Source organism: Pogona vitticeps, chromosome 3, assembly GCF_051106095.1.
Source record: "Pogona vitticeps strain Pit_001003342236 chromosome 3, PviZW2.1, whole genome shotgun sequence".
NCBI classification, from domain to species: domain Eukaryota; kingdom Metazoa; phylum Chordata; class Lepidosauria; order Squamata; family Agamidae; genus Pogona; species Pogona vitticeps.
In genome coordinates this window covers 30,640,791-30,701,738 of record NC_135785.1, presented here as the reverse complement: position 1 = coordinate 30,701,738, position 60,948 = coordinate 30,640,791, and the positions used below count along the sequence as shown (strand labels likewise).

Below are 60,948 nucleotides of genomic sequence, written 5' to 3'. Positions count from 1 at the left end.
TGTTCCTGCAAGTCTTTGCTTCCTCTTTCAGCTGCCTGGCTTGTGTTTCCTTCTGCCCCGGGGAGAGTAGCTGAAGATGGAACATGAACTTCTTTACCCCCAGGAATCTTTTCTTCAGCCTAAACACACTAACCTCTTTTAGTCCATCCTGTTGTGTTTTCCACAATCTTGAGCATCTCTGTTGCCCTCTTCCCACCATTCTTCTTTTGTGTTTCTTCAGACAACAGTAAATTCCCCATGAAATTAGTTCAGGCAGAAGCCTCTGTTCTGCGTATTCTGCAATAAAGACTGACTATCCTGCAATCTCCTTTTCCTTCTGTAGTTGACTTTTAGTCCTCTTATCATATCTACTGGAGTGAATTCAAAAAGTGAAATTCAACAAGCCAGTAATAGGCACTAGTTAATATGATCCATAATCAGGGACGGACAGCAGTGCTGTGGGCTAAACCACAGAAGCCTGTGCTGCAGGGTCAGAAGACCAGCAGTCGTAAGATCAAATCCACGCGACGGAGTGAGCTCCCGTCGCTTTGTCCCACCTCCTCGCCAACCTATCAGTTTGAAAGCATGCAAATGCGAGTAGATAGATAGGTACCACCTCGGTGGGAAGGTAAAACGGTGTTCCCTAGTCATGCTGGCCACGTGACAACGGAAACTGTCTTTGGACAAACGCTGGCTCTATGGCTTGAAAAACGGGATGAGCACCGCCCCCTAGAGTCGGACACGACTGGACTGAAAATGTCAAGGGAACCTTTACCTTTACCTTGTAAGCACCACACATATACAATGAAAGCTTAATTCAAAGTTGTGGTTTTAAACAAGATATCATCATCATCATGTGAATTGCATCCACTCTGGTTTCATGCAGTCTGATCCATCAAATATTCTATGATATATAGAGCACTGCTGTTATACAGCCTCTAAATTTGAACTGTGTTAAGTATCTTCTAAATGTGAGCTGTTAACTTCATCGCCCATAAGCATTCCCATAGACATCCATCTTTATCCTTCCCAGTGGACGACATCTTTGTTAGTCAATGTTAATTGAAATCTAAATCTAAAATCTTAACTGGGATGTAAAGAAACCTCATCATCCTTTTTTCCCTTTTCCTTTTGCCTTTACTTTTACAGCTAATAGATGGGGCCAACACTTGAAAAACTTCAAAGGGGTTTGTGAGTAAAGACTTTTCATCAGTGAAGCACCACATCCGAGTTCTAATCTTTCATGCCTTCTGACGCAGGGACATCAAACAAGTCCAAAGAGAATTGGAATGCTCCAAAGCAGCATTGTGCCTTCTCCTTTCTCCCCCTACCTTTGCTTTCTGTGGGTGTAAAACTATACACTTACGGAACCTCCACAAAATTAAAAAGCGGAAATAATGATTTACATAAGTTATAGTTTAATAAACATGATCCTTGCACCCAGTTTTTCTTCTTACCAAAAGAAGAAGAAGAAGAAGAAGAAGAAGAAGGGGGGTTGAGAAAGGTGGTTGTATAGTTCAAAAGTAATATCCAGAGCTCAAAGGACTGCTGCAAGAAAATGAAAAAGAATTAGGAAGTGTCTTATGTATAAGCCTTCAAAGCAAAGGCAATCAATTTATGTTTCATTCTTACTTACTTGAATGTCGTTTGCATATTTTATTGTTTCTGTCATCTTTCCTGTTACAATCCATCCAAGGAGTTCTCAAAGAACATTAAATCCTACAAATAAATAAACTGTGAATGATGAAGAAGATACAAAAAGGCAACAATTAATATCAAAAGGCTGACTTGTACAGTTTCATTTCCTTTTAAAAAAGAATATTATTATAGAATAGCGGTTCTTCTGTTCAGTGCCTTTGAGCAAAGAGCGTTTTGCAGTGCAAGAAACGAGCGAGTTCAAAGTCACGGGATAATAATTTTTTTGCTGGCTTTGTTGGTTTAAAAAGATGGATAACAACTAGATCATTCTGCATTTCTCTCATTTTTCTGGGAGGGAAAGGAGGGAAGGAGAGTAACTAAAAAGAAAGTTCCTTGTTTTACCATCTCTTTCCCTCCCAGCTGTATTTTGAAATGAATACATGACATTTTGGAAGCCTGCACAGCGCATGGAGTGCCATGCACAGTGGGAAGCAGGTATCTCAATGCAGGCAAAAACTCATGGGTTTCGTTTGCTCTAGACTGCGCCACAGCAAAGTGCTGTAGCTTACTGAGAGGATTTGTCAACACTTCAAATTATAGTGTTAGATGTTTACCTATCCCGGTCCAGAATGTTAAGTAACTTTGAAAAACCAGATGCTAGAGTCTTTGAATAGAGTACAAGCTTCAACCAATGTTGTGAAATGACAGATTTTTCACAGTGCAAGGCCCTGAGATACAAAACAAACCTTCTTTCAGAGGATTCAGTAGTACTGACTACTGAGACGTTTTGCTCTCCCCATCAAAACTCTGAAAAGAAGCAAGTGGAAGGATGCACTCCATGACTAAGGTCTAGGACATGAGCGGAGAACTCGAATTACATGATGTACCAGCCCCCCAAATAGCAAGAAGTGGGGGTGGAGGAATCGCACTACTTGTCAGAGCATCTTACCCCAAGGTTAACCACCCATCCCACCAGATCCTCCCAGGCCTTGCCCCTCCAGGTGGCCACTCCGAGAGAGGCCAGGAAGTCAGCCACAAGGGGCTGGGCCTTCTTTGCCATGGCAACTACACTATGGAACCAGCTGCTGGTGGAGCTGTGCCTGGCTTCCTCCCTTCTAACATTCAAAAGGCTTCTGAAGACTTTTCTATCTAGAGAAGCCTTTCCATGCTATCCATACTGACCTTAGGCCTCCTGTCCTATTACCCCATTTAGAAAAAATGCCTCTTATACATTTAGAGGTATGTGTTCTTATTTGAATCAGGAGTTGGTGAATATCTATTCTATATTTTTAAATGATATTGTTAACCAGCCAGAATAGTAGTATGCATTAATAGGGTGGGGTGGGTGGGTAGGAAGGAAGGAAGGAAGGAAGGAAGGAAGGAAGGAAGGAAGGAAGGAAGGAAGTAGTGGCCATATGTCCACCTCCTTTATTTTGGGGTTCAATGGAGCTTTGGGTGGCTTAGGAAATGCCTCCTCTCACTCCCTGACTAAGACCAAAAGGAAAAATGCTGTTCCTGGAGACCTCAAGGAGCAGAAATCCCAGTTTTCAGCATCGTTTGCCTTTGGGACTCTGGACAGATGTTGGGGGCTGCAAAATATTTTCTAGTGTGGCTTGTGGTGCATGTTGCATTTTGTCTATCTGGCTTAGTTCAAGGTGGAGAACACATGGCCCTCCAAATGCTATTCGATCAAAACTAGAGACGGGTACAAGCCAGTTTGTCCTAGTTCATCCCAGTTTGTAAAGGCAGCAATAGAAGTGCTGCTGCTCCCCTCCCCTCCATGATGAACTGGTCCGTGCCCATCTGTAATCAAAACCACATTAATGAGGTAGATTAATGGTGGAACCCAATGGGACACGTAAGGTCAATACAGGAATTCATCCCCTGCTTTTAAAAGACACTTCACACCGGGCTCATTCTTTCTGACTATTAACTATGTACAAAGAGTGTATGGATCATGAGGTTGGCAGCCTTCAAGTTGTGAAGTCTCAGCACACTGGCTGAAATTCCAAAGAACTGCCATGTGTCTCCAAGGAGGGAGACAGAATGGAAGGCATTCAGCACTAGAGAAGAAAGTTTGATTCTAAAAATCTGAGCAGCTGTCTCTATTGATTACCACCTTTTACCAGGTGCCACTGGCTCAGTGGTGAATGGGTTTGTATGTGCATTATGTTTATGCACTGTTTTGTGGACCATCAAGCCAGAAGTGAGAAGAGAAGGCTGGGGAGTAGGTACCTACACTAGGTCCTATTGTGTTGTATTTGAAGATCCCAAGTCTTGGCATCAGTGTAAGAGGGTAAGGGAAGCTTCAAGCTACAGCACCAATGTTATTGTTGTCATGTGCCATGAAGTCAGAACTGACTAATAGTGTTGCTAACAGGCTTTTAAAGTTAAATGAAGTATTTAAGGAATATTTTTACCTGTTCCATCTCCCAGTGAGTTTTCATGGTAGAGCTGGGGAACTGAACCCAGATCTCCTTAGTCCTGGTCCATTACTCTATCCCCTACAACACACTGGTACCTAGCATCAGTGTAGGGCAGTGGTGTCGAACTGTGGCCCTCCAGATGTTCTTGGCCTTCAACTCCCAGAAATCCTGGCCAGCAGAGGTGGTGGTGAAGGCTTCTGGGAGTTGTAGTCCAAGAACATCTGGAGGGCTACAGTTCGACACCACTGGTGTAGGGCTTTGAAAAACTTCTCATATGTCATGTGTGCTGTGGGTAAGGTAAGGACATCAGTGATGAGCTCTCAACTAGAAATGGCAGCAACTGCTGATGCTGCTGGGTGTTTTTTTCTGCCTGCCTGGCTGCTAAAAAGTCTCCCTCTTCTCTGGGTTGCCATGTTGGCTTGTTAGCTGGTTTTTACCCAGATTCCAGGCCTTTTGTCCTGGATTCTCCTGGTGTGTTTTCTATAATTAGCTGTCCCATAGACAATCTCTGCCTCTTCCCAAATCTCCTCCCCGCCACATATTCCTGTAGCATTATGAGGATTCCCCCTCCCAAACTTCACAAGGAGCTGCCCTGCTGCCAGACTGATCTCAGACTGAGCAACTGAAATCTCAGGGATAAGGATACTACTGACTAATGACAACCATAATACTGATACTCCTTCCATCACATGGCCAGGAACTACTTCAAGCAGCTTCTAGACAATAATGGGGGACTTTGTCCCTCTTCATTAAAGAAACAGGGGTGCACAAGTAGCACTGTTAAGATGTATGCGTCTTGGAATGTTTCTCTATGTGTCATGGAACATATAACTGAAGCTGTCTCTGTACATCTCACCTAAATGTGAATGTTTCTCCATTTAGTTGTGTACGACGTACCGAACTATATGTAGGAATTGGCTTCCAGGAACTATGATGAGACATAAGCTAATGTCCTATGGCTAACGTCCAGTTGGTGTAGCTCCACCATGTGAATTGCAATGATATCATGACCCAGGAACATTAATCCCTACTTTAATTCAATTTAATATTTCCTATTCTTCTCCTTCAGGTTCCAAGGCTCCCTTGGGATTCCTTTTGCCCTGGGAGCTTCAGGGTATAGGAAGGAAGCCTTTAATATAAAAAAAAACACCCCACCACTGTTCAGAATGATTATTTGCCGTTGATAATGCTTAACATTACCAGATGATGACATCATCACCATTTATGTCTGGTGGAGCTGCACAATGGGATTTCTGCCACTTAATTATTTGTTGAGTTTGGAGGTTCCAAGCCCAGTTCACAGGATTGCTGTTATGGTAGAACATCACCCTAAAGGTCATAGAGGATGAGTGTGATCAAAAGTAGGAAGACAGAGCCTTTTCTAGCATATACTTACTAGGAGGAAGCAAGCACCAATCATGACAGCTTTGATTTTTACATCAAGATCTACAGGAACCTGAATACCAAAATTGGCTGTATTGGTAAAGATGTTATTGACAAATCCAGACCAATACTTGGAAATCTTGCCAATAGTTGACATATCATTTAGAGATTTTACCTGTTTTAAAAAAGAGAAAAGACAATGTCATAAGAGGATTAAAAGAAATGCAAGGCCAACATGCTTCAAATATGTTGTTTTGGAAGAGGTAGCTGTGTTAGTCTTGCAGCATATCAGGCAAAATGCAAAGAAGCAAACTTTGCCCAGGTCTGGTGTCTGTTTTCTGCCTCCTTATGAATTTTTACAACAGAGGCCCAAAACAATAGAAGCCATAAATTATTGTGTGTAAATGTAACATACACACAAGAGCCAATCAATATTTAGTATGAAATTGATATTTCATTCAACATTCAATTCTGTTTCCATATGTCTGATGAAGTGGATGTGTTCATGAAAGTTCACGTTAAAATACCATAATTAATCTTTAAGGTGTCATATGTTTTTGTCTTTTTTTAAAATCTTGTTTTGTTCTGTTTCTTTGGAGTTTCCCTGATATACTTCAGACATGTGTCTGGAGAACTGGCAATGTGGGTGGCTGGGTTTAATGTATTTACTGCCCTCTGTCAGACTGCAAAACACTTGAGATGGCCTTGGTTATGATGGGTTGTGTTCACGTTGTGCTATGAAAATGTAATACAACATCATAACACTATTAGCAGCATTAGTAAGGAAAAATATTTTATTTTACATTACCCATAGTGTTGCCTCATTCGTCTGGTGCAGTTCCAAAACAAGGAAAATTCTAATGCCAAGGAATGCTGTTCAAAGTACCTCAAAGTCAACATCTCCAAAGCAACCACATGTTGCATAAGGGCCTATGATCTTCAATACATCTTCATTACTCTCATTCCTGATAGTGAATTTAGGCAGCAGAGGGTCCCATTTCTGCACAACATAGCCAACGGTGGTCCCAGGAGGAGACTGAACCTCTACCTATTGGACGTTATAGAATAGATAAGTGATAAAATAACACAGGGCTTATGACAATAGTTGCTATGGGTTTCAATGATAGCATATCTGTACTATAAACTCTATTGAGGCTGTATAAGATCTTCTGCTACCCAAACTGTAAAACAAAGAGTAATCTCCCATTGCACAGAAGCCAGAGTTGACACTATGCCATGCTTCCCATCTCACACAAAAATAACAGTCAAATCTCTCCAACAGATGCAGTGGCCCTTCTACAGGTAATATTTTTGGCCACCTCTTCCACTTGTTTTGTTTTTGAGGACCCTTCAGAGCCATTTCTTCCTAAAAATTGATGCAGCTAGCATCATCAGAAGCTAAACGGAAAGCTGTAGAGTACAGAAAAAAGCTAAGGATTTTGGTGGTGTATGAGAACTGTAACCATTGGTCCTCGGTGTGGTGAAGGACTACATAGCTGAGTTCATGCTATCTGGAGAAGCTAAAACATGGGCGTCCTTGCCATCTCTACTACTCTGTTGCTTGAATAGCTACAGTACCTCAATTTGGCTGATATTAAGACCGGCCCTGAATAGTATTATACAGAATATGCACTACAGCCATATTCCGGTGTCTCTCACCGTACTGTAACAAACATACCAAAAGAGAAGCACTTAACTTGACCCTCCACCATCAGTTTCTTCACAAGGAAAGCAGCAGCTCTACAGAGCAAAACTCCCTGTTTGTATGGAGCCCTTCTCTGTGAGGAAAAATGCCTGGACTATCATGCTTCACATAAAAGAAAGGTTACTTACCTGTAACGATGGTTCTTCAAGTGGTCATTCTGTGAATTCACACAAAGGGTTAATACCAGCGCCAGCGTTGGGCCTCTCGGAACGTTTTCTAGCTGCAAGAGAAAAGTAACAATGTTTAGGACTACCCCTACTGCGCACGCCCAGCCTAACCGTCCCTCAGTTCCATTTGTCCGCCATAGGCCCTCGAGTCATAGAGATGCCAGTGACAGACAGACAGAGGGGAGGCCGGGCGGGATTGTGTGAATTCACAGAATGACCACTTGAAGAACCATCGTTACAGGTAAGTAACCTTTCTTTCTTCATCGTGGTCTTCTGTAAATGCACACAAAGGGTGATTAGCACGCTTACTAACCGGATGGTGGGCTGTCACTGAAGAGCCGATGCTAGCACTGCCCTCCCGAATTTGGTCTCCTCTTTTGCCCTCACGTCCAATCTGTAGTGGGTTATGAAGGTAGAGGCATTGGACCACGTAGCGGACCGGCAGATGTCGGGCAGGTCGACGCCACGAAGTAAGGCAGTGGATGAGGCAACAGCCCGGGTGGAATGGGCTTTAAGTCCCTGTGGAGGATCTCTGTGGTTGAGCTCGTAGGCAAGGGCGATGGTAGATACGAGCCACCGAGAGAGCGTGGACGGCGAGGCCGGGCAGCCCTTCTTTGGGCCAAAGTAGCAAAGAAAGAGTCTGTTGGCCAGGCGAAAGTCCTTGGTCCTGGACACGTAAAAAGCTAAGGACCGTCGAACATCAAGCATGTGGAGCATGCATTCAACATCGGTCGTCGGAGACGGAAACAAAGTTGGGAGAATAAGTGGCTGATTGACGTGGAAGTCGGAGACCACCTTGGGAAGAAAAGATACGTCCAGGTAAAGCATAACCTTGTCTTTAAAGAATTGAAGAAAAGGTTGGTCATGACGGAGAGCTGCCAACTCGCTAGCTCGACGAGCAGAGGTGATAGCCACTAGGAATAGCGTTTTCAAAGAAAGCATCTTGAGGTCACAGGTAGCCATGGGTTCAAATGGGGGTCTGGATAGGGCATGTAGAACCAAGTGGAGGGACCACTGAGGGAGTGGAGGACGAACGGGAGGTCGAAGGTTAGAGAGACCCCTCAAAAACATCCTGACAGTAGGATGGGAGAAAAAGCGAGAAGAGGGAGAAGCTCTGGGCTGGAAGAAGACAACCGCAGCAAGGTACACCTTGATAGTAGAGATAGACAGGTGGAAATCGAACAGGTAACGGAGATACTGCAGAAGCGTAGAAAGAGACACAGGGGAGGAGGCGAGATCTCTCTGCTGGGTAAATTTCAGAAAGCTTTTCCACTTGTAGGCATACAAGCGAGACGTGGAGGGCTTGATGGCGTTGGTCAAGACCTCCTGAATTTCTGGACGATCCTCCACGCCGTCAGATGGAGCGTGTCGAGGTCGGGGTGAAGGACTTTGCCTGCTTCCTGGGTCAGCAGGTCCGGCCACATCGGAAGGGTTACTGAGTCCACGGCCATGCTGACTAGAGTGGGGAACCACACTTGGCGAGGCCAAAAGGGTGCAATGAAAATGGCCGGAGTCGTCGAACGTCGGAGTTTGATCAAGGACCTCTGTATCAACGGGATCGGTGGAAATATGTACAAGAGACCCTGGTTCCATGGGATCATGAATGCGTCGCCGAGCGAGTGGCGACCGAGACCTGCCCGGGACGCATACCGGGAGCATTTCGCGTTGTGAGGAGATGCGAACACGTCCAGCACTGGGGTCCCCCATTGGCGGCAAAGGTCCTGGAAGACCAGAGGGTTCAACTCCCATTCGTGTGTCTGATGTTGAAGCCTGCTCAGAGTGTCCGCAACTGTGTTGTCCTCTGTGGCTACATGGATGGCCACTGGGTAGATATGATGATGGTAACACCATTCCCAAAGGAGGATGGAGAGATACAGGAGTGAATGAGAGCGGGTTCCTCCTTGCTTGTTGACATAGTGCATTGTGGTAGTGTTGTCCGTCACCAGCTGAACTCCGCGGCCGCGCAGCAGAGGAAGGAAGGACCTGAAGGCCTTGATAACCGCCAGTAGTTCCAGGTGATTGATGTGGAACATGGCTTCCTGTGGTGTCCAGAGGGCGTGAATGGTGTGACGCCCGCAGTGCGCCCCCCAGCCGGACGGACTGGCGTCCGTTGTGACTTGAACGGTGAGACGGAGTGGACGAAAGGGCCGGCCAACCGTGAGATGGGGTGTGTACATCCACCACTGGAGCTGTCTGGTGAGCTCCGGGGTGACACGAAGGCGCTTCCTTTGACTGTCCATCATAGGGTCGAAAAGGGTGAGGAACCATGATTGGAGCGACCGGAGTTTGAGGCGAGCGTGAGCTAGCGCCGGCGTTGTAGAAGACATCAGGCCGAGGAGGTGTTGGGCGTGATGGGCTGTCACCCGAGCACCGGGAAGAAATTTCCTGATGGCTCGTTGAATCTTGTGTATTCTTTCTGGGGGAAGAAAGACTCGACCCTTTACAGCGTCCAAACAGACCCCTATGTATTGAACTGTTTTGGAGGGAATGAGCTGAGACTTCTGCTTGTTGACAGTGAGACCGAGATTGGAGAGAAGATACAGGATGAATTTTGTGTCTTTCAGGGATTGCCTTCGCGAGGTGGAGACTACGAGCCAATCGTCCAGGTAAGGGTAAACGTGAATGCCCCTGAGACGAAGGTAAGCTGCCACCGGAGCCATGACCTTGGTGAAGGTCCGGGGAGCTGTGGACAGACCGAATGGCAGGGCCTGGAATTCGTAGACCGTGTCCTGAAAGATGAACCGAAGGAACTTGCGGTGGTCGGGGTGAATAGTGACGTGAAAGTATGCGTCCTTTAGATCTATAAGGACGAACCAGTTGTTCTTTTTCAGCAAGTGCATGATGGACTCTAAGGTGAGCATCCGAAAACGTCTGGGTCGCAGGTAAGTGTTTAGGAGTCTTAGATCGAGGATGGGCCTTATGCCTCCTCCGCTTTTTGAGACAGCGAAGTAGCGGGAGTAAAACCCGCATTGTATGTCGCGGGGTGGTACTGTAGAGATGGCATCTTTTTCCAAGAGAGATGATATTTCTTCCTCGAGCGAGGAGTCGAAGGGAGAATGAGTTATGAAACCTAGCGGAGGAGATCTTATAAACTCCAGCTGGTAACCGTGCTGAATAATTTTTAGAGCCCAAGTGTCGTTTGTGATGATAGACCAGTTGTGCAGAAACGGTTGAAGACGGGTGGTGGATGGTGAATGGGTGAAAACGGGGGGCCGAAAGTCAAAGATACTGTTTTTGTTTCCTGCCAGGTGGCTTAAAGGGTTGGCGACGATGGGGTGGACGAGGCCGGTATCCCTGATAGCCCTGGACAGAAGAAGAGGACTGGCCAGAGCGCTGCTGAGGTAGGTGTTTGTAAGGACGGTACTGTTGAGAAGATTGATACTGTCCATAAGATTTACGCCATTGGGGGCGTCTCTGTCTAGATTGAGTCTGAACAGAATAGGACTTGGCGGTCCTCTTAGCCTTGTGAAGGTCCTCCAAATGGGAGTCGGTCTTTTCGTTGAACAGCCCGGTAGCGTCGAAGGCGAGACTCTCGACCTTCGACTTGACGTCCTCCATTATGTCCGCAGAACGGAGCCAAGCGTGGCGCCGGATAGAGATGGCAGACATGAGAACTCTGGCAGAGATCCCTGCTGCATGTCTGATGGAAAGACGTTCATACTTGGATACCGTCTGAGCTTCCTCATAGGAGTTAAGGAAAGCTTGCCGGGTGTCTTCAGGTATCATTTTTAACCCCGGCAAAAGCTTGAGCCATAATTGTTTGTGATAAGCTCCCAGAACAGTCTGATAATTTATGACTCGAAGTAGCAAAGTGACAAGGGAGTAGATTTTCCTGCCGATGAGTTCCAGCTTTTTACCCTCCTTGTCAACTGGAGTAACATGGGCCTTGGCCGAAGGCCTTGAACAGCTTGTCTCAACAATGAGTGAGTTCGGAATGGGATGCTTGAGCAGAAAATGAGTGTCCGTCCCATGAATCTTGTAGAAGTGCTCCGTGCGACGAGGGACATTAGGTGTAGTCGCAGGCTGAGCCCAGAACTCCTTGATGGCCTCCATAACCACAGGCACAAAGGCTATACTGGGGGGAGCGGTACTGTCCTTCTTGATGTCCCCAAAGAACAAGTCCTCTCCCGGAGGCGAAGGAAGATTCAAGTCCAGTTTGAGTGTCTTGGCAAGTCTGGACATCATCTGAGAGTAAGAAGAAAAATCCTCAGATGGAGAAGGGGCATGAGGATCACCAGTATCGGAAAGCACCAGATCACCCGGAGGCAAATCATGCGGTGGCAAGGGCGGGGGTTGCTCCTGATCGGAGTCAGAAGACTGCTCTGTAGACACCTCATCTGGATCAGAGGAGAAGACGTCCCTCTTCTTCTTTGGAGGGGGTTTCTCGATGCCGACCTGCGCTGTCGGGGGTCGAACTGGGACCACGGTCGGCGCCGAGGTGGAAGGAACCGGTTGCGGTGGAGGGGCAACCGGTATCGTAGGAGGCTGGTCCCTGGCTCGAATAGCCCGGCGTCGGCGTCGAGGCCGGGTCGACTCTGAAGAAGAAGACACATATATGTACCGGATCTTTTTGCGGTACCGGTCTCGAGATGCGGATGTCGAAGACGAAGAAGGAGACCTCGAACGGTCGCGTCGACGTCGATGGCGCTTACGACGCTTAGGGCGGTCGGAATCCGCCGAACAGGAAGAAGAGGATCGACGTCGATGCTTGCTACGACGTCGATGAGAACGGCGCTTCTTCTTAGAGCGTTTACGCTTAGAGGATTTCGAGTCCGAACGATCGCCAGAGTCGGACTGAGTGGAAGCTCGATGCCTCTTCTTCGACCGTTTCCGTCGAGGAGACTTCGACCTCGAGCGGCCGGAGGAAGGGGACCGGCTCGGGGAGTGATGCTTCTCCGTGCGAGAACGTTTGCCTCGAGGAGATTTCGACCTCGAACGCACAGGTGATCGAGGTATCTTCTCTCAAGGGGATCTCGAGTCCGAGTGCACGGACGAGATCGACACGGGAGGCGACCCCTGGCCCGCAGGAAAAGGGCTATGTGGGGCAGAAGCGAGACCAGTAGTGACTGCGACTAACTGGCTCGGCGTCGGGGAAGACCTTCCCGAAGGTGGTAGCACTTCAGTACGACGAACAGGAGGAGGAGCGGGTGCCTCGGACGAGGCCTCGAAGCGCCTCGACAACTCCTCAAGAATCGGTGATGGGATGGAACCCGAGCTCGGAGAAAGTCGAATGGATGTCATTTTAAGCTGGGCGGCCGCCTTAGCTTTGGACGATTTCGACGGCTTAGCTTTCGGAGCCGGAGGCTCGGGGTTCGAAGCAGGAGCGGCCGATTTCGACGACGCGGATTTTTTCGACATTTTGGAAACTTTAGAGACGACCGACTGAACAGGAGCTGCTCGAGAAGTGGAAGCCATTTCCCCCTCCGAGGGCGCCGTGGAAGACAACGTTGACTCCCACAGATGAAGTTTGAGGCGCTGTTGGCGAGCCTTGAGAGCAGCCTTAGTGAAGGCTTTGCAGTGTGGGCAAGTTTTGGGATTGTGCGACTCCCCCAAACAATACAGGCAAGTATCGTGGCCGTCCTGATGGGGAATTTTGCGGTCGCACACCACACACCTGCTGAACGGCCCGGAAGGGGACATAGGGCAGTAAGGAAACCGAAACGACAAGTCCAAGGATAAGGCAGAGCAGTCCGAAATCAGTCCGAGTAAAGCCAGAAAAATACACCGAGTCGTCAAGTTGAAGGGGAAAAGCGCTAGGGTAGTCCGTGAGCGAAGCTAGGTCAAAAGCCAAAAATCAGATATATCGCAGTAACGCAGCTAAGACGAGAGGCTCCAAACCGCTAGGCGGAAAAATGGAACTGAGGGACGGTTAGGCTGGGCGTGCGCAGTAGGGGTAGTCCTAAACATTGTTACTTTTCTCTTGCAGCTAGAAAACGTTCCGAGAGGCCCAACGCTGGCGCTGGTATTAACCCTTTGTGTGCATTCACAGAAGACCACGATGAAGAACCTTCCTTTTCACTCTCCGCATTTTTCACATGATTAGGGAGGGAAGGGCTAGGTACTCCCTCATTCATTTATTGATAGCGAGTGAAAACTGAAGGGGTCTTGGTGTGTTCACATGTTACATTCTACAGTTGTTGTTTAGTCGTTAAATTGTGCCCGACTCTTCAGGGGATTTTCCAGGGAGTCTTCTCTTCTTATGAGATGGCCAAAGTATTGGAGCCTCAGCTTCAGGATCTGTCCTTCCAGTGAGCACTCAGGGTTGATTTCCTTTAGAATGGACCTGTTTGTTCTCCTTGCAGTCCAGGGCACTCTCAAGAGTCTCCTCCAGCACCTAAATTCAAAAGCATCAATTCTTTGGCGGTCAGCCTTCTTTATGGTCCAGCTCTCACTTCCATACATCACTACTGGAAAAACCATAGCTTTGACTATGCAGACCTTTGTCGGCAAGGTGATGTCTCTGCTTTTTAAGATGCTGCCTAGGTTTGTCATCACTTTCCTCCCAAGAAGCAGGCGTCTTTTAATTCCATGGCTGTTGTCACCATCTGCAGTGGTCATGGAGCCCAAGAAAGTAAACCTGTCACTGCCTCCATATCTTCCCCTTCTATTTGCCAAGAGATGATGGGAGCAGTGGCCATGATCTCAGTTTTGTTTGTTTGTTTGCTGTTGAGCTTCAGACCATTTTTTTGCACTCTCCTCTTTCACCCTCATTACGAGGTTCTTTAATTCCTCCTCACTTTCTGCCATCAGAGTGGTATCATCTGGATATCTGAGGTTGTTGATATTTCTTCCGGCGGTCTTAATTCTGGCTTGGGATTCCTCCAGTCCAGCCTTTCACATGATTTATTCTGCATATGAGTTAAATAAGCAGGGAAACAATATACAGCCTTGTCGTACTCCTTTCCCAATTTTGAACCAATCAGTTGTTTCATCTCTAGTTCTAACTGTTGCTTCCTGTCCCACATATAGATTTCTCAGGAGACAGAAAAGGTGGTCAGGCACTCCCATTTCTTTAAGGACTTGCCATAGTTTGCTGTGGTCCACACAGTAAAAGGCTTTTGTGTAGTCAATGAAGCAGAAGTAGATGTTTTTCTGGAACTCTCTGGCTTTCTCCATAATCCAGCGCATGTTAGCAATTTGGTCTCTAGTTCCTCTGCCCCTTCGAAATCCAGCTTGTACTTCTAGGAGTTCTTGGTCCACATACTGCTGAAGCCTACCTTGGAGGATTTTGAACATAAGTGTGTTCAAAAATGTGTGTGAAATGAATGCAATTGTATGGTAGTTGGAGCATTCTTTGACACTAACCTTCTTTGGGATTGGGATGTAGACTGATCTTTTCCAGTCCTGTGGCCACTGCTGAGTTTTCCAAACTTGCTGGCATATTGAGTGTAGCACTTTAACAGCGTCATCTTTTAAGATTTTAAATAGTTCAGCTGGAATGCCATAATCTCCACTGGCCTTGTTGTTAGCCAAGCTTTCTAAGGCGCACTTGACTTCACTCTCCAGGATGACTGGCTCAAGGTCAGCAACCACAGTATTTCGGTTGTCTGGGACATCCAAATCTTTCTGGTATAATTCCTCTTGCTATTCTCTGGAAGTCTGCATTCCCTTTTCTGTAACTTTTCCTATCTCCCTTGCATTTTGTTTCCCTTCTCTTCTCTGCTATGTGCAAGGCCTCAATGGATAGCCACTTTGCTTTCTTGCATTTCCTTTTCTTTGGGATGGTTTTTGTTGCTGCCTCCTGTACAGTGTTATGAGCCTCCATCCATAGTTCTTCAGGCACTCTGTCCACCAAATTGAGTTCCTTAAATCTGTTCTTCACTTCCACTGTGTATTCATAAAGGATTTGGTTTAGATTATACCTGACTAGCCGAGTGGTTTTTCCTACTCTCTTCAGTTTAAGCTTGAATTTTGCTATGAGAAGCTGATGATCAGAGCCACAATCAGCTCCAGGTCTTGTTTTTGCTGACTGTATAGAGCTTCTCCATCTTTGGCTGCAGAGAACATAATCAATCTGATTTCGGTATTGCCCATCTGTTGATGTCCATGTGTAGAGTTGCCTCTTGTGTTGTTGGAAAAGAGTGTTTGTGATGACCAGCTTGTTCTCTTGACAACACTCTATTCGCCTTGCCCCGTTTCATTTTGAACTCCGAGGCCAAACTTACCTGTTGTTCCTTTTATCTCTTGACTCCCTACTTTAGCATTCCAATCCCCTATAATGAGAAGAATATCTTTCTTGGTGTCAGTTCTAGAAGGTGTTGTAAGTCTTCATAGAATTGGTCAATTTTAGCCTCTTCAGCATTGGTGGTTGGTGCATAAACTTGGATTGCTGTTATGTTGAAAGCTCTGCCTTGGATTCATATTGAAATCATTCTATCATTTTTGGGATTGTATACCAGTATAGCTTTTCCCACTCTTTTGTTGACTATAAGGGCTACTCCATTTCTTCTACGGGCTTCTTGCCCACAGTAGTAGATATGATAATTATCTGAATTGAATTTGCCCTTTTCCATCCATTTTAGTTCACTGACGCCCAGGATGTCAATGTTTATTCTTGCCATCTCCTGTTTGACCACATCCAGGTTACCAAGGTTCATAGATCTTACATTCCAGGTTCATATGCAGTTTTTTTTAAAGCATCGGACTTTCTTTTCACTTCCAGGCGCATCTACAGCTGAGCGTCCTTTTGGCTTTGGCCCAACCACTTCATTAGCTCTGGAGCTACTTGCACTTGTCCTCTGCTCTTCCTCAGTAGCATGTTGGACGCCTGCCGACCTGAGGGGCTCATCTTCCAGCGTCATACCTTTTAGCCTTTTGTTTCTGTTCATAGGGTATTCTTGGTAAAGATATTGGAGTGGATTGCCAGTTCCTGCTCCAGGTGGATCACATTTATTCAGAACTCTCCACTATGACCTGTCCATCTTGGGTGGTCCTGCACGTCATAGCCCACAGCATCTCTGAATTATTCAAGCCCCTTCACCATGACAAGGCAGCAATCCATGAAGGGGACATTCTACAGAGGTATCAGTATACTAGCCAGCCTGCAACACATACAGGTCAAAAGTTACCTGTGAATAACACATGTAACTCCCCTTGATTCAATGGTTGGGTTTAGCACCTCTGTTTAGACCATACTTCCCAGTTTATATATACTATGGATATTTTTTTAAAAAAATTCTTTCTATTCCCTACCCCCCCCATCCCGAGCCCCAGCATAGAAGTAATGGAACCAGCATATCTGATATTTTTTCTGGTGTAGCAGTGCCACAGCTATACTCTGTAGACCAGGGTGGGCAAATTGGGGCCTGTGAGCTGAATGTGGCCCCAGAGGCCAAGAGCATTTACCTGGAACCTCTGCCCTTACTCTCAAATTTTGTTTTTAGGTTTTGTTTTTGTTTTTATTGTGTAGGGGTCTTCAGAGAGAAAAAGTCCCATATTTGGAAGAAAAATAATAGGGTGGGTGTGTATGATCTCCAGAAATCTGGAGGTTGCCCAACTCACCCACAATTAGCTAGATAATGTCAGCCAATGGATTTCAAATATATTATGGATCATCCTTGTAGTGATGTGCTTTCATTTCATCTGATATGGGAAATTCAGGGAACTTTTCTCTCCTTATCATTTCCTGTGACAGTATTAACATGGCACTGTATTAACACTTCTTTAGAGGAATTGGTGCCTGTGTGTTGTTTTTGTTTATGCTTTTATACTGCAGGTAACATTCCCCCCCCCCATCAAAGAAGGCACATCTCCTTCATAGCTAATTCCCATTTCTCTCAATCCCTTTAAACCACTTTTAGGAACTGGCCTTAACAATTTAAAAGAACATGAAAAGAGGATTCAAACTCGGAAGCGAAAGACCCTGATGTCTCCAATTCTCCTTCCTGATGTTCTTTTTTCAAATGGCAAAGTGAAAATTCCCTTGCAGAAATTAGAAGGCTCTGGGACAACCAAAATGCTCATTCAGGTGCTCATCTGAATGTTTCCAAACAGAACCACTTTCAGCTGAATACACACATGGCTACATGTCTGAATGGAGAACCCCATCCATATCTGGAGGATAGGCTAAAACGGACTGTTGCAAGGATGCACTAACCTCTTGCAGATAACATGGAAACCAGCAGCTGTTACATCTTAAAGGTCTATTCACAGTGATCACCTCTCGACCGGTGTTATCCGTAATCCTCATGGTGAAAGCCCGTAACGGCGAACAGAAATTACGATCAAAGAAGCCATTTTCCTCCACAGCAAAGTAAACTCTTTGTCCCATGCGGTTTTTTATCTCATACTTGCTGCAGGTTTCAGTCCCAAGAATAACTAAACAGAGTCAGAAATGTTGATCTTTGTTGAGTAGAAGTCTAATTCCTTACGAATTTATTCAGTGACCGTTCAGATACATTCAGCCGCCTAGAGTGGTCGAGATGACCAGATAGGCAGGGTATAAACAGAATGAATGAATGAATGAATGAATGAATGAATGAATGAATGAATGAATGAATGAATGAATGAATAAATAAATAAATAAATAAATAAATAAATAAATAAATTCAATGATCAAGGGGCTAGAAACCAAGCCCTATGAGGAAAGACTGAAAGATCTGGGCACATTTAGCCTTGAGAAAAGAAGACTGAGGAGAGATATGAGAGTGCTCTTCAAATACTTGAAAGGAGGGGTAAGATCTGTTCTCAATTATTCCCAAGTGCAGGGCATGTAATAATGTGCTCAAGTTATAGGAAGCCAGATTTTGATTGAATATCAGGAGAAATCTTTTAGCTGTTAAAATTGTATGACAATGGAACCAATTGCCTCAGGAGCCGATGAGCTCTCCAACACTGGAGGCATTCAGGAGAAAGCTAGACAGCCATCTGTCACATACATGCTACCATGGATTTTTGCATTGAGCAGGAGATCAGAATCAATGGACTTATAGGTCTTCTCCATGTCCATTGTTCTATGATTCCATGATTGATTCAGTGCTACATTTGGATTTAGACCTAAGGCCACTTCTTTGTGAGTAAAATGTTTAAACCATTTAAATTGCAATTATGTATAGCTTTTTATGGAAGAAAGTCCCACTGAACAAAGCAGGACTTTACTTCTAAGTGAACATCTAGAGAACCATACCATAAATAATTGTATTAATATACAGTATATTTGAGACACAGTCCAATCATGTTGGAGAACATCAAATTTCTTTTGGTTTCAGTGAGAGAGCTATGCCTGTGGTTATATTTTTGTCATTGAAATAGTAATTCTTTGGTGAGCTGGTTCCATGATTTTCCATTTTTGATCGCAACAGCTTCAATACATTTAAGATATGCATGCTTTAGGGATTAAGTAGAGCATAAGCTTATCTAGTCTGTGGATCCCAAACTGATGGCATGGGAACATTACTCTCAGTGGACATGCTGACTATGAGATTCTGGGTTTCCAGACGAAAAAGAGGGAGTAACTCTCTAAGTTCTGGGATCTGAATCAGCTAAATACTCTTGTCTCAAAAAGTGTCATGAAATAAGTTTTAAATTAAGTATTTTAACTATGATTTCATGCATATTTTTAACAGACTCATGTAGATTAATAGAAAAGTGGGATATGTGAGTGATGAAGTAGAAAGATGCATCCAGACACTCCTAATTTAATAGCTATAGTCCTACGTATGTGTAATACCTTGGAGAAGCTCCACTTGCTGGTGAATAATTATCTGGTCCAACTGTTCAGAAATGAAAATAAATAAGAAAACATGAGAATAAAGTTGTAGATATTTGGAGATTTTCATTTTGACAAGTATTTAATACTAATAAACAAGACTGCAGTGCATATTATAAAAGTATGCAGAAATATTACCTTTTTTGGATTAAAACTCCTAGCCAGCATGATGAATGCCCTTGCTGTATAAATGACTCTGGAAGCTGTAATAACTTTGGGGAAGTACAGTAGAGTAGAGTAGAGTATAGTAGTCCAGTCTCCCTTGTGTGGCAAGACACATTAACTTAAGGCAATGAGATGGAAGTGATTGTAGGATGCTCATATATTTTGCTGAAGCATATGCAGCTTGTTCTGGGGAGTTCTCTGCCTGAAAAATGCAGTGTTTAAGCATGTGGAAGGAATCTACCATGTCTACTGCTTTAGTGCTAAATGTTGACATTCAGGCACACCTTATGGCATGATAAGTCTCAAAGCACAATCTATACAGTAAGGGCAGTTGGGCTGATTCATGTCAACAAATGTATTCTCACAGTTTTTCTTGGAGAATTTGGTAAATTTCCCTTTATTTAGCAGACTAAGGAATGTGGTGAGATCAGCCCTGTTTCACCACCACCACTCATCTCATAGTGACTAGAACTTTATGTGTTAAAAATCACTCTAGAAGCAGTTAAACTAGAAGTTAAGATACCTTAACTTATAATTTCTGTCTATAGTTATAATTAGAAGGATTAAAAAAAAAACAAGGGGAGGTTAGTCTCAACCATGTGAGAGACAGATCCTCCATACTGGGTGCATGGTTAGAGATCAGGAGCAGAGAGAGACTAACAGAAAAAAATGAAGCAAACAAAACAGGAAGGGGGGGCAAGCCAGATGCAGGGGAAAAAAAAGAACGTTAGCAATAGATTAGTGGAAAGATAAAAGAATCCCTTTAGTTCTTAAAAGCCTTCCTCCCACTGATATCCAGTGTTACAAAGCATATAAGATTGTTATTATCTCAACAGTTTTCACCTCCACTACCAGCAGGCATATTGTACAGTTTTATCTGCCCACACAAGACCTCCTTATAGTGCAAGATTGGTGAGCAAGGACATAGTATTGATTCAGACTTGATGCACCAGCAGCATCCATTCTGTTCACATGCTAGCAGAATTGAGAACGATTTCAAGCACCATGATGGGCATGTTGTGGCACACTACAAGGTACAGTGCTGTGCATAGAGGGATATCTCTAAAACCACTACCTAATAGAATACATTTTTCCCTTCAGATGCTAGCAAAATTCAATCCTGAGCAAGCAAGTAATACACCTTCAACAGAGTACAAGATATAGTACAGATGCCTTAAAAGAAGTTAAAAAGCATGAGTAGGGAAGGAATTGGACAGTCTAATGTAGAGGAAGTCTATTATAGGTGAAACCTCTCCACATGATCAGGAACTCTGATTTTTCAGAATCCTTAACTGGATGGAGAAACTCTGTATATAACAGAAGCTCTCAGCTTCTGGCACTTCCTCTTCATGAGGAGACAGGAGTGGGGTGTGGTTGGAATGTTCTCCCTCTACAAGCTTCAGATTGCTCCCCTCACCCCTGTTTTTGGCTTTTTAAAATAATTTGTTAATAAGGCTTTAGTTTTCCTTCATTCATATCAGAAAGAAATCACCACTGTGAAAACCTGCTTTATAGAAGACCAGGAGTGTTATTATAGGTACTTAATGAGCCCCTAACCGAGTCAACATAGAAAGACTAAGGATGCGATCATACATACATACATACATACATACATACATACAGACAGACAGACAGACAGACAGACAGACAGACAGACAGACAGACAGGAGTATCTTTTTCTCAGGCTTCATCGCTGTGGGTGGCCACCCTGAGGGACGCTCAGAAAACTACAGCTAGAAACTGGGCCTTCTTGGTGGTGGCTGCAATGCTTTGAAATGCTTTGCCTGTGGACATACATCAGGTTCCTTCCCTCCTAACCTTCAGGGAACTCGTTAAAACTGAGGTTTTTTTTTTTTAAGGACTATAAGGGCACCTTCGCTCTGGTGTAGATTTCTTGACCCATCATGTTTAAACTTCAAATGTGTTTAGTTGTTGCCATTGTGGGTTTTTTTCTCTGTTGGAATCATATGTTTGCTTTTGGCTGGGGGGGTGGGGAAACCGGGAGTTCTTTTACTTATTATGACCCACCGAGAACAATGGCTTGCCATGAGATGGGCAGTAAATAAACAAACACGCACATACATAGCAACTTGGATGCTTGTGCAGTGGTCCAGCACAATCTATTTCCTGGTAAATCACATGGCGTACAGGGAAATAAGACCCACCCTGACTGTGATTCATGCCCAAACTGGACCTTCTTGAGCCAGCTGTAGGGCTTCTCCTGTTTCAAGCTGGGCTGGAGGGAATCCAAGCAGATGGAAGGGTTATTTCAAGGGAGATCATTCCCATTAAAGTGACCCTTTCTAGGCAAGGGGCGGGCATAGTTGCCAGCTGAGCAGGGAGACAGCAGAGCTACTGCCACAGTTGGCAGGAAGAGTGGGACCTTTGCAGCACCGGGAAGAGTGAGTGGACGGGCCACTTCCAGGGGCCAGACCCTCATTAGGTGCAGCTGGGAGGAGGTATTTGCATTCATTTACAAAGATGAACATCCCCATCTCTATTCAGATATACTAAATTGTAGCTCACACAGGGAATCTGATGTGTGCCCATTTTTGCAGAAATACTTAAGGAGACCATACATCAGAATCAGAAATGTGATTATAAAAGAACAGATATTTTCCATCAGTTATGCCATTGATGGAAGTTTGTATCTTTGATTGTCTGGAAGTTTCTTGCCTGTTTCAAGATGCAGAAAAAGCAAGGGTAAAATTGGGGCGAATTCCAAGCACATTGCTAAGAAGAAGGAAAAACAAGAAAATGCTTGCTTTCTGAAGCAGCTTTGCCCTTGTTGTTCACAAAGTTTTCTGTTATGTTATATTTTGGATGCATTTTGATCAGATGTGGTATCTGTAGCCAAGAAACTTTAGATCTTAATACAGTAATAGTGAGACATGAGTTCTGAGGCTTCATAATTTAGATTTGATTTCACCGGAGTTCGGACCAGCTATAAATCAAAAGTTCTATCTTTTAAGAGAAACCTCAAAGCTGGCTTCTTTCATTCTGTAAACCAGGGCCTGGAGCAGAGTGTCTGATAGAAATAATCAGATCCTTTGCAGGAAAACTGAGGTGACAGCAAAATACCTAAGAACAGCAATTCTGAAAGCTTTGCTCAGACATGATGCAAGTGGGTGAGTGGGGGGAATTGTGATGTTTCATTTGTGTGTATGAGGGAAGGGCACAACACTCTACAACATGGTCATGGCCAGATGAGTCCTTTAGCTACGTAGGTCAAATTTAATAGACACTATAATCATTCCCAAAATTCATATTTTTATAATAGCATGTGCAATTTTAGAGGGCCTGCATGGTGTAGTGGAGAAAGTGTCAAACCAGGACTTAAGGGGCACAGGTCCAAATCCCCAGCAAGCTGTGGAAATTCACTGATGTTGGTGGAACTGGTAAAAACTCTCCTTAAATATCTCACCTACCTTGAAACCCTGCTGGGGTTGCCACAAAGCAGGTGCGGATAAACAAAACAAGAACAAGCTGTGGTTTACTTAGCTTGTGCATAAATTCAGCGGTAGCCACATTTGCTAGGGAATTCTGGGAAATGTAGTTAAAAAGGAGGAACACTTATCAAGCTCTGAACACCACATGGAGGGGTTAGTTGGACTACACTTGCCCCTCTTGGACTTTTCACTCTAAAGGGACAGGGTTTTTTTTTGGGGGGGGGAAGGGAATGGTGAACAAACCAGAATCTGGAACTCAGTAATCTTGAAAGAATGTGGATGATCTTACCAAGAACGAAAAAAGAGATAAACTGAGAAAAATCCAAACAAAACAACATGGTGGTTCCATTTTACAGAATCCCAGAAGCATGGCAAGGTATTTGGTTTAGTAGGTAATGCATTTAGACAGTGTTTTTTTTTAACTCATACTTAATATCATTTGAAGGTAAGTGATTTGAAAAGATTATTTTGGAAAAACCTGTCTTAAGTATTCCAGTCCAGGGGGCAAACTGGAAGGAGGCTGGGCTTGTTTCCAGGCAGTGGTAGTCTCTGAGGATTTTGATTGATCCAGAGGCTCCGGAGAACCAGGAAGAAGATCTTGTACAGTTTTATGAATTTGGCTTGGAGCATCTGCATGAAAGAGAGTTAATAAATTGGTCATGAGAACAGGTGTCAAATATCTCTGCCTTCTTTCAGGTTGCAGCATTCCAATCCTTCTCAATTTACTTCCCCACATCCATCAGGATTCTGTGTCTATGAAACAAGCTTGTTATGTTTTAGGTTTGCTTGTTGTTTTCTTTAAAGATTCCCGGTGCTTCTGCAAACGTTTTGGTGCTTTGGCAAGCAAGATCAGATAACTTCTTTTTTAAAGTGATAATGGTATCATTTTACCTACACAAAGAATTGCACTTGGGGTGCTGAGAATGCTAATATCTTAAAATGGAGTTGTGCAATAAAATATTGCAGTGTAGAGGGTTCCTGTTCAAGTGTCCTGCTACCCCATTTCATCCACTCCCCAACCCAGTTTTCCTCTCCTGTAGCAGTCAATCATCATTCCATATGCCCAGTCCTCACTGAGTTTGGATTTTAGTGGGCTTGGAGTAGACACTTCTGCTTACAGCTACATCAACATTTTTGATGCCTCGGTTTATGTTTATGAGCAGTGGATACCTGCATCCCTGTAGCATTTTACAGAATTTTTCTGGAGGAAATAGGAAACGGCACTCACACCATGTTTTTTTATGCCATGTATTTTTTCCTTCCCTGCTCATTTTCCTAGCTGTTTCATTTCATTCTCTCGCTCCTGAGATCAAACTCAACATTGTGTATAACCTACAGGCTAACTCTCTTTCCTCAAAGATATGTGCCTTATCAGTTAGACCGCTAGTTCAGTCCATGCTTATATTTCAACAGCCAATCAGAAAATAAAACATACCAACTTTCAGATGTGTAGGTGAGGTGAATCAAGTGCTACAACAATCAAATGTCTTTCACCTCTTGGAGAAGCACTTTTGCAAATAGCATTATAAGCTTCAGGGTTATCAACATGGCTTGATCCCACTTTGATTTCCCATTTCACAAATCGGCATTCTGCACTAGAGATGGGGGCTTCATATTCATATCCCTGGGGATGGAGGTCTCTTCCCTCCCCCCAGAACTAGCCTGCTGCACTCACCAGGCTCAGTGTGGCACACACATCCATTGCCAGTGACATTGTGCCCATCATGGAAGCAACCCAGCTGGCTCTTCTCTGTCTCCCCGCACAACCAACTGCTCTGGCGGGAAGATGAATCTCCCCACTCAGCTGTTTAGCAGTCAGATGTGTTTGGGGAGGAGAGGAAGATACCCTGCATGGTGGACTGAGTCCTGTTGCCATCATGGTGAGAGGCTGCATCTGATATCTTGGACTTTGACATTGTGTTTCTGTCCCTATCATATGGAATTTTTTCCCTGTAAACTTGCTTTGGTTATTTACAAACCTCAGGTTCATCCTGAGTCTGCTCATTATGCTCCATCAGGTGGTAAAGTGCTGGGAGTGGCATCTTCCACCCTCCTCTTCCTGAGCTGGTCACTACAGGTTTCTTTCTCTGGCCACAGCTGCCTCCCCTCTCCACCACTACAGCCATTTCTTAGCTTCCTGTGTGTATCATGACTGACCATGAGAGTCTTCAATGCCAAGGGAATGTGGCCCCAAACATCCCCTGTGTAAGCGGGCTGTAGAGGCAGGTAGGAGAAGGAAGAAAGGAACTTCCACCCTTAACATTGCCATTGTTAACATGTATGGCATCAGGGCAGTGAGTGGTAGTAGGAAGTTTTGCACGTGTACTGTAGGAAAACTAGCATTATTGAAAATGCTGTTGGACTTTTGGGTGATTCTTTTGTGAAACACTGAGTCCTAGTTTCAACAGGTCTGTCCCAAACTAGGAAGACAAGAGGACAAGAAGAAAACCAAGTAGGGTAAATTGTAAGAGGCAAATCTCAGTAAACATTAGCAGAAATATCCTCCTAATGATAAAGTTGTTTGACAGTGGAGCAAACTCCATGAGGAGGAGATACACAGCTCACCTCCACTGAATAGTGGGTTAGCTTGCACTAATAGTTTCCAGCCTTGGGTAACCCAGGTGAAGTTGAACGACAACTTCCAGAAACCGCGCCAGCAGAACTTATGGTGAAGGCTTCTGAAGGGAACCACTGGCCTACGTGATCTTCAATACCCCTTACATATCTCTGGTGGTATTTTATTTCTTTATTTACGTAATACTGCATTGGGTATGTTTCTGTGAATCATACTGGGAGTCTCTTGTAATATAATCTTCCATTTTTTAAAAGAGCAAGCAACATTAATCTCAGCAATGCTTTGTGACAGGGCTGTGACATGTACTTGGGAATCTTGTTTTTCTGCTATTTTCCAGGTCTCGGCATCCTATGACTCTTCACCAGTACATTGTCCTGTACTTGTAAGATTTTTGTAATCTCCCCCCAAAATAAGATCCCTGTAGCGATCACCCCTGGAATGAATATTCAGCAATGTATCTGCATGTACCAATGAGAGCTGTTGGGAGATGGAGCCAGAGAAATTAGAAGGGAGGAGTGAGTCAGAGTCTAGGGAGTTCAGTCAGAGACAGAGTTTGGAGAAAGAGTTTTGGGTTTGAGGCAGAGAGTGTGTTTAAGAAGTGATTAGTGAGAGTGTGACCTGTTTTAATTAAGATAGAAGAGGTTAAAGTAAAATACTGAAGCTTTGTGTAACTTTAAGAATGTGCTTAAGAACTATTCCTAAGACAACTTGTAATCAATAAACCTGTTTCTGTTTAAAAGTTCAGTACTGAATGGACCTCAGTCTTTCATAGGAAATACGTTGATAAAGAGATCAACTGGTGGCAGCGTGTTAAAGGGCATGCTGGGATACCTTTGTGAGCTCTGGGTTTGGTGAAACAAACAGGGGCCATGAGGTAAACGCCACAATTCCACTTAATTTCTTTGCCCGCATTTTTACCTGTTATTTTGCCCAACAAACTGCCCAGTTCAATGCCCTTTCTATGGAGTCATGCACAGGAAAGAGGCCATTTTGCACAGGAATTACAATGGTTCTGTATAACTCAATGTCTGTTTTGGAGGATCTTGAGCAAGAAGGATGCTATCATGTACAACAGTTGTAACAATTCTACAGTGGAGTCTCTACTTAAGAACGTCTCTACTTAAGAACAATCCAACTTAAGAACAGCTCCATTTGCTAAATTTTGCTTCTACTTGAGAACAGAAATCCAAGATAAGAACAGGAAAAAAAACCTTTCCTGCTCTTTTTTTAACCTTAGGTCATCTTAGGTTAAAAAAAATTTCTCCCCCTAGTGGTAGAGTACGTATTAACCAGCTTTGCATTAGTTCCTATGGGAACTAATGCTTCAATGTACAAACACACCTCTACATAACAAAAAAACAGACAGAACGGATTAATTGGTTTTCAGTCCATTCCTATGGGAAATTTTGCTTCAACTTAACAACGTTTCAACTTAAGAACACTATTCCAAAATGGATTAAGTTCTTAAGTAGAGGTTCCACTGTAGTTTCTATGGACGGAAAAGAGCAGATACGGATTAAATGGTTTTCAATGCATTCCTATGGGAAATGCAGATTCAACATAAGAACTTTTCAACTTGAGAACCACCTTCCAATACGGATTAAGTTCTTAAGCAGAGACCCCACTGTACACACTTTGGTTCCTCCACACCTGGGGAAATCCAAAGAGATCTGGGGGGGGGGGGAGACCACAAAGAAATCCTGTAAGATTTTTCAGATGTTTTCTTGGGTGTGTGTGGAAACTGTGCAGCAATATCTCTCTGTAAGGAGAAAAGAGAGATTCTCCCACTCTTCAGTTTCTTACGAAAAGGGAAAGCCTGCAAGATTCACATCCTTACAAGCATAAGCTGTGCTAGGAAGATGAACAGGGTGGTGTTTGGATGATCCTCAGTGGCATCCTCATATGAGGACTGCAGATATGGTCAAGGATATCTGGAAGACAACTGAGTATAATCATAATTCTGTAAAAATATCATCTCTGATTTCTAAGTAACAGTGCTCTCATGCCGACGTCTTCCGTTCGGTTTCAGGTTTTGCTTTGAGCACATAAATGAAGGATAATGCAATGTATAAAAACCCTAGCTGTGAATATAATCTGTAATGAAAAGAGCTTGCAAAGGTGCACTGGGAGTTCCACTGAAGTGTGATATAAATTAATTTCGAATAAATGTAAGAATTGGACAGTTTGGGACAGAGTTGCTGGAGGAGTAAGGTCTGCTGCTAAACCCAGAAATTCCTGCCAAGAGCCCCTGCAAGTGGAGGTGCACCTCCCTTCACTCCATGGCCCTCATGACGGGGCATTCCTGCAAAAATCAAATAAATAATAGCACCTGGCTTGCATAGGGCTTGCTTTCTTCCCCATCCTGTGGTCCAACGAGTTCTTAAGCTGTTCTTTCCAGCCTCTCAGCCTACAGTCAGCAAGCTTAGAAGAATGGAAAACTATCACTCTACCACTCACAATATTCTGCATAAGCTTTAATGATCTCTGTGGTTCCCAGCCATCCATCCTGATATTGTCTCTGTGGATTATCTCCCATCTGTATTCTGTTGTGCCACAGGAAACCCAGGCAGTGAAGTTCATCCTTTCTGCCTCCTTCTTCCCTGATCATGTTCTGTTTGCTCCTTTCTAGGATTTTAAAGGATCAGGTGCCCCATTTAGAGAAACTCCTGCCTGACAGTGTATCTTCGCAATGTGAGTGCTCCTTTCTGCCACTGTGCAATTCAAAAAGGCCCTTTCCCATTATTTAAGTGCGAGTGTAGCTGTTCCATCATGTAATCATATTTTGATCTTAATTTATCATTGCAACCACAGCCTTCCTTCAAAGCCTGAGTCCACGGGAAGAAGGAAGAATCCCTTTGAATTTCTATCTAGCTTTTTAAAAATGCATAACCAGATCATAAATATTTCATGTGCGCTCCTGCATCATTTTACCTCACAGAGGCCTGTTGTTGCCAAAACCTGTGTTACATGAAATACCGTGAAGTTTTATTGGCCAAGTGTTAGTGTCATTTTTTTTTTGAAGGCAAGAAGAAAAGAAGGCAAATTGAAGTTTGCCCTGTCAGTCAGACTTACGCTACAGAAAAATCAAGCAGCAGGTGCACTCAATATTCATGGAAATCGAAGGCATTTCGAAGAGTGGTGTACATTGCTTTGTGTATCTGTTATGGTGGGGCATTGAGGATACTATTTCAGTCATTTTCCACATACTGAAAATATACCATGTCACAAATGTAGCAGATACTGATATAATGGCATGGGTTTTTGTTTGTTTGTTTGAAGAGTAAATTAGATGTGGACTTATGCTTCTTTGCATAATCATTCAGGATACTTTAAACTGAATGATTTTACTAACTATTTAAACATTATGTAGAACTCTTTATCATTTAAATATTTTGCAGTGTGCATGGTAATAATTTATCATGGATTTTGTTTGCTTGTTTTTGCTTCTTCACAACCAGGCATTTCATTTTATAGATACTGTACAGGCACCAGTTTCTTTGAATGCATTAGGGAGGGCTTTGATGTGAGTTGCTTGGAGACCCATATTGGTGAAAATATGACACAGAAATCCAGTTAATAAATTCATAAGAATGGCAGAAGCTTTTGTGGATGGCATTTGACAAAAAGTGCCATAGAAAAGACTGCTTTACATTAGAGAAATACATTAAAGTAGCATTTCATACATAATTCTTTTGGTGGTGGGAAAAGCTCTGGTATGAACTTGTTGGTACTTCTAGTACTCTCATGCCAAATTGTAATGCCTGCATTGTTTAAGGAAGCTAGCTGCTAGATGTGTGAAGAAAAAAAAACTTCATTTTTAAGTGTAACACTTCATTGTTATTTTCTAGGAATCAGGTCTGAAAAGGTTTCTTGTTGGCTGTAATTTTCATTTTTAAAGGGAAGATAGCTGTCTTGAACTAAAGGGAAGACATGGCACCAGTGACGTTTGGATCTGATTGAACTCAATTGTCCTTCAGAAGCTTGTTAGTGGGAATTTTGTCAACCATGTCCAAAATGATCAGTACTTCCTGATGCAAGATTTCTCAATTGAAGCATTCTTGAAGGACGCAAACCTCCCTAATGGAAGTGTGACCTTTCTGTGTTCTTTATTGTTGAATAAATAATGTGTATACATGCACAGACTGAAGGCAGGTGTTGCACTATAACCAAAAACATACATCTTCAAGGAAATGTGGTTTTAAGTTTAGATATTATTCTTGACGTTTCATTGCACTCCACCTCTGTTACAATATAGTCAGAGCAGAAAATTGCCATGTCCTGGAATTGTCACTTGCCTATTTAATCAGACTGCTGATTGCTGTGTACCATTGGAGGTGGCTTTCTCCTCTCTCCCCCCACTTCTCTCTCCCTTTCTCTTTAATAACCATCCCTTTATGAGTTATACACAATCACTTACCTTGAGAGGCCATGTGGCTGCCTGAGTCACTTCTTCAAAGGAAGCCAGGTTAAAAGAAAAGGCTTTTCTTGTTGCGGCAAGGGAGGGGGGAGAAAAAAAGCACAGCATGAACAAACTTCAGAAGGTGTCTGTCTACTTCATGTCAGGTTACAAAAGAACAGCAAGGAAATGCATCACCTTTCTCATATGACGGATTGCAGCATTTTCCCAGTTTGGACGACAGGGGGAGATGACATTTGCAACCAAGTGTAAGGGAAGAACCTTTTGCTCACTTTAGAGGCCATTTGCACCTCTCCGAGGAAGTTAAATTTGCACAATCCAAATTTGTATGAAGGAGGTGGGAATTCCACCTAGTCTTTATACGGCACTACTGTCTCATCAGTAGCCCACATTGACATAGAGAAAGAAGAACGTAATCTAAGGAGACTTGCTAATGATGTCTGCCCAAGTCTAAACAACATTTACAGTGCTATATAAGGAAGAAACATGTACGTGTAATGGAAGTTTCATCCTACCGTCGGCCTCCACTCGTCAAGGGTGATTACTCCTTTACAGGATGGAATTGTTTCCAGGAAATCATGCCAGGCTGGAATGCAGTATCTGCAATGGAAACGGAATACAGATATGAATGGAGATCTTGTTTCGGAATGGAGCCTAAATAATAAAGCCAACAGTTAGTCTCAGATCTTTGAGAGACAGTAACACTGAGTTGCCACCTCTTATTTCTAACTCTAGTGACCAAGTTGCCATGGAGATTGTAACCATGTGTGACTCACATAGGCATGATTCACAACTATTAAGTGACCACAAGAAAAGCAATATAGGAAAAGGCTATGAAGCAAAACTTTGTAGACTGAAAGTCATTTCCATTTTCTTCACAGTTCTCTCTGTTTGCTCAGCTTATATATCTTAGGCTTCTTTTGCCCTCTCTCATAAGATAATGTGCCCTTACTTGTGATATGACTACCTCACATGTCCATCCGTGTAATTAATCTGATCAACAATCATCCTTCTCTCATTTGGGCTCATAGAAGTCCAGAACATCACTGAACATGAGCTTCCGTCTAGTGAAAAGAATATGTGGACCAGCCTGCATTGAGTACATATGAAAATAAAGCATTGCAAATATTCATGGAAGACCCAGGGCCTGGATGGGCAACACACAACTCACAAGCTCCATGCTTGTACTGATATATTTCTGTGGCTTCAGAGGACTTTTCCCCCACCTCCTACCATCTAATTTGCCAGTCAGGCATCAACATTTGGCAACCTAGCTGGTGGGAAAAGGTTACATTTCTGCTTCAGAACCATGTGCATACTCCCTGTGCAACTCATTTTGAAACAAAAAAAAGCAAAAGCAAAAAGCAAAATATTCCTGCTTCCCTGCCCTTGCCATTGCACTACTAAAATTCAGCAGCAAGGTGCACATTTGGTGATGGAAAGGAAGGCACCAGGCATTAGCGTTAAGTGTAGAAAGTGGCTCCTGCAGCTGGTCACTATAGCTGCAAGAGATTCAGAGATCTCCTGCTTTATCTACTGAAATAATGCCTGAAGGGTTGCTTTGGCCAACATGAACTAACTCTGCTTTGAGCTAGGTCATAGAATGTGTCATCTGGACTGCCATCTGGATAATTTTTGAAAAAAGAGAGGAGAGCTTTGCCTTCCAAGGCTGAAAGCCAAATGGTCAGGACAGTGATGGGCAATTAAACTTCATTTGGAAGTTGCCAAGCTGGCGACAGAAAGTAAGGACCTTGATATAATCTGGTTTTTATTTGCACATTTTGTTAACCATTATTACGGAAGGTTTATGGATTTCATATTTTAAAAGGAAATACATTTAGAAGAGTTTTAAGAATAATTTAGTGAATGTTGACTCTATGACTCCACCATAATTCTACCTCTTTTTGCAAGTCAGGAATATTTCGTCCAAGTGAATGCAATGCATTTGGACATGAAGGCCCCAGGCCATTTTTTTCCCAGTGAATCATGATGTCAACAACCAGAAGTAATGTACTCTGCTGGTTAGCAGATCGACTCCCGTTTTGGGCAGAAGCAGCAATAAAATTTTGAATAGGTTCAGGAAATATATGTAAGGAGAATACATTAACCAATATCCTGAGCTTAATCCTAACCCTGTTGCTAAGCCTTCTGCTACTCCTTACTACAATGGAATACAAATGTGGTTCCCCTTGATGCAAGTTCTCTCTCTTTTTTTTAATCCTGGTGCATATGGTTTAATTAAAACTGAAACAGAATGTATCCTTAACACAGTGAGCTTAAAGTGTGTTGAGTAAACTGAGAGCAATGCTGTCAGGAGGAGAGACTCCATTATGAATCTGGACTCCTACCAGGGTCAGCCAAAGCAGAATGGTCAAAGTGGGGACACCAGACTAAGATATACAGTATACACTTTCTTTATGAATAACAGACATATCAACAGAAAGGAATGGGTAGCTCCAATGGTAATGGAATTGTAATTCCTGGAGCTCTACCGCTGGAAGGCAGCAGCAGTGGAAGGTGACAAATGGCAGAGGATCTTTCACAGATAATGGCAGTGACACTCAAGCTAACTGTTGCAACTGCTGCACAGAAGAAACAATGGTGAATCACTTCTCAGTATTTCTTAGCTTGAAAACCCTGTGATAGTAAAATCTAAAATGAAACCAAGGATAGTGCTGGAAGATGAGATTCCCAGCTCAGAAGGCACAGTCAGCTACTGGGGAAATGCAAAGGACAAGTGCAAATAGTGCTATTGCTGTGCATAGACACAAAAGGAAAGTCTCATACTGCAGAACAGATAAAAGCAGGATATGGATTATGAGAATTATGAATCCAAGTAAACTGGACACTGTAAAGCAAAATAGAATGTTTAAATATACAGTAATACTTTGTATGAATGAACTAAAGTGAACAAATCCATGTCCTGCTTTTATCTCTTCTACAGTATGAGACATTCCTTTTGTGTATGCACAGCAATAGCACTACTTGCATTTGTCCTTTGCATTTCCCCAGTAGCCTACTGTGTCTTCTGAGCTGGGAATCTCATCTTCCAGCACTATCCTTGGTTTCATTTTAGATTTTACTATTACAGGGTTTTCATGCTAAGATATATTCAGAAGTGATTCACCATTGAATCACTTCATACTGCTGGGGAAAGGCAGTATAAAAAAAGCAAGACCAAACACGGGATAGATTCACTTAATAATAATAAGTGAATAATAAAGGAAGCCTTGAGCTTGCAAGAGCTGAGCAGTATTGTTAACAACAGGACATCTTGGAGGTCATTCACTCATAAGTCAGAGGTGAATTGTCAGCACATAACAAAAGAATATGGAATACAGATTGGGAAAGGCTTCAAGTGAGTAAGGCAAGATTTTTATTCCTAATTTTCTGTCCAAATAAGGGGGGGGGGAGAGAAACATTCACATGAGTGAGACCGTCGTTTGCTTCTGAACCTAATGACATGGAATTCACTCACTCTTGCTTTGATAAAGTGGTCTTATCAAGCAAGAGGTTGTATATGAACTTGCACAGACTGCACATAATAAATGCTCAGTTCAGAACCCCCTTTTTATTATGATGATTATAATTCAGAGGACATCAGTGAATTTGGTAAGCTTTGTTGCTAAGGACTTTCAGCTATCAAAACCATTCAGCGCTAACAGAGAATACTTATATCTACAGGATTTGCAGTTCAAACATGTTTTGCTAATGGAGTGATTTGCTATTGAAGTGTCAGTGTGATTTGTTATCAAGGGTGGCTAACGCTCACGGGATTGTCTGGAACCGTGCTTCCTTTCTCCCTCACTCCCTCTTCAGCAAAAACAATGTAAAAATGAATCCCAGCACAGGAGCCGGTGACAAGAATGGAGCTTTTGCATATTTTTGTAGGTTGTTTTTGTCATCGTTTCACACTGCATACAGCTTTTTCTGTGACATAATCAACTTGCCAGTGTGCTGGGCTTGATCCTGACAATGGAGTATTTCTGGAGATAAATTTTTATCGCCTTGTAAAGTTCAGCCCTTAGGAAAGTCAGGAGTGGATAAGACAGGCAAATTCACCAGACAAAGTGTCTGTCTGTGGCTTCCCACTAGTTATGTGCCTATGCCCTTTTACTTCTAACTTGTTCTTAATATGCTATGGTGATTAGAAACGGGCAGAAACCTCAGTTTGGTAGTCTGTGCTCCTGCCTGAGACTGGTCAAACAGCCAAAGAGGAGGAGGAGAGAAGCGTGCACTGGCTGGTGAGTGGGTGATACAGCTGGAGAGGCACGGGAAGAAATGGTGAGGTACCTGTGGTACCATGCATACAAACTGGCATGAACCTCCAAACCATGGTTCATGTCCATCTCTAATGATGATCTTCCCCACCCTTCAAGTATGTCTGCTCACAACTCCTATCTTCCCTTGCCAGGCAGAGCCAGCTAGCATAAGCTTCACTGTGGAGAGAGGATAAGAGCTAGACTGGCACAAGAAGCAGGAAGTGGTTTCACCTGTACTGTTATTATCGTCGTCGTTGTTTAGTTGTTTAGTCGTGTCCGACTCTTTGTGACCCCATGGACCAAAGCACAACAGGCCCTCCTATCTTCTACTGCCTCCCGGAGTTGTGTCAAATTCATGTTGGTTGCTTCGCAGACACTGTCCAACCATTTCATCCTCGGTCGTCCCCTTCTCCCCTTGCCATCACACTTTCCCAACATCAGGGTCTTTTCCATGGAGTCTTTTCTTCTCATTAGATGGCCAAAGTACTGGAGCCTCAGCTTCAGGATCTGTCCTTCCAGTGAGCACTCAGGGTTGATTTCCTTTAGAATTGATAGGTTTGTTCTCCTTGCAGTCCAGGGGATTCTCAAGAGTCTCCTCCAGCACCACAATTCAAAGGCATCAATTCTTTGGCGGTCTGCTTTCTTTATGGTCCAGCTCTCACTTCCATACATTACGACAGGAAAAACCATAGCTTTGACTATTCGGACTTTTGTTGGCAAGGTGATGTCTCTGCTTTTTAAGATGCTGTCAAGATTTGTCATCACTTTCCTCCCAAGAAGTAGGCGTCTTTTAATTTCGTGGCTGCTGTCTCCATCTGCAGTGATCATGGAGCCCAGGAAAATAAAATCTGTCACTGCCTCCAAATCTTCCCCTTCTATTTCCCAGGAGGTGATGGGACCAGTGGCCATGATCTTAGTTTTTTTGATGTTGAGTTTCAGACCGTTTTTTGCACTCTCCTCTTTCACCTTCATTACAAGTTTCTTTAATTCCTCCTCACTTTCTGCCATCAGAGTGGTGTCATCTGCATATCAGAGGTTGTTGATATTTCTTCCGGCAATCTTAATTCCAGCTTGGGATTCCTCCAGTCCAGCCTTCCGCATGATGTATTCTGCATATAAGTTGAATAAGCTGGGGGACAATATACAGCCTTGTCGTACTCCTTTCCCAATTTTCAACCAATCAGTTGTTCCATATCCAGTTCTAACTGTTGCTTCCTGTCCTACATATAGGTTTCTCAGTAGATAGATAAGGTGGTCAGGCACGCCCATTTCTTTAAGAACTTGCCATAGTTTGTTTTGGTCCACACAGTCAAAGGCTTTTGCATAGTCAATGAAGCAGAAGTAGATATTTTTCTGGAACTCTCTGGCTTTCTCCATAATCCAGCGCAAGTTAGCAATTTGGTCTCGAGTGCCTCTGCCTCTTCGGAATCCAGCTTGTACTTCTGGGAGTTCTCGGTCCACATACTGCTGAAGCCTACCTTGGAGGATTTTGAGCATAACCTTGCTAGCGTGTGAAATGAGTGCAATTGTGTGGTAGTTGGAGCATTCTTTGGCACTGCCTTTCTTTGGGATTGGGATGTAGACTGTTATTATACAAGGCTGAAAACAAAATTGCCTCCAAGACCCAGGTAATCGAGGCAGTAAGTACTGCAGATGTTTTAAGAGGTATTTGTTCATTCTTTTGGTTTATACTTCTGCCCCATAACAAAAGTTGTTTGGGCAACTCATATACTAGCTAACACTGTTAAAATATTTCATCGCACTGTTCAAATGCCAGCATTCTCCAGCATCAGAAGGAACATAAAACAGATGAACCTCTTTGGGAAGACTACCAGGTGCCCCATTCTCAAAAGGCCCTCTTCCTTCTGGTCATCCACCTCTTTCCATTTCAACTGCATGCCTGAAACAGGGCCTCTGAAAGAGAGTTTAACATTTAGATACTAACATCTGGGAGAAAGTGGTCTTTCAGCAATACCTGATCCCATGCCACTTGGGCTTGAAGGGTTAAATGTTCAGATTAACACTTGAAAGAAAACTAACATTTCAAAGAGATTAAGAATAGAGGTGGAAAAAATACTAAATTCCCTCTTCTCATTTATTTAGGCTCTGTTACAAAAAAGTCAACAAAAATTTTCAAGCTCTTCTTCACAAGATTCCTTGCCTCCAACCTGAGAGGAAGACAAGGTGTGCTTTTACCACTGGTTTTGGAACTGACACCAAGTGCCTCTAGCACAGTGCATACAAAACTAGTTTCTTTTTCATGAAAGAAGTGTAACACATGTGTAGCACATGCACAAAGAGAACAAGGACAGAAGGACTCACTGATAGTTATAAAAAGGTGTTTTAGATTTTTAAAAGTCCATGAAACAAAACAGAAACATTCATTACATGCATCCGGCACCATTTTACACAACTTGTACAAATCATACAACTTGTACAGGTTATGCAACATGGATGAGTTATGCATTGTGTGGAGAAACACTTGAGTCAATAGCACAAGAAAATAGATTTGCTTCTGGCAGAGCAAGGAGAGAGAAATAAATGCAATTTCTCCTCATCTACAAGGACAAGACAAATCACTCCTAATTAAGAGTCAGTGAAGCAAGCTGAGCACTCATGTAATGTGATCAAAATGCACAGCCCTAGCTAGTAACCTTGTGGTGCTATTCTGGACCAATGGGAGCTTCCAGTCCATTTTTAAAGGCAACCTCATGTACCTTTCATTGTAATAGTTAGAGTGAACATGTGTAACTGTCGCCAAGCTATCTCCATGGGCCTCAAGTAACAACTCCTGTGTATGCTCAAGCTGATGAAAATATCTTCCAGGTTCTTGCTTAAGCTACTGTCAGAGTATAAATCTGCCCTTTTAAGAAGAGTATAATCCCACCCAAAACAGCCTGAACACAGTCCACCCAGATGGATTAATCACTAAGGCCTCCATTTTGTCTTTCCTGACTCACAGTTCACTTGTCCTAATTCATTTCTTTACTATCTCTAAGCTAGGGATATGAAGGTATGCACCTACTTCCTTTTCTATATAAATTATCGACAGTATGAGATATGGTAATAAATCATTTTCAAGTTCTACAAGTTTCCTCACCTTCAGAGTCAAAGTGAAACAAGCAGTACTTCTTTTCTTTGTCAATGTTTTTGCATTTTGTGTTTTTTACTCTGATAGTGTAAGTCTAGTGACTTTCTGTTAAAGAAACAACACACAAACACACAGAGAAAGTCCAGGGCTGTGTTAGTCTGCTGAACTCCTTGCCACAGGATGTGGTGATGGCATTTGGCCTAGATCCCTTTAAAAGGGGAGTGGACAGATTTCTGGAGGAAAAGTCCATCGCAGGTTACAAGCCATGATTGGGGTGTATAATCTCAAAAGAAGGAAGGTACCTTAAAATGCCAGCTGCAGGGGAGTGGTGCAGGAGACAGGTATCTAGTAGTCTTGTGTGCTCCCAGAGGCACCTGGTGGGACCACCGTGAGATACAGGGAGCTGGACTAGATGGGTCCTTGGCCTGATCCAGCAGGCCTCTTCTTATGCTCTTAAGTTCTTATGATTAGTTTTAAAACAAACTGCACCAGAGCACAGAGTGCTGTCCTCTGAAGATGCCGGCCACAGAGACTGGTGAAACATTAGGAAGAACACCCTTCAGAACACAGCCAAAGAGCCCGAAAAACCCACAGCAACCAGTTTTAAAACAATTAGAAAATATCTGATGCTTCCAATTCTTAAAACTATGGTTGTAGTGTAGATTAATTGGTACATGAAGTGCCATTTGTGCAACATACACAATCTGCATATGAATCATTGTGTCAAATCACACCAGAAAAATATCACATTCCCTGACAAGATATTCTGCAGTTCCTTAATTCATTGTTGTTGTTATGGGCCATCAGGTCACATCTAACTCCTAGTGGCCATATGGATGTGCAATCTCCAAACGCCCTGTCCTCAACAATCTTGGTCAGCTCTTGTAAACTCAAGCCTGTGGCTTCCTTTAGGGAGTCAACTCACCTTGCATTTAGTCTTCCTCTTTTCCTGCTGCCTTTAACCTTTCCCAGCATTATCGTCTTTTCCAGAGAATCCAGAGAATCTTCCCTTCTCATGATGTGTTCAAAGCAAGACAGCACATGACATGAAGTGACATTATGGCACATACAACTATTCTGTATTTCATTTTTCTTGCTTATGTTTGTGAACATGTATCTTTGGAAGCACAAACCTCCATTAATTTTTTTAAAATGAAATAGAAGAAGTTCATGTTTGATTAACATATTTTGATACCAATATTCTAGAAATCTAAGGCCCCGAAACTGCTGGGAAAACTTAAATGATAAAATTTCTATCGTGTCAAATGCACAACCTTTATTGAACCTTATTTTGACTATTGACCTTACTATGCCTGGACAACACATCCTTCCAGGAAAGGGAAAACAGTATTAATCTCTTCTCATTGCAGTGACGTACAGAGTGCTAATTGGAATTCTCCTTGGAATCTTCTTAAAATGAAGGCCTTAGAGTAATTGCTGCCCTTTGATGAACTCAGTCTTAATTGTTATTTCCGGGATGGGATGACTTCAAGTAGACAGACTGCCAGTGGGCTGATGGAACTAGGGCATGGCACCATATTTTTGTTTAATTTTTAAGGCTACTCCTGAAAAGATAACAGTGCTGGAGGAATCTGACCCTGGGTCACCACTTAGAGCTGTTGTTTTCCATGTCTAACTCTGATTGACTCCAGTGAAAAGAATAAAGAGATCAAGTAGAACGGGTGAGAGAAAGAGATCAAGTAGAGCGGGTGAGAGAGACAGTGGCCCTTATTGCTTTTTCAGTGCTTTTAAAATATTTCTGAGGACACGTTTACAGAAATATTGAAAATAGGGAGGGGCTATGCACCTCTTTGTAGCTCAGTAGCTCCCACTCTTGGGTTCCCAGATATTCTTGGACTACAACTCCCAGAAGCCTTCACCATGAGCTGAGCTGGCCAGGATTTCTGGGAGTTGTGGTCCAAGAATATCTGGGTTCACAAGTGCTTGAGAGCTCCTGCCAGTAGATGGACAAAAAAGGAAGACTAATGAGGAAAATAGATCACATGATGAGGGAGTATACCCAGGCTCCTTATCTTTGTCATCTTCACAGTTATATACACCTGGGTTTCATGCTTTCAGAATTTCCCCCTGAGAACTCTTTTAAGGAATAGTATCATTTTTATATTAGAGAGTGATCTGTGGGATTTGTACTATTCACACTATTCCTTACATTCTTCTCAGATTGGTCAGCTAGTTTAGCAACCAAGAGATATCTCTCCCAGGGGAAGGAACAAACCCATCTTAATTAAAGAAAGCAGGGATCCGACATTAGAAAATACTTGCAGATCTGCAGAGGTGAGCAACTGCAACCCTGCTGCTGAAAGAGAAGAAGGTTTGAGCCAGATAAGCCAAGGATTTGGTCAAGCAAAGCTAAAGAACAAAATAAAACAAAAACCTCATATGGTTCATTATACAAGGAGACACCTATTGCTATGCAAAATACCCATAGTATGTGAATTTCCCATTTTGAAGATGTCTTTTTTAAAATGCTCGACAAGATGAATATCAACAGGAAACCAAAAACAAATCAAGAATCTGCAGGTCTGAATCTCCTTTCCCCCTCAAAAAATGTTATTTTCCATCACCCCCACCTTCCTTACCTTTCTGTCAAAAGCATCAAGATTAAAGAAAGGAAACATCTAGTGCTGTGGCTCACCTTGAATGGTTTCTCTGATGTGTCTTGATACAGCCGGTACCTATAGTAACTCCAATGATGTGAACCTGCTTGCAGAGATACTGCAGCTAATCCAGCAATGACAGCTGTAAATGCTGCACCACTGGGCTGACATCCCCTTGGCTGCCTTTAAACCACACAAGTCACAGACTGCTTGGGCAGCAGGTTCTGAGGTAGTTCATCATGGAGGGAAAAGTCTACTTTGCTCTTCTGTGGAGCTCAAATCAGGACTTTTTGTAAAGCATAAAGAAGAAAATGTTTTCAAACGACAATTAACAGTTTACTGCACATTTTCTGAGGAGCTAATTCACTATTTATGTTGGCAATTAACCGAAATGAAGAACTAGGTCATGAAGATAATTTAACCATAGATTTCAAATGACAGGGCAAAACAAGAGCAAATGTTTTAATGCTATATGCTACCCTAATGAGATTTAAATAAGAGCAACTTTAACAAGCTCAGCTTTCATTTTCTGCAAGGACATGGAAATGTTGCATAGGAAATATGGCCGTTGTTGACCTCCCAGGACAGTTCATGAACGACTCATCATCTATTGTCTAAAGAGCATTCATTGAGTCAGCGTTGGCAGTAGGAGGACTAGCCAAAATGTGCAAACCCTCGTCCAAGTGAAACACTGAGCCTGCCCCTGTTCTTAAATGCCACTGGCAACTGCATCACAGTACTCTGTTGCTCTACTCGGTTTCACAACAATAAAGTCCTAAACAGTTTGAGACCTTGGTACCTGTTGGAGCATCTCTCCCTAAATTTTACTACCCAGACCACACAATCATCTCAGGTTGTATTGTTTCGGGTCGCTACCCTGAGAGAGGCCTGGAAAATGTCCACCAGGGACTAGGCCTTTTTGGTGGTGGCCACAACATTATGGAACTCACTGCCTGCTGATGTCCACCAACCACAATGTAGTGTTGTTGTAGCTTGGCATGGACAACTTCCAAGGGCCTTGGCCCTGCAACTCCACCTCTATACCTCCACAAATCTCCTCACTTTTCAGACCTTTGAAGGCCGTTCCCCCCTTTTTCCCCACAAGAAATTTCCCTCACACCCTTTGGGGGTAATGAGTGGTAATTTCAGTGGATCCCACCCCCAACCTGCATTCAACCCATGGAGGGCCCTTTTTTTAACAACCTGAAGTGATTGGAACTAAAACAGAAGGGACATTTTTTTTAATTTATTTTTTTTTAAATAAAAGGGTTCCTGGAGTTCATACTAAGGGCTTTGGTTAGAGCACATGAAGCCCGTGGGTCACACTTCACCCAAGTCTGTTCGAAAGGCATTGCAGAAAGCAATGGAATCTATGGAGAGGCATTTGAGAGACAAATGATGGTTGCCTGCAGCAGCATTCACTGGAGAGACAGGTATATATACATTTGCTACTACTGGGCTGCCTCCTGCTGGCAAAAGTCAGTCAACAAGGATGCCTGCTGTTCCAGGGATGGCACTTGGGGAGGTCTCAAAGGTTCTTCTACACTTGATGCTAGCTCTGAATCCAGTCTGCACAAAAATGAAAACTATTTCCTATATGGCATTATGCCTGAAACTATGAAGGGGCTACATAGGTGGTGTGGATGAGGACAGCATGAAAGACCCATCCCTTATGTCTGTACCCCATCTGGAAGTCAACAAGTGTGTCTGAAGAACAGCATGAACATATCAGGGTTCTACGTCGCAGGAGATTAACATGCTTACAGGCTTGGAAGCCAACCGGCATTTTACGTAAACATTTGCTTTGTGTAGAATAGAATGTCGCTCTAAAGTGATTGAAAGGCATCTTGACTTCTGTGAGTCTAGTTTAACAATGGATAAAGTCACACCTTTGCAGTGAACTTTTAAGGTTAAAAGTTACTTTTTCAGTTACAAGGTAGGTGGCGTCAGGAAATGCGAAGGAGGAATATCACATGGAGGAATAGGCAAAGGCTAACTCGTGCTTCGTTGTGCATGCTGAGGCAATGACAAGGTATGTGGGAAGACAGAGCATTTTATACCCAAGGTTGTTGATTGTAGCATTTAAATTATCCTCTCTTTTTTTGGTAACTAAAAAGAAATGACTAGTCACTTTAGGGGGGAAAATGGAAAAGTAGTGAATCAACGTCAAAAACTGTTACTATAGCAATATTTTTAAAATAATCACTTGGAAAGCCTTGGAAGTATGCCCAATGTGTTCTCTGACAACAACAACAACAACAACAACAACAACAACAACAACAACAACAACAACAACAACAACAACAACGTAAACTAATTCAATTTGGAGCATGAGCAGGGAATGAAGTAGTGGTAACTAGAATGGAATCTGTTAAGATTGGTTTTAACTTACTCACTGAATTGCCCAGATTTGTATTCTGGTGGCATTTATACAGCAATTCTACTGAGTCATCACATTTACACACATTCAAATTGTTCCATTCTACAATTCTATTACAAATACAAACTAAATAAAACATTTATCCTCTTTTTTTTTTTTTTAAAAAAGCAGATAAAGTATTGGGGAAGATTTAATGACATAATGGTAGCTCTATTAGGACATCAAAATTAATTTCAGTTTCCCTGAGGTATCGTATTTTAATTAACAAATCTATGCTCTCTATTAATTAGCATACTGAAAGAATAATAAGTTTCAGATGAGTTTAATTGTAATAAAACATTTCATCTGCTGAAACAAAAATAATAATAAAAAGAATTAGGAGTCTTAATCCAATTTATTTTTCCCCCCTCTTACATTTAATAGCAATGTTTAGAGAAGCTATTCCATCAAGCTGCAGAGTAATCTTTATTAATTCATAAAAGTTTTATCTTTCTGGTGCTTAATTCCATCCAAATATCTTACTGATGGCATGAATGACAACACTGTTCCATTGCCCTGCAGTAGTTATTTCTGCCAGGCGTCAAATCTATTCAGTTCCTCACATTGTTTTCCCTGCTATTAACACAGATAACAGAAAAGAAGGGTATTAGGGCTATTTTTTTTTTAAAAAAAATCTCTTTTGCACGGATCAGCTCAAGTAGCTGTTTTCCATTAACATTCCATCAGAATGAATAGCAGGTTTGGATGTAACCTATGCGGATTCCCAGCACAGCAGGTTCATTGTGTCTGAAGGTACTGTTAAATTCAGTGGTCAGTAAGCAATTGATAAATTACTGGACAAATCCCAGAACATCTTTTTTTATAAGGAGCCGTATTGCCCATTAAACACTCTGCAAAGCACAAGTGGCAGACCTATTGCCTTAATTTATCTCTGAATGCTTTCACTTATTTCTTTTCCCTATGTGTAATCCATAGGGAATACTTACTACACTCAGCAAGATTTTCAGACCTGGTCAGTAAATCTGAACAACTGGCTCAAAGCCCGGGAATTTATCCTATTATTCTGTCCCGTATGATATGCTGGAATTTGCCACATAGTCAATGGAAACCAAATAGTAAATTTGGGCAGCAGTTGCCACAGAGCAATCAAGAGAAGAGAAAACCACTACGAGTCCCCATACATATTTGAAAAGGTGCATTTAAATTAAGATGTAGCCCAAGATGACTGTGTGTATATATGTGTGTTCTGAATTAGTACCGAGGTGAAAAGCAGGACAGAACACCTTCCAAATTTGGCAGAAAGCCCAATAAATTTTTGAATCACTGAGTACCAATTCACTGTTTCCTGTTATTACTTCCATCCTTCCCTTTCTCAAATGTGGTTGTGAAGGAAGAATGATACTGGCAGACAGAAGTCTGTATCTGCACCAAAATACCAAAGGATCTCTGGAATTAAGGGTAATAGGTGTTTCCTACCCAAATGAACCAGTTTTCCTCCTATTTGTATCTCAGCAATCAGACTTGCAGATTAGGCATGTGTTTACCATGCAGTGGCCAATCAGAGCATGGGACTGAAACAACACATGTTGAATCCAAAATACATAGGAGAAGAAATCCACATTGCTATGGCAAGCAGACTCCTTTTGCTGCATGAGGGAGCACCTCTTCTAAACACTTTCCAAAGGTATCATCCAGTTGGAGCTAAAAGATTAAAAATGTGCTGAACACTTGCAATTGGTGGCTATTTTGTTTTGCCTTATGTTTAATGATGAGCATTTGGGACCTGAGGCAGGAACATCACCAAATGTGATGGGTAGGCCAATCAGTGCTCCTACTGCAATACCTCTTGAGTTCAAACTACCCTTTTTGGCTAACACCTGAATATGTGCTGGATTAGCATTCCACTCTGTCTGAAACCACAGGTGTACAACTTGGGAGTGCTCCTGCATTTGTCTCTGAGGTTTTGGTGGTGCATTTGCAGAATTAAAGCTAGATAGATCTGATCTGGTCACGGTGACAGATGCCTTAGTTATATCCTGGCTCAGTTACTATAAAGCTCCCTATGTGGGGCTGCCTGTGGAAAGTGCCAGGAAACTTCAGCAGATCCAAAACACAACAGCCAGATTTTTGACTGGGGCTGGTAACAGGGAGCACATACTCCCCTTGTTGCATCAGCTCCACTAGCTGTCAATCCATTTCTAGGCAAAATTCAAAGTGCTGGTTCTAACCTACAAAGCCTTAAATGGCTTGGGTCCAAGTTATCTCAAAGACTATGTTTCCCATTGTGACGGTAGCGGTGATGTCATCTGCCCGTCACTGCTGTAGCTAGAGTTTATCTGCCTATAGCAGGACGGGAGGTGGGACTTCAGAGGGTGGAGCTATGGTATTTAAGGGGGGAGTGAATGAGGTGTGCGTCAGATAGGGTTTAGATAGGGTTTGGATAGGGACCTGATAGGGACTTAGGTTGTTAGGGCTTGTACATGTTATGAAGTACTCTGTGTGTGTGTGTGTGTGTGTGTGTGTGTGTGTGCGTGTGTGCGTGTGTGCGTGTAAAGCGAAGGTCTGAGAGAGAGTGTATGAGGGGATACTTTATTATTTCAGATTGCCTTTTATTTTAATTGATAAAGTGATTTACCATTCCTTTTGTTCTCACAAATAAACATACATTTTTATTTTTAAAATCATATTTTTGTCTGAAGAGATTTATGAGGGAATGGTTGGTGGCAGCGTGAATAGTGTGTGTGTGAGAGTGACGTGGCAGCTCCTTTGTGACGTGTGAGGAGGCTGTCACACCCATTATGGGCCTGCTTGAGTTTTAAGATAATTAGGAGAGGACTTTCTCTCAATCCCACCACCTTAACAGGTGTGTATGGTGAGGACACAGGAGAAGACCTTCTCTGTTACTGCACCCACTAGAGCAAACCTGGGCAAAATGCGGCCCGAGGGCCACATACGGCCCGCGAGCTGCTCCTGTCCAGCCCGTGGACAGTTTTGAATATCAAAATCATTTATAGCTTTTTGTCTAAAGTTGATCAGTTGCTTATTTTTAACATACTGCAAAAAAACTCTTTGGTATTTGTGAAGATTAACAAGTTTAAAATAAAACCAATCATAACATCACTGTTTCATTTTATTTTTAAGTAAAGTTGGTTCGGCCCCTGAACACAGATTTTTCATGTGGCCCCCCTATAGAAATTAATTGTCCACCCCTGCACTAGAGACTAGGCTGGGCCCATCTTTGCCATCCTTTCACAAGCAGGAAAAGACCTTTCTTTTCGTGCAAACTTTCCCTCAGTGATTGGCTGCCTGAGTGGGATGTTTAAATGGATTGTTATGCCTTACTTCTTTGAATGTGTTTTTAGTATTTTTGTGTAGGGTAGGTAAGATTCTCTTTGACATTTAGTCCAGTTGTCTCTGACTCTATGGCTTGTTTTTTTATATATAAAAAAACCTCAATATATATAATATAGTTATTTTAAAAAAAGAAACAGCTGTCTAGCTATATACTCCGGGGTTTCTCTGGATGAACAGAACGCTCACTCTTGTTTGTTAGTGTGATCTTGTTTTGTTTCTGAACTAGAAAGGGCTTGAAAAATTATCTTTTAAATTAATTAGTTACTCTTAAAATTCCACATAGCCACATTTAGAGCTGCAGTTTTTAAATGTAACTCTTTGTTTTAATGTTTCTCAAAAATTACAAACAGTTAATAATAATAATTACTCACTGTCAAGTTGAATTCTACTGATGATGATCCTCTCCAGGGTTTTCGAGGTATACAGTACTCAAAAATGGCTTACCATTCCTTTCTTCTGTGGGTACCCATGTTTCCTGTTCTCCTGGGATAAATAGTGGGGTATTGGACTCAGGAAATGCAGAATGGCATCTAATTCTCTCAGCTGTTCAGCCAGCTTATGACCCACAAAACAGCAAGAGATAACAGCATAAGCAATAAACCAGGTGATGTTCTCGTTCACTATTTAGCGAGGCTATAACATAGTACCTGTAAAGAGGCCAAAACGATGCAAGTACACAACAAAAGAAGTGCTATTATCCACCATTAAAATACAGCTGTAATATAATATAGGTATATTTTGGAAAAAAAATAATTAAATACTATTAGCTTCTTATTTGTAAGTATTGTTGCCAATTACTAGACATGGGGCTACCAACTTTGTTGTTAGAATAGGTGATTGCAAAGCAGTTTTGCATTCAGTTTTTAAAAATGACCATCATATTTCATATTCAGCCAGTTTGGAAGTATTTATAACCTGGGAATTCAGAAGTGGAATATATACATATATATTCATCCAAAGAACAATACATTTTATATGCTCTAGCATTTTGCAAGTGCTTTCTAAATCTGGCATTTACAAAGCATTAAGAAAACATATTTGATATTTATGTGCTGTTCTATTTCTTTCAAAGTGAAATGTAGAATCCATACCACTTTACAGTGAAGATGATTATTGCTGCTAGACAAGGAGGCCTCCTGGGAAACAAAAATATCAATAGCACTGTTTAACTACATGAACCTTATTTGCATTATTAGCTCTGCTGTGCTGTACCCTCGGAAAGCTAATGACATGCTTCTGAAGGAGCTTTTTAGATTATGGATAAGTAAATAACCTTCAGGGTTCCCATTGACCACACAACTCATTTTCCCTCACTGGTATTATTGCTAAGAAAGCTATGGTTTTTAAACTTTCAAACACTAGATGCACTATGCATATATCCAGGGCTGACCCAAAACACTTTGTGGTCAATGTGAAGACACTGACACTTGGAATGATAGTGCACTCATTCCACATACAGAAGCTGTCTAGGCTGCCAGGTGAATCTTAATTCTGGGAAGGAGTAGCATCAGCTTGAGGGCAGCAGAACAATTAAGGAAACAATAATTGGCTACAGGGTATACAGTTGCATCTTCCAAGAGGGGAGAACACCACCAAAATTCATGAAGGCCAGTTGCTGTCACCCCATGTCCTCCACTTAAGGTGGTTGCCTCACTCTGCTTAATGATCTATCTGATCTGCAGATAGGTGAATACCAAAACGAGTAGATGAAAGCACAGTTCTCAGAACAATTGTACCATTTGTTGCTTATAACTCCAGAATTGGAGCCTCTGACAAGGGCCAGGCTCTGTTGCTCTGAAGCTGCCAGATTAGAAATAACAGTATGATATAATCTTTGTTTCCTTAGCACTTACCCAGGCTTTGTTTCCTTACCCCAAAACTATTTTGTTTGGGAATTTTTGGCCAGAATTCTATAGTGTCATATTCCTCTTGCAGTAGACTGTAGTAGAAGCATATTGACATTCTTGCTGGTCATACACACAGGTATCCAAAACCCCATTGCACAAGTGGAAGTCCATGTCGAACAGCGTAAAGAATGATTTAAAGTGTCCTGCTGCCTTCCCAGTCCCACTATTGGGGCTGCTGGTGGCAATCTTCAGTCTTTAAATAATTACCAGCACCATTCTACATCTCTGAAAAGCTTCCCCAGGATGAAGAATATTCCAAGGAACCTCAAGAATGGGCAGGAGTAGGAAGTTTAAAACTTCTCCCAAATGACTGATGACATCATCTACATTGTATGGCGTAACTCAGCAAACAGGATTTCAGCCATAATGCTATATATGGAAATGTTAATGGAACTAAAGACCAAAAACCAACTAGTAATCCCATTATAGTAAACCCATTGAATCAATGGGAGCTACCTTAGTATAGACTTCACACATCTTATTCATTCAGTTGATTTATTCTAGCTAGGATTAACAATTAGACCTAGCCTCAAATGAGTAAGCAGGCATGAAATATTCTCAGAATTATTGTGTATCCATACTGTTTCACAGACATCCTCTTTTGACTCAGCACAATTGGATTAATATTTTAAATTAATATGCATATAATGTGCAGTCTTTGAACAACTTCAGTAACACAGAATCATAGAATAATGAAGTTGGAAGGGGCTTACAAAGCCATCAAGTCCAACCTCTTGCTCAGTGCAGGAACAAAAATCAAATGATATCTTCCAGGTGGTTGTCTAAATTCCTCTCGAATGCCTCCAGTGTTGAAGCACTCACCATCTCTTGTGGTAATTGGTTCTATTGCTGTACTGCTCTAACAGTTAGAAAATTTTTCCTAATATTCAACCAAAATCTGGCTTCTTGTAACTTGAGAACATTGTTGTGTGTCCTGGACTCTGGGATGATTGCAAAGAGATCCTGCCTCTCCTCATATTGTTGAGAGGTACACTTTATAAATGAATAAAAGTATACATACTGTATACACATACTTCTTCACTTTAAAAAACTCCAATCCTCCCATGGACCTATGGGACAAGTCCCAGGAAGCAGTGTGTCTGAGGGGCTGCTCCCTTATTTAATGCTGAAATGTGAAGTGAAACAAGAAATGGAGGTAGAGATATATGTTTTTGTGCCTTCTAGTTTCTCCTCTCCAAGTTCCAGGAGTCTTCTTGGTGGATTCTAGGCAACATCTGAAAATCCCATCCTTCGAGTGGTCAAACATACTGATCTCCACTTTCAAGCTATATTTGTATTAACGATGGCAAGTATGGACTTGGGCAAGGTTAAATTCTTCCTGTATTTCTAGTGAATGGGTTCACCAGGAGCTTCCTTGTTAAATTCCTTCCAGTCGCCTGGGATGTCACACGTACTAATTTAGAGCCAAGTATGAGCTTACCTTGACTGTGGTCTAATTTCTGTAACAAAAGCAAATCTAGGATGCATTTGCAGGAACACAAGTTCACCAGCAGACAATGTTTCACACAGATTCCTCTATGGTTACCCTTACTTCATACATAACCCTTGCTGAGATGGTGAGATTGAAATATGGCTAAGTAAAAAGCAAATAAGTAAAATGCGATTTATGATCACTTCAGCCCCAGAAACATGACCTCATTATGTGGCAAGGACTATGTACAGAAAAACAGTGAGATATTTATAATGAAACTTTCTACAAGAAACAGTGAGGTCTGTATATTAATAAGTAGCTTATCAGGGCAAGGCACAGGGAGTGAGCCTGTTATTTACATTGGCAATTAGTCCTCATCATTGAAATCAAATAGTCAGAGAGTCTCAGAAACGACTTCTTTAAATTGTATCTTGGTTAATGAAAAGCCAAAAGGGGAGAAAACAAACTACAGTCACATATCTTCTGTGCCAGCTGTGGTAGGATCCAGTGAAATATTGAATGCATTCCGCTAATCCATAAGCAAGTGAACAAGTAGATAGTTCAGTGCTCTTCTTGACACCTACAAAAACATTATCAACTGGAAGAAAGAGAGATGGGGCCATCTAATTGTATAATATTGGAAGAAAACATGCATAATTATAGAGCTGCCCTGACAGCTGCTTACAATGTCCGCTATCATGCACTGTGGGTGGTAATTTATCTTTGGGTTTCCCATTCATTTGTATAGAAAACAGCAGGAGGTGGTCTCTTGGCATCCCATATAATGGCAGACATTTTAAGCAAGTACCATTGTGGAGGCTCCTGCTTTAGACAGATTTCACACGTGCCACTTAAAGCACATTTGAGCTTTCTCCTGCTGTTGGTGTGCATGTGTGAAAAACGGCAGTGCCATTAAAAAAAACCCTCAGTTTTTTAAAAAAATCTATTGATGGCCATGTAGCAAAGTGGATTTACTGTTGCATTCACCTATGAAGAGATGCATTCTGTCAGAAGTTTATTTGTAGGGTCCACTCACTTTCTAAACATTGGGCATAGCTTCACCATCTTCATGTCAGCCTCTTCCAGTTTGGGAGCAGGTGTCTACTGAAGTTTGTAATACATATCTCACAATGTCTCCACCCAATTCTCCAGAGAATCTGGGCTTTCTCATTAGCAAGGATTATCACATCCTCTGCCACGATCCCCTCACAGTCTTTTCTGTTCCCTCTCAACCTAGCTGCAACCATCCATTAGCATTACAAAAGACCTGCTCCTCGTAGAACAACTTGTTGTGAGCTGCTGCAAGTTCCAATCTTCAAAGGGAAAGGTGGGATAAAAGATGAAAACAGAGACTGGGGGTGAGGCAAGAATATCCAGAGCAAGTCAGGTGTTCAGTTATTTCTATGCAACTCTTTCCCAAGGTAGCCTAGAGAGTATCATGCAAAAGTCTATATCACATCCTATTTATTTCTGTGAGATGAGTTAAATGAAAGAAGATGATAGGTTCCAGGACAGTGTGTTCAATAGCTGAAGACAGACCTCCATGTAAATATCCATTGGCACACCAGGCTGGATATCACAAATGAATAATTTGTGAGTGGCACGTGTGAAAGTATTTCTAAGTATTTTGAAGGAGAAGAATCATAGCAACTTAGAAGGCCTCACAGACTGAAAAAAATAACATTTTCTTTACAGTTTATGTTAAAATATATAGCATGCTTAACTTCGCAAAAGCTATCCATAAAATGGATTGCAATAATTGACCCAAATCCTGTAGCAGTATCCAGTTTGCACTCCTGTATGTGCAACTGTCACCTAGTTGTGCAATCAAGGTCACAAGTAGTTGTGCAATCAGTTGCACAATGACTTGCACAATCAGACATACAGACAGCTGCTTTTCAAAATATCACTGTCTTCAAAAGAAACCTGAGATGCTCCTTGGAAATAATAATCACATTCTAATGATTTCTTACAAATGAGAAAATTTTGTCATTCACGTGTCAGTAAAAGCTGTACCATGAATAATTCACTAAAGGATCAGATCTCATGCACAATTGTGTTCTTTCACACACAAAAATTTGACCTCTTGAGTTGAAAACTTTTGGACACCCTATGCATAACCCCACCCTTTTTTACACCTGTGTAAGCACATCTGGCTTTGGAAGTGAATTTTCTTTTGTGACATCATCCTTGCTGAACATACTTTCATAAGGATCTACTCTTATGGAAAACGTAATTTTAAAAAAAGGATTGACAAATTAATTAGCCACACCAGTCAATAATTGACATGTTCAGACCTCTTTAAAAATGGAAATTATGACAACCTTGCATGAGTGTAGCAACCTCCCGTTTGTAGTTTGACTTTAAAAGAAATCCTCTTCTTTTTATTCGCATATTTTGTTCCCCCTCTCAATTAAGTATCTTCTACAAATATAACTTTGTACGCAGTGCATGTGTCACAGTGTCTCCTTTTGCTTCCTTAATGCATAGGGGTACACAAAATGAACCACAGGGTAGGCAAACAAATAGTGATTATAGCTTCAGAAATGACATCTTCTATATAATGCCTCACGGTGCCTCGCAATATCTACTCTTTATCTCTTCAATTTCCATCCACTTCTTTGTTAATAAGCACTGAGTACAAAGCAGAACAAAGCCTTAACCCTAGAATTATTCTGAGCCTACTGTGGGCTCCTCTCACTCATTCAACCTCTACTGTCGTCACGACAGCATCTACAGGGTCAAGTGCTGCTTCAAGTCTTAGCCATTCTTTCATTCGAGTTCATGGGTGTCGGCGTGCTTTTTTAAGCAAACACATCTATATCTCCCCCTCTCCTGTTTTGTTCACTCTGTATGGATCCTTAAATAGTCGTCTTGTCCTTTTGGGGACTATGTTTTGGGATAGAGACTTTAAGGATAATAGACATCCGTTTCTAAATATTTCAGTGTTTTCTGCATTGCCAAAGCAAATTAAAATAAAAGAAATGGAAAACATGCTTTCTATTAATTTATAAATATCAGAAAGGAAACAACAGATTCACTTGGTGTTCCTTTTTGTTCTTTTGTTTTTTTGAAGCTGGGTGGCACAGAGAGATTTGTAATGGTATTGTGAGCTCTCCTCTAAATCTGAAAACTCTCTCTTTAATAGGAGACATGGTGCAGCTCTCTCTCTAGTACATAAAGTTAATGAAATGCTCATGAGCAGATAGATCATCCTGTTCTTCAGGCCAATTCATTATAAACTGCATGCCTCATTTACATGGGTTTCAGTCTGTTTTTCTGAGAAATGTAGAAATGTTGATCTCTTCTACTATCAGAGAAATTCATTCTTTTTCCATGTAACTAATCAGTTCTCATGACGTCATCAGAAGAATGAGATAAAATACGTTTAAAAAATTGTGATTCATTCTAATTTGTGATTTGTCAAGGTCAACGAATCAGCAATTATGAATTTTACTGACAAATTGATGGGACTATTCATTGATTCATTTTTCAAATCCCTATAAAATGGCCCCCAAACACCTACAGACATTACTATCACAGGAAAGCTTCCCCTGACTCTCCTCTACAAGCCCTGCACATTTGGTGAAGATTGGGTTTCAGATATCTGAGATATAAACCCACAAAGTGGGTCTCTGCTAGAAAGTGCCCTTTAACAGCTGGCTCGGGGAAACCCAATCTTCACCAAACTTAGAAAGACTGCAGAGGAGAATCAGGGCAAGCTTCTCTGTAATGTTGTTATCTCTAGGTGCCTGTGAGGATCTTTCCTGAGGGCCCCTATTTGTGGGTGTATAACTCTGACATCCAAAATCCAGTCTTCACCTAACTTGCAGGGCTTATAGAGGAGAGTCAGGGAAAGCCTCTGTGACTTTGATTACTCTAGGTTCTTGAGGGGCTGTTTGCACATGGAAGACCCATGAGCTTCATTCTACACTATAAGGCAAAATAAATTCCACAGCTCAGAATTTTATGTTTGTTTTTTTTTTTGAGCCATGTTGTGGCTGGTGAATATTAGAAATAAAAATCACATGCCATCAAGTTGATTCTGATATATGATGTCCTTTTCTAGGGGTTTCCAGATATAGAATACTCAGAATTTGTTTACCATTGCCTTCTTCTGGGGTATGCAAAGGGACTGTGCAACTTGACAAAGCTACACAGACTGGCCACATATTTTCTCTGTAGGCAAGGTGGAACTCCCAGCCTCCAGCTCTACAAGCAGATATGTAATTCATTGAGCTTTCAAGGTGGATTTTTACCGTTCTACTAAAACACAAAGCAGATCTTGCAAACACACAGTCTGACCACCAATGGCTTAAGGCATTTCTGATTTGGTGCATTACTTGACTTGTTTTAAACATGCAACATAATTTCAGTACAGATATTAATTATGTCTCGTCATTCAGCACAGAAGTGGCGTGGAAGTATCCCATGATGACTCCACTTGGAATCACTTTTATACTTTTTCTTTTACTTTTTCCTAGCCCATTTAATTTCAGCTGCAGGAGTAATCAGTCAATGAGTCGTTCCCTCCTCATTCTTGGCATATCCTCTGTTGATACGTTTAGAGAAATATCAAGATTTTTAAAAGGCACCCTGGCAGATTTAAAGCTAGGAGAAAGATGACAGGCTAAAGATCTTATAAGGCCTGTAACAAGAGAAGACATTTCTGATTTTATTACTGATATAACCACTTAAATCCCCACATTCTGGAGATTTTGAAAATGCAGGACCTATTTCAACAGTGTAGGAATAAAACAAAGTTGGTAATTTTAAAAGCTGCCTCTTCTGCCAAGAGGATGACATTTAGCAGCCTTACTTTTAAGTCAGCTTTGTAATCCTGGGCACGCTAATAAACATTCTCGACAATTAGAGGTTAGCAGCTTAGAATGTAACGGTTCTCATGACACTCTGATTTGGAGGGAGGAGGGGATTTCCTCACCATATTTTCCAACAATGTATGAATTGTATTACCCATCTTTGCACCTCTGAGGCCACATTCCTTTCTCAGCCCAGATGAACATTCCTCCTCAGCCGCACCAGGAGAAACACATTTCTTAACTTTTACCTGATTCCACCCTTCGTGAATGACATATCTTCATCTGCAAACTGAGCGTCTGTGGAACAGGAATAAATCTCAGAGTCACCCTCTTCATTTGGTTTTTTAATCCCTGGGGCCAGCAGCTAGACCATCTGGAGACTCCAGTGTTTCTTCTTTTCTTCTGTTGTTTCTCTTCCCCCACCCCTCATACCATCCCACTTTCCCAGAGGGCCCTTAGGCAGTAAGGTCAATGTTTAGGCAAGGAACGAAAATGTATTACCAGCTGTGTGTGTGTGTTTAGTCGTTTAGTCGTGTCCGACTCTTCGTGACCCCATGGACCAGAGCACGCCAGGCCCTCCTGTCTTCTACTGCCTCCCGGAGTTGTGTCAGGTTCATGTTGGTTGCTTCGCAGACACTGTCCAGCCATCTCATCCTCGGTCGTCCCCTTCTCCTCTTGCCATCACACTTTCCCAACATCAGGGTCTTTTCCAGGGAGTCTTTTCTTCTCATTAGATGGCCAAAGTACTGGAGCCTCAGCTTCAGGATCTGTCCTTCCAGTGAGCACTCAGGGTTGATTTCCTTTAGAACTGATAGGTTTGTTCTCCTTGCAGTCCAGGGGATTCTCAAGAGCCTCCTCCAGCACCACAATTCAAAGGCATCAATTCTTCGGCGGTCTGCTTTCTTTATGGTCCAGCTCTCACTTCCATACATCACGACAGGAAAAACCATAGCTTTGACTATTCGGACTTTTGTTGGCAAGGTGATGTCTCTGCTTTTCAAGATGCTGTCCAGATTTGTCATCGCTTTCCTCCCAAGAAGAAGGCGCCTTTTAATTTCAGGGCTGCTGTCTCCATCTGCAGTGATCATGGAGCCCAGGAAGATAAAATTTGACACTGCCTCCATATCTTCCCCTTCTATTTCCCAGGAGGTGATGGGACCAGTGGCCATGATCTTAGTTTTTTTGATGTTGAGTTTCAGACCGTTTTTTGCACTCTCCTCTTTCACTCTCATTACAAGGTTCTTTAATTCCTCCTCACTTTCTGCCATCAGAGTGGTATCATCTGCATATCGGAGGTTGTTGATATTTCTTCCGGCAATCTTAATTCCGGCTTGGGTTTCTTCCAGTCCAGCCTTCCGCATGATGTATTCTGCATATAAGTTAAATAAGCTGGGGGACAATATACAGCCTTGCCGTACTCCTTTCCCAATTTTGAACCACTCAGTTGTTCCATGACCAGTTCTAACTGTTGCTTCCTGTCCCACATATAGGTTTCTCAGGAGACAGATAAAGTGGTCAGGCACTCCCATTTCTTTAAGAACTTGCCATAGTTTGCTGTGGTCCACACAGTCAAAGGCTTTCGCATAGTCAATGAAGCAGAAGTAGATATTTTTCTGGAACTCTCTGGCTTTCTCCATAATCCAGCGCAAGTTAGCAATTTGGTCTCGAGTTCCTCTGCCTCTTCGGAATCCAGCTTGTACTTCTGGGAGTTCTCGGTCCACATACTGCTGAAGCCTACCTTGTAGGATTTTGAGCATAACCTTGCTAGTGTGCGAAATGAGTGCAATTGTACGGTAGTTGGAGCATTCTTTGGCACTGCCTTTCTTTGGGATTGGGATGTAGACTGATCTTTTCCAATCCTCTGGCCACTGTTGAGTTTTCCAAACTTGCTGGCATATTGAATGTAGCACCTTAACAGCATCATCTTTCAAGATTTTAAATAGTTCAACTGGAATGCCATCACCTCCACTGGCCTTGTTGTTAGCCAGGCTTTCTAAGGCCCACTTGACTTCGCTCTCCAGGATGTCTGGCTCAAGGTCAGCAACTACATTGTCTGGGTTGTCCGGGATATCCACATCTTTCTGATATAATTCCTCCGTGTATTCTTGCCACCTCTTCTTGACGTCTTCTGCTTCTGTTAGGTCCCTCCCATTTTTGTCTTTTATCATGTTCATCTTTGCGCAAAATGTTCCTCTAATATGTCCAATTTTCCTGAACAGATCTCTGGTCTTTCCTTTTCTGTTATCTTCCTCTATTTCTTTGCATTGTTCATTTAAGAAGGCCCTCTTGTCTCTCCTTGCTATTCTTTGGAAGTCTGCATTCAATTTTCTGTAACTTTCCCTATCTCCGTTGCATTTTGCTTCCCTTCTCCTCTCTGCTATTTCTAAGGCCTCGTTGGACAGCCACTTTGCTTTCTTGCATTTCCTTTTCTTTGGGATGGTTTTCGTTGCTGCCTCCTGGACAATGTTACGAGCCTCTATCCAAAGTTCTTCAGGCACTCTGTCCACCAAATCTAGTTCCTTAAATCTGTTCTTTACTTCCACTGTGTATTCATAAGGGATTTGGTTTAGATTATACCTGAGTGGCCCAGTGGTTTTTCCTAATCTCTTCAGTCTAAGCTTGAATTTTGCTATGAGAAGCTGATGATCAGAACCGCAGTCAGCTCCAGGTCTTGTTTTTGCTGACTGTATAGAGCTTCTCCATCTTTGGCTGCAGAGAATATAATCTTCATGGATTGCTGCCTTGTCGTGGCGAAGGGGCTTGAGTAACTCAGAGAAACTATGGGCTATGCCGTGCAGGGACACCCAAGACGGACAGGACATAGTGGAGAGTTCCGACTAAACGCAATCCACCTGGAGTAGGAAATGGCAAGCCACTCCAGTATCTTTGCCAAGAACGCCCCATGATCAGAATTACCAGCTGTGCATAATGGCATATTTATAAACTCTGTGACTCCTCAGTGCTCTTCCATGTCCTTCAGCTCTTTAACGAAGGACTGCACATATGCCAGAATCCCATCAGCTTTCTGAAATGGGTGTGCTTGCTCGGTAGTGTTGGTAACTATCAGGAGATAATCATTGTTCAGTACAAGATAGTGATGGGTATTCCAGACCTATAGCTGAGATGGGGGATCCACAACATGGTGTAGTGGGTACAGTAGTGGGCTAGGATACAGGCAGCCTGGTTACAAATCCCTGCTCAACCACAGAAACTCACTGGAGGAATGGAAAGGGTAAAACTACTCCTTAAATATCTCACTTATCTTGCATGTCCTATTAAGGTTGATATAATTGAGTTTTGTCTTGGCAGCACATAACATACACAACTGAGATGATCATGGAAGTGGGTCTTGATATCTTCTGAGACAGCAGACTGACAAATTTCTTGCTGTACCAGAGATTGACATCTAATGGTTGTTGTGGGTTTTTCAGGCATTTTGGCCATGTTCTGAAGGTTGTTCTTCCTAACATTTCGCCAGGCTCTGTGGCCAGCATCTTCAGAGGACAGCACTCTGTGCTCTGGTGTAGCTTGTTTGGGAGTTTGGGCTCAGGGAATGTGATAACTTTACAAGTAATGTTGGAGTAAGTTGTACACATTGGTCTTTGGATCCTTTTGAGAATCAATCAACAGAGCAGCTAACGTGGAAGAATTAACAGTCCTGGTGTGGCTCCATGAAAAGGTAATTACAATAACTAATTTCTTTCTGTGACTGTCAATATGCAACCACAGCTTTGAGTTTGGAAAAGTCAGAAAAGGCTCATATTGATATGACATTTTGGAGGCCACTCATTTATAGGGTTGCCATATATCAAAGGTGACTTGACAGCACAAATGCAACACAAAAGTTACACAACACAATTAAAACAATTCTATTTTGACTGTAATGGCTCCATTTTATCATGGGATTTATAGTTTGGTTTTATGCTTAAAGATTAACTGCTGTAGTTCAAGAGAGCACATTAAAGTGCTCTAACACAGAGTTCAAAGCACCTCACCAAACTACAAAACCCAGAATACTACAGGACAGAACCAAAGGTAAATTGGTATCAAGTTGCTATACCTGTGGATGTCTTTGAATACCTATTATCACAAGCAATCAGTGTTAACCCTCTTACAGTGCTGGTGTGAACTGTTATAATTGAAAGATGAGTTGCTGCTGAGGCAGGGAAAACTGAAGTTGTAGAAGGGGTAGCTGTGTTAGTCTGTGCAAGCATTATTGGTGAAAACAAAAGAACAAAAGTTTAAAAAGACAAAAAATGTGCTGGCATCTTAAAAACTGACTTTTACATTTTATAATGTCAGCTTTTGTGGACAAGTCCAGGTATCAGGTCCAAGTTATGCAGGGAGGTGAGGCCGCATAGGTTCAGCCTACAAGTTGAACGAATTGGGAGTACATTCAAACATCCAGAATGCTGCAAGGGTTCCAGTAATAGACCATTCAATGTGGAAAATGTTCTCTTAAGCTGGAAAGTTCAAAAGCCACTGATCTAGGCAAGCATCTGCTAGTTTTAAATAATGGGATTCTGATCACAAGCAAATGTATTTATTATCTCAGTCCCAGTCAAAATACACTTGTCCTGATATAAGTCTCAGCATTGTCCTAATAATTAATTCATATAAACATTGTAAGTCAGGATAAGGATCTCTTCTGTTCTTTAAATCAATATGATCCACAGATGCTGGTGGGCTATTATTATTTGACTGTACAAAAATAATGAGTGTTCCAATAACTAGAGCTATTTGGCAAATAAATATATATATGCATCATAAATGATGTTATTTCAAATCCTCTTCTGGCAATAAGGAGAAATGCTATCCCTGTAGAGTCAGGTGTCAGCCCATCCTGGCTTCTACTGTTCAAGTGCAGCTGTAGAATACCAGCACATTTACAGAGAGAAAAATTTCTTCCCTCCCATAAAAATGTGTCCATGGCTACAAAGGCAGGAGGAAGGCAAATGGTTGCATGAGTACGTTGAGAAATTAAAATAAGCAGAATCAAAGGAATAAACAATGAAAACCACTTTTCCCTCTTCAGAAAGAAGAGGAACTTGGAAGATCAAAGAGGAAGTGCTTGTTTTATTAGTTGTGCAGCCAATCAGTTCATTTTCCCTGCAACAACTGTATAAACACATATCTCTTCGAATGAATGCTTTGTAGAACCACCTGCACCCTAGTCAACACTGAACCTAACTGACATTTCAAACATTCTCATGAGAAGTCTGTTCCTTTCTCATAAAACAGGATATAGTGTTGCAAGCAACAGATTAATGGAGCACATGTACTATTTTTCTAGAGGGTTACTGCAGTTCAAGATTTCATGTTTGTAGAAATTCTTAAAGAACTGAACTCAGACAATTCCAAAGGGAAAAAAAGAACTTTCTTTCTTTCTTTCTTTCTTTCTTTCTTTCTTTCTTTCTTTCTTTCTTTCTTTCTTTCTTTCTTTCTTTCTTTCTTTCTTTCTTTCTTTCTTTCTTTCTTTCTTTCTTTCTTTCTTTCTTTCTTTCTTTCACATAATCCTCTTGCAGTTAATCGAAAATACTGCACACAACTAGCTCTGAACACCGTTACATTGCAGAAACCTATGTGATTGTGAAGGCTTAAATATGTGCACAAGACACTGTTCTTTGTGATCTTATGCTTGAAGATGGGGACAGTCAGCATGGATAAGCAACAAGCAGCTTCTCAGTTATGTGGACTGACCTGCACTTAAACCCAGCAACGTTTTTATACTGGAGAAAACCACTAGTCCATCTGCTTCAGTATTTGGGATGTGTATACACACACACACACACACACACACACACACACACACACACACCTCTCTTGGAGCTAGAAGGGCCGCATACACATGCACTCTTCACCCCATTTTTTTCTTTACTGATTCTTCAGGGGGCACTATGCAGAGCTTAAAGGACAATGAGATGGCACCCTCAGGAAGCAGGAAGCCTTGTCTAGATGTATGAAATGAAGATGTCTGCACGTATGTGTTCATGGGCTGAAACTAAAACCCGAGAGAGCAGCTGCCAGTCAGAGTTGATAATACTGAACCAGATGGACCAATGATCTGACACAGGACCGCACCCTGGATATTTGTTAATGTGGAAATGGTATCCTCAAATGATCAAAACAAAGTGTAAGTGGGTATGAACTGCCCAGACTAGAGGATTTCAGTTAGATGGGTGGTACAGAAATGTAATAAATAAATAAATACTGATGTAGAGCAACTGATGTAGGACTGGTGGTATGGGGAATAATATTACCAGTCAAGATCTAACTCATCTGGTTCAAAACAGAAACAGAAACATTTGAAATGTGAATTTATTGCAGCAGGCTAAGACCATCCTTTGATTCAACAAAGGAAGCCGCAGCACTTAATATGCAGGACCTGAGCAGGATTGTTAATGATCGGAGGTCATTTATTCTCAGGGTCACGATAACTTGGAATTGTCTTGACAACACATATCAAAAATTTCCTGAATTGAAATAAATAGTGAATGAATAAAGATGAGGAAATCTTAAGATACATAAAATGCAGAAAGCTAGAATGGGACAACTGGTGTATTGTTCAAACTTAGTTACTGAAAAATCTGGGAGACTAGTTGGATGTGACATCTTTGTTTATATCTACTGCTCCAAAATCAAGATAGACATAATAGCAAGAGGGAGGGGATGGAGGAGGATGAAGGGAAGAAGAAGAAGAAGAAGAAGAAGAAGAAGAAGAAGAAGAAGAAGAAGAAGAAGAAGAAGAAGAAGAAGAAGAAGAAGAAGAAGAAGAAGAAGAACTGCTAGAATGGTTTTAGGGCACACTTTCCTCATATTTTAAAATACATGTTCATGGAAAATGAAGATTGGACCAAGCGATTGATAATGGTTCATTGTATCTGATGATATTATATTGATATGTATTTCTTTTGTGTAAAATTTAAAAAAACACATGCAACTACATTGTGCTTCAAATGCACATGATAATTTTCAGTATTTGCTGCACACAGAGACACACATCATTAGGAGAAAAGGCTGAAAGATTTGAAAAGAATATCTGTGACTGAAGATATTTTCTGGAAAAAATGACATATTCTAGGACAAAAAAAAATCTCTTCCATAATCACACCCCAAAGCCTTTAAAAAGGCATCGTTCCCCTTCTGTCACCTTATCTGACAAGCTTTATGTATTTTATTTGTACGCTGGTGAAAGACATTTTATTGTGTCCCAGAGGATAGGGTATTAATGATCATTTGCTTCCTGCTGGGTGGCCTGTCATAATTTTGCTGAAGTAAGACTGACAGGAGTAACAACCAATCAGTATGTTAATACACCACTTGACAGTGGATACTCAAGTCCATTTTATGCAAGGTTATGCCACTAAACCCGTAATGCAATTTTCATTCAGGATGGGAGGAGAAAAATCAGTTTTTGAGAACATCGGCAAATTGTTAGCTAGAAGTCATATACAGCAGTCAGACTTGTGTCTC

The 60,948-nt window shown here is 42.0% G+C and overlaps 1 protein-coding gene across 6 annotated transcripts; it reads right to left on the bottom strand.

The window, feature by feature from the left end:
- Window positions 1-1,380: 1,380 nt before the first annotated feature.
- LOC110073038 (phospholipid scramblase family member 5) lies at window positions 1,381-39,740 on the bottom strand. Of its 6 annotated transcripts, XM_078389134.1 has the most exons (11): window positions 39,621-39,719; window positions 30,127-30,211; window positions 29,612-29,678; window positions 23,098-23,249; window positions 19,144-19,372; window positions 18,967-19,009; window positions 17,395-17,615; window positions 6,313-6,474; window positions 5,440-5,601; window positions 1,616-1,698; window positions 1,381-1,527 (listed from the first exon to the last, which is right to left on the bottom strand). In XM_078389134.1, the coding sequence occupies exons 5-10, from the start codon at window positions 19,171-19,173 to the stop codon at window positions 1,660-1,662; spliced, it is 657 nt and encodes a 218-aa protein (XP_078245260.1). In that variant the 5' UTR covers window positions 19,174-19,372; window positions 23,098-23,249; window positions 29,612-29,678; window positions 30,127-30,211; window positions 39,621-39,719; the 3' UTR covers window positions 1,381-1,527; window positions 1,616-1,659. The 6 variants fall into 6 exon arrangements, 5 of the variants coding, with proteins under 5 accessions (XP_078245260.1, XP_020637505.3, XP_078245259.1 ...); XM_020781846.3 differs by lacking the exon at window positions 19,144-19,372 and having other exon boundaries at window positions 39,621-39,740; XM_078389133.1 differs by lacking the exon at window positions 19,144-19,372 and having other exon boundaries at window positions 29,612-29,673; window positions 39,621-39,716.
- Between the last annotated feature and the right edge of the window lie 21,208 nt (window positions 39,741-60,948).

Coding starts and splice junctions, on each gene's coding strand:
- LOC110073038 (XM_020781846.3), bottom strand. Junction 19,010..23,097: donor GACTGGAATACTTAAGACAG/GTTTTTCCAAAA, acceptor ATTTCTGAACAG/TTGGACCAGATAATTATTCA. Junction 1,699..5,439: donor TTGGTGCTTGCTTCCTCCTA/GTAAGTATATGC, acceptor ATTTATTTGTAG/GATTTAATGTTCTTTGAGAA.